We start from the raw sequence: 72089 nt of genomic DNA, 5'->3' as shown, positions 1-72089 counted from the left end.
TCCTGAGCAACCAGCCTGCCAGTGGTGCTGGGCTTGTAAGGGGACCTGTCTGGGGAACCCCGCCAAGCTCTAATCACCCCCAGCCCGGTGCTCAGCCCACAGCCCAGGACTGGATGAGCTCAGCCGCAGCCGGGGACCTGGACGGAGCTCTAGGGCGAGTCATTCTGATGGGCTCCAACGCCTGCCGACAGGAGACATCAAGGATCCCAATTTCCTAGGCCTAGCTTGGCCGGGAGTGGGGAACAGGTCACGGTCTCTTCCCGTGTGCCCCAGGTGGTTTAACTAGAATATTGTCTAGTGCATTTCCGGGAAAGGGGAGTAACTATCAGCCCTTTTGAGACTCTTGCAAACCAGGAACTCTATCTCCAGACATAAACATCCATAATTTTCCATGTCAACGGCGGGCTTCTCCGAGTCCCAAAGCCGTGCTTAGAGCATGGAAAATCTAAGAAACCCGGACGCCCGACGATCCACAGAGGTCGGCTCCTGCGCCAGAATCTAAGCGACGCGCGCCTACCCGCCACACTGAGAAGCCCCAGGGTCTAGCTCTCGTCGCCACCTCCGAACGGGGACTCGGCTTTCCTAGGAGAGGCCACCGCCACCGCCGAGCTCTCGCCAGTCTGGTGGCCGGCTGGGTCTGAGCCTTCGAGGATCGCGCTTTGCGGTCCTCGGTCCCTGGCTGGGAGCGCTTGCTGAGCGCCCGAAACAGGTGACAGAGCTAACCTGGGGTGGGGGCAAGGTCGAGACCCGAGCTCAGGCTCGGCTTTGTCCCAGACTCGCCGTGCGCGGAGGGAAAAGTCCGCACCCTCTCGGAGCCGGCTTGCCCTATTCGCTGAGCCGCACAGCTCCTGGATGTCTGAGTCGGCTCCGGAGCTCCCGGCTCCGGGGACTCGCGGGAAGGGTTGGGAGAAGACTCCCAAGCAGGGATTGGGAACCAGAAACACGAGAGGCGCTTCCTCGCGGGGAGCCAGGAAGCTGGTGGAGTGCTAGCCAGCAGGGTGGCAGGAAGCAGAAGGCACCCCTCTGGGCCCTAGTTCCTGCAATCTGTCTTCGAGAGTGACCACAATTCTGCGTTCAGGGCGTTTAAGTGAACCACTGGCAAGAAGCGCTCAAAGCCGTGTGGCCCTGACCAAGCTCTGGGGGTTCCTGAGCCAGGCTACTCACGGAAAGAGGCCACACCCTAAGGGCCTCAAAATCTTAAAATCCTGGGCTAAGTTGCAGAAAACATTTTAAATCAACCGCTACTTCTTCGAGGCGTCTTATCTCCGCCCATGAGTGAGAACGACTTGACTTTCCCCCAGCAGCTTCTCCCGCCCCACGGTTCAAGTTTCGCCCCGAAAACAATTTAAAAGCGGAGAAAACAATCACGGGACAGCGATGTGTCCTACTCCATTCTTTCGACTCTCTCTCGAAGAGGGGCGACAGGTAGGGGATCCCCCACTTCACAGATGGGGAAACTGAGATCTTAAAGAGAAGCAGATGGCTCAAGGTCGCTGGGCCAGTAATGAGCTAGCTGTAGTCAGAGCTCTCACTCAGCAGCACTGCAACTCTCCTGGGCTGGGCTCACTATGACACGGGACCCCCTCTGTGGCAGTGTCTCGTCTGATGCTCTCTGAAGCCATACAGCCTGCTGATCATGACTGACTGTCCCAGAGTAAACCAAACAGAGCTCACTGTGTTCCCGTTGTCCCAAGATTCTTGGATCTGATTTGCAAGCATCAGGGTCTGGAGTTTCCACTGTCACTTGGTAAAGAGAGTGACCCCGGCCAGGCCAGTAAGCACAACTGAGGCTCTGAGAGCTCAGGGAAAGGTAGAGAGGCTGTGGGCCCAGAAGGTAAGGAGCCCAAGACCCGAATTTCCCTTTCAGCACAGAAACTCCTCTGCAAGACTTTAAGCAAGTCCCTTTGGCAATCTGGGCCTAGTTTCCTTCCAACTTGTATTTCCAAGATTTCGTTAGGGAGAAGAGTTAGTTACCTTTGCATCTGCATGAAGGGCATCTAGGTCAAGGGATATGGAGGAATTTCCCATAACTCCATGGATCCCCTCCTTTATATTTACGAACCCTCTAAGGGCACTTCAAAGCTGAGGGCACTTCAAAACTCAGGAAAGTAGTTGTTGGGAGAAGAGCTGCAATATTTTCTACAGATCACCAGCATTCCTCCCCTCTGCCTAAAAATTGAACATAAAATAGGTTTTTCCAAAGGTATGTGCTGGGGATATGCTCAGGGCTGGAAGCAGGTGCAAAGGAGATGGAAATCACCCAGCACCTGCCCACATCAACACCAACCCACGCCTGCTAAACTAGGAGAATAACCTCCCAGGGGCTGGAACCCACTCTATGGCTTTGAAATGGTTCTCAGTGGCATCTGCTACCCCCACAAATGTTAAGGAACACTGCACCAGAGAAGAGGGAGGACTTGACCAGAGAAAAGCAAAGAAATGCCCTGGCATGGAGAGGAATCTATTTGCATAGTTTTGATCCAAACGGTAAACTGTCCCAGTTCATTCATCAAATCATTTACTTCAAATTTTGCATCATGGATTTATAGAATCTTCAAAGTACAGAATTCTGAAATGTATTCTTAGAATAAAACATCTATGGAATAGAATCTTTAGGACACTTTGTTCATGAAAATCTTGACCTTAGGAATTAATAATCTCAGGATGCTAACGCTTGGTCTGATGCACAGGTGTAGCTCTGTAGCAGCAAAGTCTGAGAAAAAGGAATCAGAATTCTAGAAGAATGGGTTCACAGACGCAAAACACTGAGGATCAAGAAATCCTAAGACATGAGGCTTCTAACCATAATCATTGGAGCCTAAAAGTAAAGAATCATAAAGTCATGGGACAAATCATTAAAGTATACATTCACGACTATTGTAAGAATTATCAGAATTAGAGTCTTCGCGTTACAGAAGAGTGGCTCCAGTACCAACATTTTGGAATTAAGGAAGAGAGGAGTACATTTATGTGACCCAAATCTTCTAATCAGACATTCCTGGAAAGGAATTAAAATTAAGTAATATATACCTCAGAGCTGTGAAAATATCTAAAAACTAAGGAAGCTGCAGTTCCCAGTAGTGGCATCATATTTTCAGGCATAAAATCTTAGTCCCCAGCATCTCAAAATAAGGAATTCACGTCTACATTTTGACCAGAAGCTTAAAGTCATAGGAATATAATTACAGTAGAAGAATTTAGACTTCTGGTCATGGACTCTTAGAATTACAGAATCGCATTATTTGATTTATGAAAACTCGTTAGGATAGTGATCCAAAATTAAAAATTTGGAAATCTGAATCTTAGAATTTTGGAAATACAGAGAACCACAAAATCCAGCACTGAAAGATTGCCATGATGTAATCTGGCTAAATTAAAAGAAATTTAAACATTTTTTTTCCTTTTGCAAAAACATAACATGGTGAAATCTAGATTTTCGCATTTTCTTTACTTTGGAAGAAGGAAACTGAGAGTTTGCTGAACAAGTGAAGAAAGCCCCCTCTCCAGTCGTTCAAGCACCCATCCGCTGAGGAAGGTCTTCATGCAAACCGTGCAACTGCTTCCAAACCCGGGTCGGCGGAGCGAGGATGTGTTCTCTGCCTCTTTCTACCGAAGGCAGTTGCCCCAGTGCTCGGCGGGGCGGAACCTACAGCGAGCTCGCCGCCACGAAGGACGCGGCTAAAATCCCTGAAGGCCCTGCCGCCCGCTCTCTTGAGACTCGCTCCGCCTCGCCCTACACCCACAGCCCAGCGCAAAGCTGCACCCCGGCTGGAACCTCTGGAGTCGGCGCCAAGGCCCGGATTCCTAAAGGCAGAAAGGGCTCCGAGGTACGCATCTGCCCTCCCGCCCCCAAGTCACAGAGCAGAAAATTGAGGCCTTGCTTTAGAGAAAGGACCGGCCCAAGGTCTCCCTGCGCAAGACCACAAAGCGAACCCAGACTAGCAGGGCGGCCGCTGCAGGGCGTCTCGGGTGAGGCCCAGGGTCCCGCCTTGGAGCATGGCCGAAACGAATTTAGAAACCGGACACCCGCGAAGCAAACGGATCCCCTCTGCCCGCCCCTTCCCCGGGAGACGCGCCCTCCTGGAGCGCCCATACTTCGGTCCCAGCCTCTCGCGGCCCTTGCGCCCTCTGCGGGAAGGGGCTCTGCCCCTGGGGGTTCTGGGAGCCACTTGGAGCGAACTGGAGGAGGAGGTTACCACGAGAGGACAGAAGCCTAGCCTTCATCCTCTTTAAGCGGTGCGCTACTTTCCGCCATATAGAGGGGTCCCGGCTCACCCAAAGACAGGTGATAGGGAGGGAGCTTTCCCTAAATATTGGCAACGTAAGGTCTCTCGAGATGCAAACCCTCCGTGCAGTCGAGAAACCTGGGACCCAAAGAGAGAAAGTGGCTGCCTCCGGCACAGAGCGGGCGAAGCGCAGTCCTGACACAGACGCAGGTGTGAGGCTCCGTTAAGCTGCAGAGGTGAGGCTAGGGCAAGTCACCTCCCGTATCGGGCCTAGGAATCCTCGTCTGAAAGATGAGGGACTGGATGGGCAATGGGCAAGGCAGCTTTGACTGGGGTTTGAAAATCATCCTTGAAATACCTTAAGAGCCAGCCAACTGGAAGGTCTTCTCCCTTCCCCATCCCCTGCCCCCACAGGAATCAAGCGCCCCCTCGGCCATTTCTCACCCTCTCCCGACAAAAAAAAAAAAAAAAAGGTGAATCGAGCCCGTCCTTTTCACCTGCAGGTCCCAGCCCTCTGCAGAGGCTGGTAAAGTCCAGAAGCGCTGAGTTCCCGCGCCAAGGTCTCCCGAAACAGTCCCTGGCCTCTCCAGGCCTCAGTCTCCCCGTCGGCGCGCAGGGGAGGCCAGCCCCGGCGATCTCCGAGAGCCCTCCCCGCTCTGACGTTGTGGGGCTCCTGCCGCGCCTCCACAGCTGCTCCCACCTGCGGAGGTGCGCCCGGGCCCAGGGGGCGGGCAGTCGGGGGGGCGGGCGGGCACGGGGCGCCGCCCCAAGCTTCCTGGCGCCTTTAAGGAGGAGAAGCCGGCAGAGGGAGGAGCCGGTCCGGGTGTGTGCTAGGGAGCGCTTCGGCTGTAGTTTCGGCGGCCGCAGGCCAACGCTGAAGAGAGGAACAGTCGCCGGCCCACCCGCCTGGCCCGCACCACTCCTGCACCTCGCCTCCTTGCCCTCCGCAGTCTGGGCCGCAGAGGCGCAGCCTAGGCAGCCCCCACCGGAGTGCCCCACGCCTGTACTAACTGCCCTCGCTTCAGGCCTTCGGGCCCGGAGCCTCCTCTGGGCGCACGACCTCGACGGTTAGCCTCAGATCAGCGGGAAGCACAGACCAGCTGCGGGCGCCCCAGTCCCAGGACTGCTTCCGGACCCCTCGACCGTCTGGCACCAGCGCGCAAAGGGCCCTTCAGCCCGCGACCGGGGCCTAGTCCCGGTCCCAACAGCGCTGCCGGCGCTGGCCTCGAGCTCCAGAACACAAGCAGAGCCGTCGGTGGGCGGGACACTCCTGAGCCTCTGTCTGCACTGAGCCAGCCCGGAAACCGAGGGCAGCAAGCCTCCGGAGCACCCCTGCTGGGGAAGCTGTGCTCCGAGTGCCAGCCCGCGAAGACTCCCAGAGCTCTCCGCAGTGGGGCCCAGCGCCCGCTCCCTTTGCCCTGCAGCCTAGCCCCACAGCCTCCCAAGCCCGCCCCCGCCCCTCGACAGCAGCGGGCGGCGGGGACAACCCGGGACGCGGGACGGCTGCGCCATGACGGCTGAGAGCCGGCCGCCGCCGCCGCAGACGGAGGCGCTGGCGGCCGTGAAGGAGGAGCGCGGTGAGGCTGGGCCCGGGGTCCCGGCGGAGGCCGCGGGTCGCGGCGCGGGCGGGCGTCGGCGGAAGCGCCCCCTGCAGCGCGGAAAGCCACCCTACAGCTATATTGCGCTCATTGCCATGGCCATCGCGCACGCGCCGGAGCGCCGCCTCACGCTGGGCGGCATCTACAAGTTCATTACGGAGCGTTTCCCCTTCTACCGCGACAACCCCAAAAAGTGGCAGAACAGCATCCGCCACAATCTGACGCTAAACGACTGCTTCCTCAAGATCCCGCGCGAGGCCGGCCGCCCAGGCAAGGGCAACTACTGGGCGCTCGACCCCAACGCCGAGGACATGTTCGAGAGCGGCAGCTTCTTGCGCCGCCGCAAGCGCTTCAAGCGCTCAGACCTCTCCACTTACCCAGCCTACATGCACGACGCGGCCGCCGCCGCCGCCGCGGCCGCCGCTGCGGCCGCCGCCGCCATCTTCCCGGGCGCGGTGCCCGCTGCCCGCCCGCCTTACCCGGGCGCCGTCTACGCAGGCTATGCCCCGCCGTCGCTCGCCGCGCCGCCCCCGGTCTACTACCCAGCTGCGTCTCCAGGACCGTGCCGGGTCTTCGGCCTGGTGCCTGAGAGGCCGCTCAGCCCTGAACTGGGCCCCGCGCCGTCGGGGCCCGCGGGTTCCTGCGCCTTTGCCTCGGCCGGCGCTTCCGCCGCCTCCACCAGCTACCAGCCTGCCGGCTGCGCTGGAGCCCGACCTGCCAACCCCTCCGCCTATGCGGCCGCCTACGCGGGCCCGGATGGCGCGTACCCGCAAGGGGCGGGCAGTGCCCTCTTTGCGGCGGCTGGCCGGTTGGCGGGGCCCGCCTCGCCCTCCGCGGGTGGCAGCAGTGGGGGCGTCGAAGCCGCAGTGGACTTCTATGGGCGCACATCGCCCGGCCAGTTCGGAGCTCTGGGGCCCTGCTATAATCCTGGTGGGCAGCTCGGAGGGGGCAGTGGAGGCGCCTACCATGCTCGCCATGCGACTCCCTATCCTGGCGGTGTGGATCGATATGTGTCCGCCATGTGAGCCCAGCATACAGTCGAAAATTCCTATACCTCGGCTGTCCACACGAACTGAGTATCCCCGAGACCTGAGAACAGAACTGGAGAGAGGATTGAGAGCCATGTGGAAGGGACCGGTGCACCACATACACACCCGGTTCGCTTTGGAAATGGGAGGAGGTGGGGAGGGGCTGCGGTGGCCCACGGACTGGGACAAAGGATCCTCAATAAGGCGAAGCTCCAAAGGACATGCCTTTCTGACATTCCATGGGGCGGGTCCTTGGCGATAATGGGGGCGCAGCGCAGTGCCCACAGAGTTTAGGATCCATATTGTGGGGAATCACGCCTTCACTCTTCCCTGTATTGGAAGAAACTCGGGCCTTTTTACACGGTTCTGCCTCTTGTGCCTTTTATTAGGTCGCTACAACAAACGGCTCCAATAGCACCTTCCTTAAGGTGTGGAGAATGCGTTTGCAAAAGAAGTAGCCTCCCTCCTTTAACAAACACCCAAAACATAACGAGGGAAATCTTTCTGCTCCGTTTTACCTGGGGCTGGTTTTCCCTGCCTCTGAGAACTGCAGACCTGGCTCTTAGTCTGGACCGTGAGTGCCTCAGCTCCATAGTGTGACCTAGTCTCATCGCCCACACCACCAGTTTCCCCATGTGTTAGACAAGAGGGCTGCAGGATTCAACTCCCGTGTGATCTTTAAGGGCCCCATCGTCCTAGATGCCGCCCTGCAAATTTGGCAGGATTGGTGGGCCACCCAGGGCCTAACCCTATTCCCAAGAACAGAGCTCATGGCAAGCGCCTAACCTAAAGTCTCTGGATTGGTTCCAGGCAGCAATTATATTATAATTTCTTGAATCTTTTGAGCATGATGTGCTGATCATTTGGTAGCTGTTACTGCTAGGTCATAAATTTAGTTTTCCAATGAGGCAGGTAAAAATAAATTTGTCCACTGGTCACTGTTTCTTTTCATTAAGCAACCCTGGACCAAATTGGCAAACTAAAATTCAAAGAGACCACAGAACTCAGGGGAGCCCTTTGGTGACAGCTTTTAGTTGGTGGAGCTAGCTCTTCCACCCCTGGCACCCTCTGCCATGTGAAAAGAAAAGAGAAAAAATAATTGGGGCTGTCAGTGAAGCTTTAGAAAGAAACTGGATTTTTTCACTTTGTTTTGTATCCGTTTGTAAGCATAAAGCTGACCAAAATCAGAGAAAATCCAACCACTTTCCCACTGTTCTCTTGAGAGATCTTGTTAAGTTTTTATTCTGGAGTGAACATTTCCAGTGTTAAATACTCCAGAGGCGCAGTGTGCAGCTTTCAGATAAACCCGAGGTTCCGACGAACTGTTTTAATAAAAATCTTTGATCATGTGAGTTCTGGCAAGAGAAACTCAGCCCCTTTCTGTGTAGTTAACTTGCTAGGGAAGGGGTGGGGGTTGTGTGAGAAAGAAGACTGAAAACTATTCGTAATTTTTATTTTTAATTTTGGGAATTGCTCTATCTTGTTCACAAAGACATGTGAATGTGATTCCGTCCAGACGGGTATTTGTCTAAATCAGTACTGTCCAATAGAAACGTAATGCAAACTACATGTGTAATAAAATTTTCTAGTAGCCATATTAATAAAATAAAAAACAGTTGAGATTAACTAATATATTGTATTTAACCCGATATATCCAAACTATCATTTGAACATATAATCAGTATATAAATTGTGGAGATATTTTACTTTTTTTATACTAAATCTCCCAAATCTGGAGTGCATTTACCCTTGGAGCTCATCTAAATTTGGACTAGCCACATGCCAAGTGCTCAATAGCAGTTTGTGGCTGATGGCTACTGTATTGGACTCTACAGGTCTAGATGCTGGTCCTTCCTGACTTCAGTGATGGTAAATGACCATTTGGAGGCAGGAGGCAGCTGGAGCTCTGACCTTGCTGCCAGTTGATCCAGGTTCCAGCCTGAACCTTGCAAAAGTCTAGGTGTTGGACCTCTCTCATCTCCATATGGACCCTCGCCGGTATGAAATTCAAAGGTTCTCCATGTGCAGCTCGACAGTCTGGCTCTCCCAGCCCATAAGTCAAGATGCTTTGCCTAGTTGGCAGTAGCTGGAATATTGAGAGCCCTCCACCCAGGAGTTTTGTCCTTGGCTGGCAAGAGCCCAGCTGTGGTATTTGGGTTGGGGAAGGGTGGTCTACATGCCCAGTTAGTGCAGGAGTTGACCCTTTGTTTTTTAGTTACCAAGACCAGTGCTTTGGCCATTTAACCTTAAGTCCCTTTTTCTCCACTGTCCAATTTGTGAATGGGAATGTGTGACCCCCACCTGAGAGAGTCCTCCTTAAGTTAAAGAAGACAAGAGAGATGAAAAGCGCTTTGTGAATTATAAAGTGCTGGGCACAGGAAGGGGGAGAGGCTTTAATTTTTAAAGCGCCGCCGTATCCCGAAGCCTCCTGGAGCGTCGCGGTATAGCTCCGGGAGCGAGAAAGATGGGGTGGGAAAGTGAATCCCTCTTCTCCCCCCTTCCCTTCCGCCCTTTGTCAACTAGGACATCAGGTGAGATAATGCCCGAGAAGAGGGTCTGTGCCCGGAGAGGGAGGACACCGGGAGCAGGGAACTGGGTGTGTGCAGCGGGAGCCAGCCGGGAGAGACTGGGAGACGCGCGAGGGTTGGTTGGGATCAAGGGGTTGAAGACAGAGCATCAGCGCTTCTCGGCCTCTCGTGGGCCTTGGACACCCGAAGCTCGAGCGTCACCCGGCCTGCCTGGAACGGATGCTGCGCAGCCAGGGTCGCGGGCAGACGTGCAGTCCGCGGGACTCTAGATCTTGAGAACGTTTCACTGCAGCGTTTTGGAACATTCCAACTCTTAAGAATCCCCAAACCGTGGAACAGAACCTCCCTGTTCCCCCATCTGGGGGCTCAGAAACGGGAGGTGCGTTTCTCTTTATTTTTTTCTTCTTCCTATTATGAAATTAGAAAAATCGTTTGCCATTCTCTGGGCCCTGCACCCCCAGCGTCGTGTGCAGGCGCCCCGGGCTGTGGGTAATTAGATGCGTTCTTCCCTAATTGCCCAAGGCTCATTAGAATTCGACCCAGAGCTGTAACATTTATTTTCTTTCAAATTAACTTTGCAATTAAGCTTAGGAAACCAGCAACAAAAGCAGACTTGGCCTGAGGTCGTTTACTACGAAAACGGATTAGGGAACCTTTTCCCCCAATTTAAGGGGAAAGATTCCCGCGGCCAGTGTTTGGGGGAAGTGTCTGGACACAGAGGCGAAGGGGGAGCAGGAAGCTGCTAGCGGTGGTTGTGGATGGTAACTGGCTTTGGCCTTCTTCCCCATCTCCATGATTCGTATGCCCAGAGGAATAAGAGTACCGTCGTTGAAATAAATTCAGGATAGTTTAAGCTGAATTACACACCCATGACATGAAGCTGACGTATTGTTACAGTTTACCCAGCACAGTTCATAAACATAACCTCATTTACTAAGAACTTTGTGAGAATTTTCTTTTTATTAAATGTTTTTCTTTTTACAAAAATTGGTACATCTTCATTGTAAAAGAAAAAACCAAAAAACAAAACCAAGTTAGAAAGAAAGAAATCAAAGAAATCCATGGTTTGCCCAGAGAAAGCACAGAAAACACCTCAATGAGTATCTTCCAGTTTTCCTTTTTATTTTTCCTATGCAGGAGGCCTAAGTATCCACCTTTGCACTGAAAGGCTGTGAGATCTTGAACAAGTTCCTTCCTGCACTGAGTAGGCCTCATTTTTACAATCTACAAAACTAGGTGGCAGGTCCCTTTTACTCTCACATTCTTGATCTTCTCTGTTCTGGGTCACTTGGGTCACTTCTGGGTCACTTGAATCCCAGATGCAAGGGCCAGGATGCGCTCCCCATCTTTTTTTTTCTCCCCCATTTTTGTTGTCTTACAAAGGAGACTGAAGCCTTGCAACTGCAAGTGTGGCCATAGACCAGCTGCATGGACATCCCCTGGGAGCTCACTACAAATGCAGAATCTCAGGCCCTACCCCAGATCTTTGGACCAGGACCTGCATTTCAGCAAGACCCTCAGGTGATTCATATGCCCTAGGCAAAGAGGGAGACATTTAGAGAAATGAAAAAAAAATGTGTTATGTTGTCGAGATCAGAGATCCCAGAGTAACTTCCAGGAGTCAGGTTTCTGACCAAGAGCCCCAAGCAGTGATACAGTGCTACTTTGAGGCTCTGGCTGCCCAGAGGAGAGGGCTGGGCTGCAAGAGGGGAAGGCGGGGGTGGAGCACTTCATCTCACTTCATCTCCTCCCTGGGGTATCCTTTCCGAGTCTTGGAATCTAGCTCCAGAACCCTAGAGTGCGTCTCACCTCATGTCCCCAGGCTTATGGGTGAACTGTGACATGGCATTCAATGAGGGTATACCTGAAAGCATCTTGAAAGCTGGGGTGCCAGTTAGAGCCAGGGCAGGAACCCAGGCTCCTGACTCCTAGCTGAGGCACTTTGGAGTTCTCGGGTTCTGGTCTTTATACCCTCCTGAAGCAGTAGTCATTGCCCAAGTATAGAATAAACTTGGCCTCTGTTCCCTCAGCTCCAGCCCCAAATCTGGGAGTAGTTGGGAGTTTAGAAGAAAAAGAATGCTCTCTTCTTGGGACACAGCAGCCAGCAGGAAGGAGCCCCCATCTCTGAGTCTGTCCTGGCCAAGGGACCCTCTAGTAGAGCTTTTAAGTACCCCTTGGACAGCCTAAGATCCTAATGAATCCTGTCCTGCCTCAAATACACACCTTTCAGGAGAATTTGGTTTCCATGCTCATTTTGTTCCTGAGAAGAGCTGACTCCTGGTAACTAAGGAAAAAATGTCCCTGATGAAAAGCAGTTCAGACAGAGGGCATGTCCCATGAAGAATGGGGCTGGATGGAGCCCAGGATCATACAGCAACTCACTGGCAGAACCAGGACTCTCATCTCAATGCTCACAGGCGTTCTCAATAAGAGGAATACCGTGAGTGTGTGAGAGCTTCTAGAGAGCTAAAGAAAGAGTACGTGACTTATCCAAGCTCTCAGAGCTGTAAGTGTCCAAGCAGGAGTAGAACCTATGCCTACCCCAAGGGGGATAGCATTTGATTATCATCTTAATAAAAGGCAATGTGGAGATGGAAGTAATCAGATGGGGGTGTGATAAAGGTGGGAGCTGGGGGTTGGGGTGGACTGCACCTTGGAAGACTTACCTGTTAGGGCCTCCACTGGATGAACTGGTAAACTGGGCTGGGATGGGTTGAATACATAGCTTAGAACTACCTAGAGGGAAAGCAGTGTGGCTGGTGCTTCTCAGCCTAAACTGAGCAGTGAACTAAATCAAAAACTGAACTGAAGAAAAAATGGTGCGGACAGGTGGGGCAAGAGAGGATAGGAATTCCTTTATCAAGTTTGGTGTCTGGTCTGTCCCTGCCCTCTCTCTGGCATCTCCTCTCCCCAGGTGAGGCCAAAGCTGGCCTTTGCAGAGCTCCTGGAATGGCCTTTGCTACTCCACCTCAGGATAGGATGACTGCTCCCTACAGAGTTCCCCGAGACCCTCTGCCAGGCCCACAACCCCTTTTCTGAGCTGAGGCTCAGATTTCCAGCTCAGCCCAGAGTTAACCAGGTGCAGAAGCACGTAGGCTGGGAGGCCCAGGGATCAACTGTCAGCCCCTCCCAAGGTAAGGAAAAGATTGGGAAGCCAGAATCAGGGTGGATCTCAGCCCTGGTGTAGAGCACCAGCTTATCCTGCTATCTGAAAACTGGAGCAGGTTCTCGCAGGAGTGTGGGCAGAGCCAAGCCTCATGGTTTTTCAGGCACGGAGGCACTCAGCAGTCAAGAGATAAAGTGTGAGAACCACCACCTCATAGGGCCTAACTCTCCCTCTACCCTCCCCAGCAGCCAACCAGGGCCTCTGCATGGGTGTTCCTGCCTCCTCTCCATTCTGCCCCCACCACCAGCTTCACTTCCTGAAGCCAAACTTTAGTCCTTTGGGAAAAGTTTCTTGATGTCTACAGCAGAAAGCCCAAACGCCTCACCTGGCACTCAGGACCCTCCATGATACCTATGCCAACCCCTTTCCCAGCCTCTCCTCCCATAGCTACCCTTCCTGCACCTCTAGGCTCCAGCTAACCCACCTGTTGCTGTTCCCCAGACACCCCTCTGTGTTCCTATCATCATGAATTTGTTCTGACTACTACCTCTTAATCTCATGCTACCTTGGGACTTCTAAGGCCACCAACCCAGTAGGGGCCTCTGTCATCTCTCTCCTCAATTACAGTACCAGCCTCCCGACAGGGCTCCCTGCTCCCTCCACTGCTCCCCTCAGACACTCCCCTGTGTGCCCCAGATCAAACAGCCACAGATCAGCTCACTCTCTCTCAGAGGTCCAGACCTCAGGACCAGAGAGGGGCTGAGAGCAGAAGCATGGTGTGTCCATGAGCAGTCCTGTGAAGGGTTTCTTACACCAGGGGAACATTAGGTTTAATACGAGCAGTCAAGTGGAAGACATTGAAAACAACCACACAGCGGAAACTCTGGAGAGAAATACAATAGTACACCTTCTTTCTGCCATATTCAAGAAAGTGTACCAGACACAGCTAGTCATCTACCGAGCCAACTTCCCCCTTTTTTGCTCATAAGACTGATTTTGTCCAGGGTTCAGTTGGTCATGTGTTTTCGGGGAAGTCTTACTGCTTGGAGTACCCATGGGTTCAGTGTGGATTTGTCTACAGTAACCATGGTGATAATTCCATCACTCTTGCCAGGAATTACTTAGAAATGGCCACAGGATACTTTCCAAGCCAATGGGATACCCAGAAAAGTGTACTGAGGGCTTCTAAGGAACATTTCTTTGTTCTGAAAAAGAGGGAAGAGAAACAGTCCTTTTCTTTCTTGGACTATTGTATGAGTGTGACTCCTGGAAGTGCGGTCACCACTTTGGACCTGGAGGGTGCCAGCCCATGAGAACAAACCAACCTGCTGAGGACGGAGGAGCAGAAAGATGGGAAGAACCTCTGTGCCTGGTGACATTACTGAGCTGCTGAAAGAACCTATGCTGGAATGAGTCATTATAGCTTTGGGCACCTACTGAGATAACAAATGTCCTCCAAGTTTAAGCTGCTTTTCCTTGGGCTTTCTGTTACTTGCAGCCAGATGCATCCTAACTGATACAGAGGGTGACCCTTATGAGTCAGGGGGAAAAACTGATTCTTAGTTTATTCCCTTTGAGATTTCCTTTGCTATTCTTATAAACTCACAGCTGAAAAGTTGTCTAGTTCCATCCTCATCTTATAGAAGGAGAAACCAAGGACTAAGGAAGGTCACTTTCTGTGGTTGCCCAGTAAGCTAACATCTTAGACCCTGTCCGAGGCTCTCTCATGCCATCGCCGTTCCCCAGCTCCAAGTGGGTGGGCAATGGCGGAACTGACTGTTTCTCACCCTGACATTATGGAAGAGTGGCTGTGTTCAGGGTGTACCAAGCACTTCCACACATGTTATCCCTTTGGATCCTCCCAACTGCCCCACGAAGCAGCAGGTTTCAGCTGCCTTTTTTCAGGTGAAGCAACCGAGGTCCAAGAAGAGAACAAGCTCAAGGTCACGTGACCCTCTATATGGGAGAGACTCAAGCCACGTCTACAGCAAAATGAATCAGATGTCTGAGGATTTTTTCCTCCTGGGATATGGGAATCGGGAGACTTGCCTGTTGGTTTTGACTGGAGCTCCAGGGAAGTCCTCTCTCTCTGGGCCTCTGAGTGGGGTAGAGCCTCCACACGCCCCTGACTTACCTCTACAGGGTGTGTGTGGCTTAAAGACAATGTCTGTGAAGTGTGTGTATCTGGTTGCTTCAGAGTCTACAAGGTAGGACAGTTAGTGCTATAGCCGAAGGGGACCGGCTCTTGCTTAGAATGTGCCCTACCATGGCAGACAGACACGGTACCCTCCCAGCTCCAGCCACCAGTGGTCCCACCAAGGCGCAGGCTGCAGGATCAGGCCCATAGTTTACAGAACACCTGGGAGAGGCTGTGGGCATCTGGGTAATTTCCAAATTAACTGTAGGAGAAACCTAACAAAACAATCTACAGGCTAAGCGTCCTGGGAGTGCTGCCGTGAGACTGACAGCCTGGAATCCAGCAAGTACAATGCTGCCCGACCACAGACAGGAGGGCCCTTCCTCCTTGGGAGGAGGAGGGCTGACTTCCTTCCAACAGGGACCCGTCTGGGCCTGCAGCCGGGCCGATAGGAGAGCAAAACCCCAGAACTGAAACAGTCTTTCCACCCAAATCCCAAACTACAATGAACATAAACAGCTTTCCTAAAACATTATTGCAAGGTGGACTGGCCCCGTAAGTTTGATGCCCTGGCAGTAACCTCGCTTCTTAGCAAGGGGTTTTTAGGTCTCATTTTGAAATTTTCTCCTGAATTCATCCTCAGGAAACCCGGGCTGCCTCCAACGCCCCCTGTACATTATACACACATGCATGAAACGAACCTGTAGTCTATGGTGTATTATTAATAACAGTCAAATCTTACCAACGTTTGGTACTTTCCTGCTTTCTGAGAGGCTGCCTCCTTTTGTCAGAAAAGTTCCGGCTCAAGTCCTGGCTCCAGCACCTAGGTAAGTCTCAGCCTCATCTTCCCTAGCAATAAAAAGGACACAACACTGCCTTCCTTCTCTAATATCAATGACAATGGCTCATATTCGGTGAGCTCCGTGGCAGGCACTGTTTGGTGCTTTCTAGTCTTCATAGCACCCCTGGTAGATACTGACCACGAACTAGAAAATAGGGGGAGCAGGGTTTGAAGCCAGGCAGTCAGGCACCAGAGCTTCTAAGAGATAACACTTTGCATCATAAGGCTCCTGGTTCTGAGAGAAGCACTACACTAGAAGTCAAAAGCCTCATGGCCTCACCCATCCATAGCCACCAACTTTGTGTGTGATCTTGGGCGAGTCTCTTGTCTTCGATAGTCTCATCTATACACTGGGTAGATGTGTGTGGCTGGGAGCAATCAGGTGGCCTCCTGTGTCTCTTTAGCATAACATTTGGTTGAGTCTGAGTCCCTCTCCCCTGAATGCAAAATGAGGATGGAAGTGCATAATGTGAAAGTTTTTGATAACTGTAGTGTGATAGTTTATTTCCAAGGCCTTCCATGTCATTATTTCATAAAGCCCTCAAAGCGACCCCAAAGTGAACATGAAGAACTGAAGCCCAAAGAGAAGGCATGGGCAAGTAGGGTGGATCCCACTAGACTTGTGACCTGGTGCTCTTGCTGTTATACGATGAATTTTTGCAAATGAATGGATACCCCAGAGCATTACTTGCCCAGGTATAATGCTGTGCCTGGCATTGTGCCTTGCCTGCAGTGGTTGCTCACAGTATGCAAACCTAAGAATGTGGCTTGGTAGCAAGAAGGAGGAAAGTCAACCCCCACCTTGGTACTCAGCCTGGGTCTAGAGGGGCTTAGGGCTAGTACCTACCCAGATCTGGGCCCAATGATAGCCTGAATACCCAAGCCCTTGCCCTCTGTCCACAACTTATTATATTCACCTTCCAGATGGAGTACCAATGGCTGTCTCAGGCATGATGTGTCTCATACTCCATCCGTCCCTCCTACCTGCTCCATATAGTCACACAGTGTGATGGCAGCTTCTGACAAGGCTCCTAAAGATCCCCTAACCTGGTATTCACAGCCTGTGTAGTTTCCACCCACCCCCATAAGTGTGGGTTGGACCTAGTGGCTTGCTTCTAATGAACAGGATATGGCAAAAATCATAGGAGGTCCCCTTCATTAGGTCACAAAAGGTGACTTCTGCCTTGCTAGCACTCCCTCTCTTATTTGCTCTAATGAAGAAAAATGCCATGTTTTAAATGCTGGATGGAGACACCCGGATGGTAAGGAACTAAGGAACTTATGAGGAACTTAGACTTTAGTCCAACAGTAAAGAACTAATCCCGCCAGCAAACAAGTGAGTGAGCTAGGAAGTGAATCCTTCTTAGTCAAATCTTGAGACAACTGCAGGCTTGTACATGATCCTGAAGAAGAGGGCCAGAGAAACTGTGAGATGACAAATATAACTGTTTTTTTTTTTTGAAGATTTTATTTATTTATTCGAGAGAGAGAGAGAGCACAAGCAGGGGGAGGGTCAGGGGGAGAGAGACAAGCAGACTCCCTGCTGAGTGGGGAACCTGACATGAGGCTCAATCCCAGGACCCTGCGATCATGATCTGAGCCTAAGGCAGATGCTTAACCAACTAAGCCATCCAGGTGCCCTGATAAATGTAATTGTTTTAAGCCACTAAGTTTTGAGGTAATTTGTTATGCAGCACTAGATAACTGATACATGTGAAGTGATGTGGCCATGAACCAAGGAATACTAGTAGGCTCTAGAAGTTAGACAAATAATGGATTCTCCCCCAGAGCCTCCAGAAGGCATCAGCCTTGCCAACACTTTGATTTTAACCCAGTGAAACTGACTTGGGAATTCTGACCTCCAGAACTGGAATACATACATGGTCACCAAGGTTGTGGTAATTTGGTTTAGCAGCTATAGGAAATTAATATAGCTGTCTATAAGAAAATCACTTCTTTTTTTAAAATTTTATTTTATTTAAATTCAATTAATTAACATATAGGGTATTATTAGTTTCAGAGGTGGAGTTCAGTGATTCATTAGTTTTTTTATTATATTATGTTAATCACCATTCATTACATCATTAGTTTTTGATGTAGTGTTCCATGATTCATAGTTTGCGTATAACACCCAGTGCTCCATTCCATACATGCCCTCTTTAATACCCATCACCAGGTTAACCCACCTCCCATTCCCCTCCCCTCTAGAACCCTCAGTTTGTTTCTCAGAGTCCATAGCCTCTTATGGTTCATCTCCCCTTCCGATTCCCCCCCTTCATTTTTCCCTTCCTACTATCTTTTTTTTTAACATATAACATATTATTTGTTTCAGAGGTACAGGTCTGTGATTCATCAATCTTACACAATTCACAGTGCTCACCATAGCATATACCCTCCCCAATGTCTATCACCCAGTCACCCCATCCCTCCCACCCCCCACCGCTCCAGCAACCCTCACTTTGTTTCCTGAGATTAAGAATTCCTCATATCAATGAGATCATATGATACATGTTTTTCCTCTGATTGACTTATTTCGCTTAGCATAATACCCCCTAGTTCTATCCACGTCATTGCAAATGGCAAGATTTTGGGGGTTTTTTGATGGCTGCATAATATTCCATTGTGTATATATATATATATATATATATATATATATATATATATATATATATATATATATACCACATCTTCTTTATACATTCATCTGTTGATGAACATCTGGGCTCTTTCCATAGTTTGGCTATGGTGGACATTGCTGATATAAACATTGGGGTGCACATACACCTTCGGATCACTACATTTGTATCTTTGGCGTAAATACCCAGTAGAGCAATTGCTGGGTTGTACAGTAGCTCTATTTTCAACTTTTTGAGGAATCTCCATACTGTTTTCCAGAGTGGCTGCACCAGCTTGCATTCCCACCAACAGTGTAAGAGGGTTCCCCTTTCTCCGCATCCCCGTCAGCATCTGTCGTTTCCTGACTTGTTAATTTTAGCCACTCTGACTGGTGTGAGGTGGTATCTCATTGAGGTTTTGATTTGGATTTCCCTGATGCCGAGCGATGTTGAGCACTTTTTCATGTGTCCGTTGGCCATTTGGACGTCTTCATTGGAAAAATGTCTGTTCATGTCTTCTGCCCATTTCTTGATTGGATTATTTGTTCTCTGGGTGTTGAGTTTGATAAGTTCCTTATAGATTTTGGATAATAGCCCTTTATTTCTTATGTCATTTGCAAATATCTTCTCCCATTCTGTCGGTTGTCTTTTGGTTTTGTTGACTGTTTCCTTTGCTGTGCAGAAGCTTATCTTGATGAAGTCCCAATAGTTCATTTTTGCCCTTGCTTCCTTGCCTTTGGCAATGTTTCTAGGAAGAAGTTGCTGTGGCTGAGGTCGAAGAGGTTGCTTCCTGTGTTCTCAAGGATTTTGATGGACTCTTATCTCACATTTAGGTGTTTCATCCATTTTGAGTCTACTTTTGTGTGTGGTGTAAGGAAATGGTCCAGTTTCATTCTTCTGCATGTGGCTGTCCAATTTTCCCAACACCATTTGTTGAAGAGACTGTCTTTTTTCCATTGGACATTCTTTCCTGCTTTGTTGAAGATTAGTTGACCATAGAGTTGAGGGTCCATTTCTGGGCTCTCTATTCTGTTCCATTGATCTATGTGTCTATTTTTGTGCCAGTACCATACTGTCTTGGTGATTATAGCCTTGTAATAGAGCTTGAAGTCCGGAATTGTGATGCCACCACCTTTGCTTTGCTTTTTCAACATTCCTCTGGCTATTCAGGGTCTTTTCTGGTTCCATACAAATTTTAGATTATTTGTTCCATTTCTTTGAAAAAAGTGGATGGTATTTTGATAGGGATTGCATTAAATGTGTAGATTGCTCTAGGTAGCATTGACATCTTCACAATATTTGTTCTTCCAATCCATGAACATGGAATATTTTTCCATTTTTTGTGTGTCTTCCTCAATTTCTTTCATGATTATTTTATAGTTTTCTGAGTACAGATTCTTTGCCTCTTTGGTTAGATTTATTCCTAGGTATCTTACGGTTTTGGGTGCAATTGTAAATGGGATCAACTCCTTAATTTCTCTTTCTTCTGTCTTGTTGTTGGTGTATATAAATGCAACTGATTTCTGTGCATTGATTTTATATCCTGCCACTTTACTGAATTCCTATATGAGTTCTAGAAGTTTTGGGGTGGAGTCTTTTGGGTTTTCCACATAAAGTATCATATCATCTGCAAAGAGTGAGAATTTGACTTTTTTTTTTTGCTGATTCAGATGCCTTTTATTTCTTTTTGTTGTCTGATTGCTGTGGCTAGGACTTCTAGTACTATGTTGAATAGCAGTGGTGATAATGGACATGACATCCCTGCCGTGGTCCTGACCTTAGGGGGAAAGCTCTCAGTTTTTCCCCGACTGAGAATGATATTCGCTGTGGGTTTTTCATAGATGGCTTTTATGATATTGAGGTATGTACCCTCTATCCTTACACTCTGAAGAGTTTTAATCAAGAAAGGATGCTGTACTTTGTCAAATGCTTTTTCTGCATCTATTGAGAGGATCATATGGTTCTTGTTCTTTCTTTTATTAATGTATTGTATCACATTGATTTGTGGATGTTGAACCAACGTTGCAGCCCAGGAAAAAATCCCACTTGGTCGTGGTGAATAATCCTTTTAATGTACAGTTGGATCCTATTGGCTAGTATTTTGGTGAGATTTTTGCATCCATGTTCATCAGGGATATTGGCCTGTAATTTTCCTTTTTGATGGGGCCTTTTTCTGGTTTTGGGATCAAGGTAATGCTGGTCTCATAAAATGAGTTTGGAAGTTTTCCTTCCATTTCTATTTTTTGGAACAGTTTCAGAAGAATAGGTATTAATTCTTCATTAAATGTTTGGTAGAATTCCCCTGGGAAGCCATCTGGCCCTGGGCTCTTGTTTTTTGGGAGATTTTTTATTACTGCTTCAATTTCCTTAGTGGTTATCGGTCTGTTCAGATTTTTTATTTCTTCCTGGTTCAGTTTTGGTAGTTTATACTTCTATAGAAATGCATCCATTTCTTCCAGATTATCTAATTTGCTGGTATATAGTTGTTCATAATACATTATTATAATTGTTTGTATTTCTTTGGTATTGGTTGTGATCTCTCCTCTTTCATTCATGATTTTATTTATTTGGGTCCTTTCTCTTTTCTTTTTGATAAGTCTGGCCAGGGGTTTATCAATCTTATTAATTCTTTCAAAGAACCAGCTCCTACTTTCGTTGATCTGTTCTACTGTTCTTTTGGTTTCTATTTCATTGATTTCTGCTCTGATCTTTATTATTTCTCTTCTCCTGCTGGGTTTAGGCTTTATTTGCTGTTCTTTCTTCAGGGCCTTTAGGTGTAGGGTTAGGTTGTGTATTTGAGACCAAGATTTCTTATTTCTTGAGAAAGGCTTGTATTGCTATACACTTTCCTCTTACGACTGCCTTTGCTGCATCCCAAAGATTCTAAACAGTTGTGTTTTCATTTTCATTTGTTCCCATGAATTTTTAAAATTCTTCTTTAATTTCCTGGTTGACCCATTCATTCTTTAGTAGGATGCTCTTTAGCCTCCATGTATTTGAGTTCTTTCCAGCTTTCCTCTTGTGACTGAGTTCTAGTTTCAAAGCACTGTGGTCTGAAAATATGCAGGGAATGATCCCAATCTTTTGGTACAGGTTGAGACCTGATTTGTGACCCAGGACGTGATCTATTCTGGAGAATGTTCCATGGGCACTAGAGAAGAATGTGTATTCTGTTGCTTTGGGGTGGAATGTTCTGAATATATCTATGAAGTCCACTTGGTCCAGTGTGTCATTTAAAGTCTTTATTTCCTTGTTGATCTTTTGCTTAGATGATCTGTCCATTTCAGTGAGGGGGGGGTGTTAAAGTCCCCTACTATTACTGTATTGTTGTCAATGTGTTTCTTTGACTTTGTTATGTATTGGCTTATATAATTGGCTGTTCCCATGTTAGGGGCATAGATATTTACAATTGTTAGATCTTCTTGTTGGATAGACCCTTTAAGTAGGATATAGTGTCCTTCCTCGTCTCTTATTATAGTCTTTGGTTTAAAATCTAATTTGTCTGATATAAGGATTGCCACCCCAGCTTTCTTTTGATGTCCATTAGCATGGTAAATGGTTTTCCACCTGCTCACTTTCAATCTGGAGGTGTCTTTGGGTCTAAAGTGAGCCTCTTGCACACAGCATATTGATGGGTCTTGTTTTTTTTTTTAATCCAATCTGATACCCTGTGCCTTTTGATTGGGGCATTTAGCCCATTTACATTCAGGGTAACTATTGAAAGATATTAATTTAGTGCCATTGTATTGCCTGTAAGGTGACTGTTACTGTACATTGTCTCTGTTCCTTTTTGGTATATGTTACTTTTAGGCTCTCTCTTTGCTTAGAGGACCCCTTTCAATATTTCTTGTACTGCTGGTTTCGTGTTTGCAAATTCTTTTAGTTTTTGTTTGTCCTGGAAGCTTTTTATCTCTCCTTCTATTTTCAATGACAGCCTAGCTGGATATAGTATTCTTGGCTGCATATTTTTCTCATTTAGTGCTCTGAATATATCATGCCAGTCCTTTCTGGCCTGCCAGGTCTCTGTGGATAGGTCTGTTGCCAGTCTAATGTTTCTACCATTGTAGGTTACAGACCTCTTGTCCCAAGCTGCTTTCAGGATTTTCTCTTTGAGACTTGTAGGTTTTACTATTAGATGTCGGGGTGTTAACCTATTTTAATTGATTTTGAGGGGGGTTCTCTGTGCCTCCTGGATTTTGATGCCTGTTTCCTTCCCCAAATTAGGGAAGTTCTCTGCTATAATTTGCCCCAATATACCTTCTGCCCTTCTTTCTTCTTCTGGGATCCCAATTATTCTCATATTGTTTCATCTTATGGTATCACTTATCTCTCAAATTCTGCCCTCATGATCCAGTAGTTGTTTATCTTTTTCTCAGCTTCTTTATTCTCCATTATTGGGCTTCTATATCACTAATTCTCTCTTCTGCCTCATTTATCCTAGCAGTTAGAGCCTTCATTTTTGATTTCACCTCATTAATAGCCTTTTTTATTTCAACTTGGTTAGATTTTAGTTCTTTTATTTCTCCAGAAAGGGCTTCTCTAGTATCTTCCATGCTTTTTTCAAGCCCAGCTAGTATCTTTATAATCATCATTCTGAACTCTAGTTCCAACATCTTAGTAATGTCTGTATTGATTGGGTCCCTGGCAGTTGGTACTGTCTCTTGTTCTTTTTTTTTGAGGTGAGTTTTTCTGTCTTGTCATTTTGTCCAGAGGAGAATAGATGAATGAGAGAACAAAATGCTAACAGGGTAACAACGACCCCAGAAAAAATACACTAAACAAATCAGAAGAGACCTTTTACTTGTGCTCCAGACGTCTGCACCACAGGGACTGCTGCCAGTGACAGGGTGGGGGGCAAGGGGAGATGACCAGGTCAGGTTCCCACAGGCTCCGGCAGCCTCTGGGCCTCAGTGCCCCCCAGCACCACGCCTCCAGCCACCCGCTCACCAGGCTGCGCTCCCAGCTCCAGCCAGTGATTCATTAGTCTTATATAATAGGCAGTGCTCATTACATCACATGCCCTCCTTAATTCCCATCACCCAATTACCCCACCTCCCCAACCCCCACCCCTCCAGCAACCCTGTTTGTTTCCTATGGTTAAGAGTCTCTTATGGTTCGTTTCCCTCTCTGATTTCATCTTGTTTTATTTTTCCCTCCTTTCCTCTATGCTCCTCTGAAGAAATTCCTTCTAATACAGCAATATAGGCAAGTTGAAAGTAAGGATCAAAAATATGTATCATGCAAACATTAATCAAAAAATTCAAACCAAGGGTGCCTGGGTGGCTCAGTCAGTTAAGCATCTGCCTTGGGCTCAGGTCATGATCCTCCTGGATGAAGCCCCAAGTGGGGCTTCCTGCTCAGTGGGAAGCCTGCTTCTCCCTCTCCCTCTGCCCCTCCCCCCACTCATGTTCTATCTCACTTGCTCTACTCTCTCTCTCAAATAAATAAATAAATAATCTTAAAAGAACAAACCAAAACAGAAGGGCTGTATTAATATCATATAAAGTAAACTTCAGAGCAAAGAAAATTACTAGGGACAGAGAGGAACATTACATAATACCAAAACAAACAAACAAAATAACAAAATAAAAATATTCAACAAGAACACTTAGAAATCCTAAATGGGGGCATCTGGGTGGCTCAGTCAGTTAAGCCTCTGACTCTTGATTTTTGGCTCAGGTCATGATCTTAGGGTTGTGAGATCAAACACAGCATTGGTCTCCACACTCAGCGGGGGGGGGGGGGGTCTGCTTGACATTCTCTCCCTCTGCCCCTCCCCACCTCCCTGCTCTCATTCTCTCTCTCTAAAATAAATAAATAAATATAAAAAAAATCCTAAATGGATATGCACCAAACAACAGAGTTACAAAATATGTGAAGTGAATTGATAGAACTGAAAGACAAATTCACAAATAGAATTGAAGCCTTCAATATCCCTCTCTCAATAATTGGTAGAACACCTACACAGAAAATCAGAAGGATATAGAACAACTCAACAATACCAGAATAGGATCTAATTAACACTTGTAGAACACTCCACCCAGCATCAGTAGAATACACATGCTTTTCAAATGCCTATGGAACATGTACCAGAATAGCCCATATCCTGGGTCATAAAAAAACCCCTCAACAAATATAAGAGAATTGAAATCATATACAGTAAGCTCTCCAAAGTTCTCTGAGAAAGATATCAGGTAGATCTCTAAACACTTGGAAACATCACACTTCTAAAAACTCAAGGGTAAAAGAGGGGTATCTGGCTGGCTCAGTCGGTAGAGCATGCAACTCTTGATTTTGGGGTCATGAGTTCAAGCCCCATGCTGGGTATAGAGATTACAAAAAACAAAAAAAAATCTCAAAGGGTAAAAGAAAAAGTCTCGGCAAATTTTTTTTTTAAACATGAAAGTGGAGGCACCTGTGTGCCTCAGTCAATTAAGCGTCTGCCTCCAGTTCAGGTCATGATCTCAGGGTCCCAGGATAGAGCCCCACATTGAGCTCCCCGCTCAGCCAGGAGTCTGCTTCTCCCTCTGCCCCTCCACCTGCTCATCCTCTCTCTCTCTCTCTCAAATAAATAAATAAAATATTTTAAAAAGAAAAAAATGAAATATAACATATAAAAAGTTATGAGACACAGCAAAAGCAGTGCTGAGAGCGAAATTTATACCCTAAATGCATACATTGGAAAAGAGAAGAAATCTCAAATCAATAACCTAAGGTCCTACTTCAAGAAGATAGAAAGAGAAGAACAAAATAAACCCCAGTGAATAAAAAGAAGGAAATAATAAAGATAAGAGCAGAAATTGGAAACAAAAACAATAGAGAAAAATCAAGGAAACAGAGCTGGTTCTTTGAAAAGATGACTAAAATTGACAAACCTCTAGCAAAATTGATCAAGGAAAAAAGAGAGACTAGACAAATCACCAACATCAGGAATGAAACAAAGGATATCACTACAGACACCACAGACATAAAAAAGATAATAAGGGAATTCTATAAACAACACAAAACACATAAATTTGACAACTTAGATAAAATGGACCAATTCCTCAAAAGACAAAAACTACTACAATTCACCCAATATGAAGTAGATCATTTTGAATAGCCTTATAAAGATAAAGAAGACTGAATTTGTGATTTTTTTAAACTTCCAAAAAAGAGATTTCTGGGCCCAGATAATTTCACTGGAAAATTCCACCAAATTTTTAAAGAATTAATACAATTATATAATCTCTTCCCTGAAGAGAAGAAAAAGAAATATGTCCAAATTCATTTTATGAAGTTAGTATTACCCTGATACCAAAATCAGAAAAAGGTTGTATCAAATATACATGTATATTTATACATACATATAAACTATATACATACCTATATAAACTATAGACCACCAGTCCTCATAAATATAGACAGAAAAGTCTTTAATAAAATATTAGCAAATAGAATTCAGCAATATGAAAAGAATTACAAGTATGACCAATCAGATTTTATTTCAGAGATGCAAAGCTAGTTCAACAGTCAAAAATTAATCATTGTAGTCCATAATATTGACAGGCTAAAGAAGAAAAAATCATAATCATATCAATCAATGCAGAAAAAGCATTTGATAAAATTAACACCCACTTATGATAAAAACTCTCAGAAAAATTGGAAGAAAGAGAAACTTCCTCAACTTAAAGAATGTCTACCAAAAACCTATAGCTAACATTATACTTAATGGTGAAAGACTATTTTTCTTGGAATCAAGATCACGGCAAAGATGCCCAGTCTCCTTGCTCTTGTTCAACTGGAAGTTCTAGCCAATGCAAAAAGGCAAGAAAATGAAATAAGAGGCATGCAGATTGGAAAAGAAAAAATAAAACTGTTCCTATTTTCAGATGACATGATTATCTACTTTGAAAAACCCAAAGACTCTACAAAAAGAAAAGAAAAAGAAAAGGGAAGGAAAGGAAAGGAAAGGAAAGGAAATGAAAGGTGGGTGCCTGGGTAGCTCAGTGGGTTAAGCGTCTGCCTTTGGCTCGGGTCGTGATCCCAGGCCCGCGTTGGGCTCTCTGCTTGGTGAGAGGAGTCTGCTTCTCTCTCTCCCTCTGCCTGCCGCTCTGACTACTTGTGCTCTCTCTCTCTGTCAAATAAATAAATAAAATCTAAAAAAAAAAAAAAAGGAAAAGAAGGAAGGGAGGGAGGGAAGGAGGAAGGAAGGAAGAGAAAGAAAGGAAGGAAGAAAGAAAAGCTCTTAGAACTAATAAGTGAGCCAAGGAGGTCACAGGATACAATGTAAATATACCCCCCCATAGATTTCTATGTACTAACAATGAAAATGTGGACATTAAAATTAAAAATACAATCACTCAAAAATTTATATGTAAATCTAACAAATCATGTACAGAATTTGTATGCTGAAAACTCCAAAATCCTGATGAAAGAAATCAAAGGAAATCTAAAGAAATGGAGAGACATGCCATATTCATGGTTGGAAAACTCAACATATGAAGCTATCAATTCTCCCCAAATTGATTTACAGATTTAATGTAATTCCCATCAAAATCCCAACCAGAGCTTTTATTGATATAGACAAGATTCTTCTAAAATGTATGTAAAGGCAATGGAATTAGAATAGTGAAAATGATTTTGAAAAAAAGAATAAAGTATATCTTGTTCAGTTTGGGCTACTATAACAAAATACTGTAGACTGGGTGGCTTATGAACAATAAGAATTTATTTCTGACAGTTCTGGAAGCTGGAAGTCTGAGATCAGGGCACCAGCATGGTTGGGTTCTGGTGAGAGCCCTCTTCCAGACTGCATTTTGCCAACTTCTCATTGTATCCCCATCTGGTGTATAGATGATGAGAGGGCTCTTTGGGGTCTTTTTATAAGAGCACTAATCTCTCATGAGGGCTTCACCCTCATGGCTTAATTACCTTCCAAAGCTCCCACCTCCTAATACCCTCACATTGGGGGATAGGACTTCAACAAAAGAATTTTGAGAGGACGTAAACATTTAGTCCATTGCAAAGTGAGAGGAATCATTTACCCAATTTCAAGACTTCTTATATACTATAGTAATCAAGAATGTGTGGTATTAATAGAGGGAAAGACATATATCAATGAAAAAAATAGAGAAACCCAAAACATACCCACACAAATATCACCAAGTTATTTTTGACAAAGGTGCAAAAGCAATTCAACAGAGGAAAGATGGCCTTTTCAACAAATGGTGCTGTAGCAAATGGACACCCACAAAACAAAACAAAACAACAAAAACACCTCAATCTAACTCTCATACTTAATACAAAAATTAACTTAAAATGGATAATAAACAGAAAATGTGAAACTCTAAAACTTTTAGAAAAAAGATGGGAGAAAATCTTTGGGATGTAGGACTAGGCAGACAAAAAGTTTCTTAAACTTGGCAGCAAAAGTACAATCCATAAAAGAAAAAATTGCTAAATAGGACTTTATTAAAATGAAAAACATTTGTCTGTGAAAGACTCTGTTAAAAGGAAGAAAAGATAAACTACAAACTGGAAGAAAATATTTTCAAACCACAATTTGACTAAAGACTTAGATCTAGAATATACAGACAACTCTCAAAACTCAACAGTAAGAAAAAAATCCAACTAGAAAATGAGTAAAAGAAATATTGCACCAAAGATGACATACAGATGGCAAATAAGCACATGAAAAGATGTTCAACATCATTAGCCATTAGGGAAATGCAAATTAAAACCACAATGACATATCACTGCATACTTATCACAATGACTAAAATAAAACAAATAGTGAGAACACAAATCCTGGCCAGGAGTCAGAGAAATTGGATCACTAATGGTGATGCTAGTCTGGAAAACAATTTGGCAGTTCATTATAAAGCTAAACATGAAACAGCCATACACTCAGCAATTGCACTCCTAGGCATTTATCCCACAGAAATAAAGACTTATGTTTACACTAAAACCTGTACAGGAATGTATATAGCAGTTTATTCATAATAGAAAAAAAAAACTATAAAAAAACCCAGATGTCTTTCAATGGGTAAATAGTTAAACTCTAGTACATCCATACCATGTAATATTACTTAGAAATAAAAAGGAATGAATTATCAATACACACAATAACTTGGATGAGCCTCTATAGAATTATCCTGAGTGAAAGAAAAGCCAATCCCAATAGGTTACATGCTGTATAATTCCATTTATAGTATCATTTTTAAATGAAAAAATTACAGTAGTAGAGAACAGCTTAGTGATGCCAAGCTGTTCAAGGATCTCTCTCTATTATTTTTTACAAGTGCATATGAGTCCATAATTATCTAAAGGTATTAAGGTTTAATATAAAAATACGTCAGGTTAATAAAATAAACCTGACAATATCAGTGATAATATCAGACAAAATATATTTCATGGCAAAAAAGAAAAAAACCCTCACAAGAAATAAGGTGGGCCACCGTGTAATAATAACACTTTCAAATCACCAGGAAGATAGTAATTCTAAACTTTTATGCATCTAACAACATAACTTTAAAATACAGAGCAAAAGCTGGCAGAACTAAAAGAGATTTTAACAAATACACCATCACAGAGAACACATCTCTCTCAGTAATAACAGATAAAGCAAACAAAAACTACCAATAAGGATAAGGAATACTTGAACAACTCAGTTAGTAAGCCTGTCATTCATGGAATATGGCACCCAGCAAAAGAAGAAAACACATTCCTGGGACGCCTGGGTGTCTCTGTTGGTTAAGCATCTGCCTTTGGCTCAGGTCATGATCCCAGGGTCCTGGGATCGAGTCCTGTATGGGGCTCCTTGCTCAGCAGGAAGCATGCTTCTCCCTCTGCCTGCTCTGCCTGCCACTTCCCCTGCTTGTGTTCTCTCTCTCTCTCTCTGACAAATGAATTTTTAAAAAAAACCTTTAAGAAAAAAAGAAGAAAACACATTCCTTGTTTGCACATTTGGAACATTTACAAATACTGACCAGGTGATAACCTACAGAAGAAGCTGCAAAGGATTGGTGTCAGACCATCAACTCTGACCACAATGTATTTAAGAATCAATAACAAAAAAATAATTACAGAACACTACATGTTTGAAAAATTTAAGACAATTTTAAACAACTCAAAGAAAAAATCTTACAGAAATTGAAAAATGTTTAAGATCAAACCATAACTAAAATATCACATATCAAAACCTGAGGGATGGAGCTGAAGTGGCACTTTGAGGGAAAATTAGAGCCTTAATATTTACCTTAAAAAAGAAAGTATTCGAAGGCACCTGGGTGGTTCAGTAGGTTAAGCGTCTGCCTTCAGCTCAGGTCATGATCCTGAGGTCCTGGGATTGAGCCCACGTTGGGCTCCCTGGTCAGCAGGAGAGTCTGCTTCTCCCTTTCCCTTTACCCCTACCCCTGCTTGTGCTCTCTTGCTCTCTCTCAAATAAATAAATAAAATCTTATTAAAAAAAGAAAGTATTCAAAATTAATTAGCTAAGCATTCTAATATTAGAAATTAAAAATTGTAACAATAATAAATCCCAAAAAGTAGAAGATAAATAGATAAGAGAAAGAATAAAATATAAAAATACAATAGATCAACAAAAGTAAAATCCATATTTTTGAAAAGCTTAATGAACTAGACAAACTTCTGATGAGATTAATAAAAAGAGAAAGAGATTGAGAGAAAGGAGAGAAGGCTCAAATAAATACAATTAATTAAGGAAAAGACATAAACACAGATGCAGCACATCTTGCAAATGTACATCAGAAGATGTGCACAAGAATATTCATAGCAATACATTCATGGTACTAAATAACTGGAAAAAAAAACCCCACAAATGTCCATCAAATCAGAGCGCATAAATAATGGTGTATTCATACAATGCAATACTGCTTGGAAGTGAAAATGAATGAACTACACCTAGAAACATCAAAATGGATGAATCTTTTTTTCTAAGACTTTTTAAAAAAAAATTATTTACTTATTTGACAGACAGAGAGACACTGAGACAGGAAACACAAGCAAGGGGAGTGTGAGAGGGAGAAGCAGGCTTCCCGAGGAGCAGGGAGCCCGAAGCGGGGCTCGATCCCAGGACACCAGGATCGTGACCTGAGCCAAAGGCAGACGCTTAATGCCTGAGCCACCCAGGCGCCCCCAAAATGGATGAATCTTAAAAAACAAAATGTTGAGCATGATAAAGAAAAGGCACAGATGAATACATGCTTTACGATTCCATTCACAAAAATGCGAAATTGATAAAACAAAACAATACAGTTCTTGTTTACAGATTCACACATATAGGAGTGATATTAGAAATTTGCTGACTGTTCAGCACAGGCACCAACCAGAGTGGACACCCAGCCAACCCAAACAGACACCAGCTGTAAACAATGGGAAATACTGTATCTGAGCAACGGGCTGAATGTCAGTCCTCTGTACCATCATGGTACAATTACAAAGAAATACATGAGAGTGATTAGCACAAAATTCTTGTTAGTAGTTATCTTGGTCTGAGAGGAACTAGGAAGCAATAGGGGACAGGAATCACAGCGGGTCTACAATAATTGTTCTGATCTCTTATGTCAGGTGATTGGTTCAAGGATGCTCCTTTGATGATGATGATGATGATGATGAAGGAGGAGAAGAATATTGTACCAACTTTCTCTTTTATATGTTTGATATATTTCACCAAAACTTATATTTTTTTAAGAACACTGGATTTAGGTTCAAAAATTTTGGGTTCCACGTTGTATATAAATTTCTTACTAACTAAAGCTCAAAAAGTGTGACTTAACCACCTATGGTAATGGACTCAAAACTGGCCTCCTGAGTCTAGAGCTCACTCTTCTGTACCTGTTTCCACTGCAGAGCTTCCTTTCAGTTCCATTCTCATGAATGTGAATGGTTTGTCAAATGTAAAAGTTGTTGAACCCAGGGCTGCCAGGGTGTGTGACTCCAGGGTCACCATGCACACAACTGTCTATGGAATTGGTCTTCCAGCCAATGGAAGTGGCGCTCCTTGGGTTTGTGTAACCTGGCGCTACTAGTTCACTGGAGGAGAACTTCTTGAAAGAGAAATTTACCACTGGGTTCAGGACAAAAAATATTGTCTATGGCAACAAAATCATTACACAGAAGTTTAAAAGGTTAAAACTTCTAAATCCAAACCAACCTCCAACATCTAGTCCATTTCTTTATAACTGTTGTCATGGCCCAAATTTTACCCTTTACAAAGCATCTTCGCACCCATTATCCCAGGCCCACCCAATCAATGCTTCCCCTGACCTAATTCACAACTGGAATTGGGGCTCATCTCTTTCAGCTTTGGCAAGTTGCTCAGTGACATTCCCTGGGGTGCCTCTCTCTCCTGTATGTCCAATCTGTAGCCCACTCACATCCAACATCCCCCAAGGCCCTTACAGAATCTCCCCAGTAGAAATGGATCTTTGTTACCCCATAAAAGCACTACATTGGGTGTTTGTCTCCATACATTTGAAGCATCTAGCAGATTCATCTCTTTACCCCTCTGTTCTTTAGGATTCCACTAACCAGTTTTTCAACCTCAGCACTATTGAGATTTGAGTCCAGATAATATTTTGTTTTAGGGGACTGTCTTATGCACTGTAGGACATTTGGCAGTATCTCTGGCCTCTACCCACTAGATGCCAATACCTCCTCCCTTCTTCCCTACCCCCATCCCACTGTGACAGCCAAAAGTACCTCCAGACATTACCAAATGTCCACAAAGGGTTAAAATCATCCCTTATTGAGAACCACTGCTCTAGGCTATGAGCACCTTGAGGACAGAGCAGTGACTTATTCACTCTGTATCCCGACTAACATTGTCCTGGCACAGAGGAGTTTACCAGTATAGAAAAATCACCTACTATGTGCCAGATATAGTCTGATATAGGTCAGTGTTGACCTCCACTCAAGGCCACCTTCCTGGTTTTTTGCCATATCTTCATGCAAACAATACTAATATTTCCTTGATATTTTCCTTTACATTGACTCATTTTATCCCAAATCAGTCACTCAACATGGTACCTACATACAGTAAGTAGGCACAGCACCTGATACAGAGAGGGTGCTTAGTAGATATTTGTGGACTCTAAGTGAATTTCCTTTTCCAGCTCTCAGTATCAACTTCATGGAAAAAAACTGATTCCTTGATTACCTACCTAGTCAGGGACCTCTCACTTCTGTAAAGAATAAACCCCAAGAATTTTGAAATTTTGACACAATGGGATTTTATTTTCCACTTGTGAACAGTCCATCTAGGGTGTTCCCAATCTCCAGGTGACTCTCCATGTGGCAACTGAGCACCCTCTTCTTCATAGCAAGGCCCTAAAGTGACACTCATCACTTACACTCACCTTCCACTAGGGAGAACCACTCCCAAGGCCCCAGCTCAGTGCAAAGGGGCCTGGAAAACAGAGTCATTAACTGGCTAGCTTCATCCCAGTGATGCCTCAATACTGTGGAACTAGGTGCGCCATCTTGGTGGACAGCTAGCTGGCCTTGCCTCAGCTCATGTAAGGTATCGTCAACTCACATCTCAGACACTTCTTTCTCCCCCAGAATGTCCCCTCCAAAGCATCCTATCATCCAGGCCAGCTAACTATGCTAACTAATGTAACCAAGAAGGAACAGAGAAGAGAAATGTTTATCTACAATGGGTTCCTGAATCAACATGCCCATCCCATCCTTTCCACCTTTTGCCATTAGATAAACGGTAAAACCAAGAGAGGAGAAAAAAATCTACTCAGGATTACCCACCAGGTCAGGAGTAGTACAGGACTCTGAGCTGTCTGTCTACACTAGGATGGCAGCAATGAGGCCCATCCACCCACCTTCCATGGAAGCAGCCCGGGAATTAGTGCGGATGCCTTACGCCCTGCTCTGGAGTTCCTGACACCTCTTCTTGCATCTAGGCCCTTTCAAAAGGAGCATTTCAAATAGGAGCCATCAACACGTACAGAGGGTGGGTCTTAATCCACAGGGGATCATTAGCTTCACCCAAGTGATGGGACATCCATCAGCACCTCCCATTCTTCCACCAATTATCTATCTGCTAATTATCTGGGATTAAGAATTGACACGGAGCGACATGGTCATTAACCACATATTTGCACGGCTTATTCATGTTAGTGGGGCTGCTCGGTCTAACCGAGTCTAATTGGACACGCCCACAATGCCGCACAACATATTTACATCTACTTGGCTGTCAGCAGCGAATAAAGGATGGTGGGATGTGTTTACTTGCAAAGGGACTTGGTTCTTGGCAAAAGCTTTTTTGCAGGCATGCTGGGCGTCTTGGCTTTCTGGCAGTACGGACTGTGGCTTAACTCAGAGCACACAATTATTTGTCAAACGTTTGTTAGCTCAAGCACCGTAGCAGACACAGCACTGGCCCTAGGAGGTTTCACAAAGATGAATGAGACACTGTTCCTACCACCTTCAAGGTTTATCTCCAGTCAAGGAAACACATGCAAGCAGAGGGAACTAAGAGCCATGAGAGAAGGAAAGCAGAATGCCATGGGAATGCAACACCGGGAAAGATCTGGTTGGTCTGAGAAATCAGGGGAGGCCTCAGAGAGGAGGTGGCATTTTCAGCAAAACGCCAGATACAGAAAGGAATTCTAGGTGGAAGGAACTGCAAAAGCATGGGCACAGAGATGTATGAGCAGATCAAGGAGTGACCTAGTGTGGATGACACACATGTCACAGGTGGGAAGGAGGTGCCTAGTAGACTGGGTCATACCACTGAGAACACTGAATGTTCTGCTAGGGTTTGGAAATGTTACCTCTGGGTACCAGGAACATGGAAGCAATTTTGTTTTGGTGTGTATGTGTGTGTGGGTGTGTTTTAGTAAACTTTTTTTGAAATATAGCATACATACAGAAAATCATAAACATTTTCACAAACTGACCACACCTATGTAAATATCATCCAGCTGAAGAAACAAATCATTACTAAAACTCCCAAAATCCCTGTTGGCCCCCTTTTAGGAACTACCCAATCACAAGACAAACCACTATCCTCACTTTAACATCATACATTAGTTTTCCCTATTTTCTTGCATTTGGCTTCCTCCACGCAACATAATGTTTTCAAGACTCATCACGTGGTTCTACATAAGTGTGTTCTTTGTCATTGCTAATATGCCATTGTATGAATGTATCATAATTATTAACAAGCATAACTAACCTGGGTAGTTCCCAGGTAGGGGCTGTAAATCTTGTTGCACATGTCTTTTGGTGCTTGTATGGATGTACATTTGTTGGGTACCTACCTAGCCGTAGAGCTACAGGGTCATAGGGTATGCACAGATCTATGTGAATAGACACGGTTAGTTTCGCAAAGCTATTCTGTCCATTTACACTCCCACAGGCAATGCATGGGAGTTCTGGGAGTTCTAGATCCTTGCCAACACTTGATATTGTCAGTCTTTTTTATGTTTTACCCTTGTTTGTTTGGAGGGGAGTGCCACGATCCCACCCAGGCTGAAGGCTAGTCACTCTGGCGGCAGCACAGAGTGGGGTGGTTAGAAAAGAAGGAGCTGGCATGAAAGGACCCGTCATGACATCAGACAGTAAGGCCCAGGAGAGGGGTAATGAAATCAGTGGCGATAGAACTAGAATAAAACAGGCTGATAGAGGCACTGAAGGGGTGAATACACAGAACATGAATGCAAGGTAGAAGTGGACTTAAGAGGGAAATGGAGGAAGGTTTCTTTGTGGGGTGGCTGGCTGGGTGAAGGGTGCCAGGTTTAAAGGCAGGAGAAAACAGCCTACTTTGGGACATGTTGTGTTTGCAGTGTAGGATGACAAGATGGAGATGTTCAATAAACTGTTGCTTAGATGGGTCTGTTGCTACGGGATGAGGTCAAGGCTGGAGACACAGCGTTAGGATTTGTCATCACAGAGGTAGGGGTTGAAGCCAGGGGTGTGGTTGAGATTTCCCAGGGGGTTTGTGCGGGATGAAGAGAGGAAGGCTGAAGACCGGTTGCCTACCTTCGGGGAACGAGCAGAGGAAGACGAACAAGAGACAACATCGCTTCCCTGTGAAATGCTGGCAGGGGCTGTGAAGCGTGAGTCAGGCCCTTTGAGCTCCAAGCAGCAGCCTGGGGTCGGTCTCACCAGCCACAATTTTCTCCTGAATGAACTTGCATCACTAACCTCAAAACTGCATTGTGAAATCCGCATCAGATTGCGTACCACTGGCAGCATCCTGGGGACAATGGGACTCGTAGCATCTTGGGCCTGGGAGTCCTGTCCACCTCCACCACATCTCTGCCAATCAGTTAGTTATCCAGCACCCCAGGCAGGGAACTCATAACTTCCCACGGCAGCCATTCCACCGTTGAGCAAGTGAGAATATCAGAAAACCTTTTCTTACAAATGCAGTCTCACCAGGTTCAAGTTAAAGGAAAACAATAAAGCTATACCCCAGTGGTAATGACCCTGGGTAGAGTAAGATTCAAAAGGACTCTGTATTCTGGGCAATCTGTTTCTATTAATGTATCCACCGGCATCTTCCTGCTGGGGTTAGGGTCATGGCGTTTGACTCCCCCCAGGAAGCTACAGTGATTTCACTACCATTTGCACACTGGATGGGAATGTGCTCATCCGCTTCAGGCATTCTTCTGGCTTCATCAAGCAGTGAGTACTGCCCTGGAATTTGGCCAGTCTCTCAGGACTCAAGCAGTGCATGCCACAGCACAGATCCACCGGGCTGGACACGCGGGAAGAATGAGCGGCTGCTAGCTGAGAGCGAGCCCACTGCAACAAGGTGGGCACAATGCCATTCTGTTCAACAGTTTTTTCTAAATATTTATCTGCACCCGGCCCTGTGTGGGTCTCTGGAGAAGACAAAGGAAGAGAGATATGGTTAAGAAATGGCTCTCGTCCTTGGGGAAATTGGTGGGAGAAACAGACATGCAAGAGGGAAAGGTGGATGAACTTTTTTTTTTTTTTTGCTTTTGCTTTATTTTTATAAGTTGCCAAACACCCACCTAAGCAGCCTCTGTATGATCTGAAATATGGAGATTTATATTCTGGAAAAGACATCAAGGAAAACTGCCTTTGAGCCTCAATGGAAAGGGTCTGTTAAAACACCTGACATAGCATAAAACTCCAATATATGCTTGCCAACTAAAAAAACACACATCACTCTCTCCTGACTACAAGACGTCCATTCCACTAGGAGACCTCAGACTGAGGATTCTTAGAAATTTTTCCGGAATGTACTGACTTTGGAAGTAGATAGCTTCTGTCCAAGATGACAGAATAAGATTAACTTTCTGATTCTACAAAATCCTTTTCCTTTCCCTTTGCCTATTATTATACATTGAAACCCTCTCTTTTCTCTGTATGATTTCCATTACCTTCATCCTGTTACTTTTGACCCCCCTCTGATCATAAGGACTGCCTGACCTACAGGCATGGAGTCCCACTGAGCATAGCATATGAACAGGGGATTAACTTCATAGTAAAGGAGGAATGGGAATGAGCCCAGGGCCATGGGATGCACTGCTTGATATCACATATTGCACCCGGAGGAGGAAGCCTCATAGAATGCTGAAACCCTTCTAAAGGCAAAAGGTACCATCTCTAAGGCAACACCCTGAAAGGAAGAGTGTCATCCTTCAGGACATAGTGTATTCATTAAATCAGAGACCGCTCTATGGTGGTATGCCCCCAGTAAGAAGGACAGATGCCCTGGGAACCAAGTGGTGGAAGCAGCAGTGGCTCCACTAACCATCAGTCCCAATGACCTACTGTAAGACTCTGTGCATCCCATCCCCACACCTTTGGGGCCTGCAGGGTCACACTTCCTCAATCTCATATGAATCTGGTCAGTTTATTATAAGCCTTCAGTTGGACTTTTTTTTTTTTCCCCAGTTGGACTTGACTGGAACTTATTATTGTTGTTTCGTGGGTTGTTTGTTTTTGTGTGTGTGTGTGTGAGTAAAGCATTAGAAGTTTATTTATTAAGCGAAGATACAGAAAAAGCTCTCAAGAGTGAGACAGGGTTGTGCCAGAGTTGCCAATGAGGGCCTTTAGGGTTGGTCTTTTATAGAAAGCTAACCAGGGAACTTAAATCCTTTTAACATCTCTATTGATAACACCTTCAATGGCTTACTTCCTTTTTAGGGGCTGGTTATTCTTTGTTGGTCACAGGTGATTATCATAAAGACACCCATCCCACACAACCCACCCCGGGCACCTAAAAATTTCCTGTTTTATTAGAAAATTAGTTGAGGGGCACCCGGTGATCTCAGTCAGAACAGTGTGTGGCTCTTGATCTCAGGCTTGTGAGTTTGAGCCCCACACTGGGTGTAGAGGTTACTTAAAAACAAAATCTTAGGGACACCTGGGTGGCTCATTCAGTTAAGCGTCTGCCTTTGGCTCAGGTCAGGATCCCAGGGTCCTAGGATCGAGTCCCACATCGGGCTCCCTGCTCAGTAGCGAGCCTGCTTCTCCCCCTGCTTGGGTTCTCTCTCTCTCTCTCTCTCTCAATCTAATAAAATCTTTTTTAAAAATGAAATAAAATCTTAAAAAAAGTAAAATAGGGGCGCCTGGGTGGTTCAGTCAGTTAAGCGTCTGATTTTGGCTCAGGTCATGATCTCAGGGTCCTGGGATCGAGCCCTACCTCAGGCTCCTTGCTCAGTGGAGAGTCTGCTTGTCCCTCTGCTCCTCTCTCTGCTCAGGCTCCCTCTCAAATAAATAAAATCTTTAAAAATCATAAAATAAAATATCACTTCACAAAAGAAAATTAGCTGATTTTCCCATCTTCTTGATTGTGGTGATGGTTTCACTGGTATATGTATGTGTCATAACTCATCAAGTTGTACATTTTAAATAATTTACCTCAAAAGATCTGTAAAAAGAAAAAAGGAATAGTGATGTGAAATACATGACCTCAAAAATATTAAGGTTTCAATAGGGATTTTGGTAAAAATATAGAAAGTAGATAAGAAAAATCAAGAAAACTTCATAGCAGTAAGTATAGGCATGATTCAAAATTAACCAAATATATTTTCATAACCCCAACTACTCTCTTTAAAAGTTGGAATATCTTAAAGGCCTCTCCCAGTCCTCAAGTTGGGATGGGCTTGGGTGTGCAGGCTGGGGCAGGGCCTTGGGAGAGGGGATTGCTCTGTCCAATCAGGGAGAAGGATGACCATGCTGGGCCAAGGGAGGGCACCTGGGAGAGAGGGGGAAAGGGACAGCAGGGTGGGATGCTGTGTGGGTGGAGGAGGGAGAGTTGAGAGCCCTTTTAGGGGCACAGCAACACAAAAGGGACTTTGGGAGGAAAATAATTAATCAGAGAGGATTCTGAAGTTGTTTGCCATGGTGTGTGCCATGGGCCTCTTTCGCTCGGGTCACTCCTGCACTGTCTTTAGCAAAGGCTGCATTACTCACTAGGTCTTGTATATGAAAGTGGATTCTTCTGGGAATACTGAAGGGGGTGGGATGAGGTGTATGCCTGTGTTGATGCAAGACAAAAACAGATCATGCAGAGAAGCTGGAGTTGAAGACTCCAGTATGAATCCCTGGAAATGAGCAAAAATCTCCAGGACAATCCTAGGCCTTCAAAAGCTGTGGAACTGGTGGGGTCCAAGCTGAGCTCTCCAAAGGACTGTTAATATCTAGATTCTGGGTGGGAAGAATAGGGAACAGCATGAGGAGGTATACATCTGACATGATGATAAAGATGGGGCTGGAAAAGAGGACAGCACAGGGGGAGATGGGATTAGAAAGGGCTGGAGGGTTAAGGGGTCCGCTGGGCTGAGAGGCTAGGAGTTCACCTTAAACTCTTTGTCCCCCGCCAAACCACTATCCTAGAGAAACTGACAACCAGCCCCCAGCACGGATTGAGTCTTTTTTTTTTTTCCTTTCCCTCCTCCCACTTTTCTAAATCAATTATGTTTGCCCAGAGAGAGAAGTGAGATGGAAACTCTCAGGAAAGAAGAGAGAATCACCCTCATGTGCAGGGCAGGGCTAGCATAGAGATGAGAGCTTCTATCCCATACCCACAGACCACCTGTCTGGGTGCTGTACAGGGGTTCTGGGGAAAACCCAGTCATGCAGTTTAGGGGCCATGGATTGAATTATTCCAAGAGTTCAGAAAACCTGGAGAACAGAGTTCTCAACATTTGTTCACCAGTCACCCTCCCATCTAGGTGTGTTGGCCTGGCCTTTCCTATGTGTTAGGGCTAATCTGAACAGCAATGCTGAACCTCTGAGAGTTTCTAATCGAAACTCTGCCAGAGTCCTAGCGCTGTCCTCATGGAGAATCCTACCTTCTGGAGCAAATGCCATCTGAGATTTTGTGCCCTTCCTCAGGAGAGGTCTGCTAATTGAAGAAAATCAACTGAGGACCCTATACAGAAAACCCTTCTCTGAGGTTTTCTAAAAAAAAAAAAAAAACAAAGAAAAAGAAAACAGAAAATACTTTTACCCACTTTACAAATGAGTAAAAGGGAAGGAATGTAGAGCTCCATTAATACATTATAGAAAAATTATCCATGAATAATGATCTATCCATGAATAATGCCTAGCAAGGAAAGAGTAAGAACTGAGTCCAAGCCCCTCATTCATTTCTTTTCTTTCAGCATCAATGCAGAGGGAAGAAGAGGAACAGAGAGAGAGCATTTGCCTGTTCAGTCCAGAGCTCTCAAGAGTTAAGCTTATCACAGGGGAAGAGAGGAAAAAATAAAACAAGATCAGAGAGGGAGACAAACCATAAGAGACTCTTAATCATAGGAAACAAACTGAGGTTTGCTGGGGGGCGGGGGGGGATGGGGTAACTGGGTGATGGACATTAAGGAGGACACGTGATGTAATGAGCACTGGGTATTATATAAGACTGATAAATCACTGACCTCTACCTCCGAAACCACTAATATATGTTAATTGAATTTAAATAAAAATAAATAATTAAAAAAGAGTTAAGCGTAGTCTCTCCTTTCCATGAGACCCAGGTCTACAGTCTCTGAGGATGTCAGCTGCTACAGCCCACTCCTCTCTAAAAACAAAGCTCTCAGCAAGGAGACTTATAGGAAGGAGTCAGAACCTAGGATGTTTTGGGGTTCCCTGCTAGGCCTGTCCACGGGAATGAAAAATGATGGAGCCGGCCAGTGGGTGTTACCCACTAGGTGGCGGTGTGAGGTGCAGTGGTAGGACTATCTGGAGACCCGCCTTTTGGGTCCTGATTTGGGACAAATTGTTTAATTTTCCTAAGGCTCATATTCCTTGTTGAGATTGGCCTGCATCCCTCACAACGTGGTTATGAGGATCTGATGGGATAAAGTAAAAAGCGCTATTCCATACTTGAGCCTGTCGGTTGTCGTCACTGACTGATCTTGTACACGAATGCTTGGGGATCTCAGAGTCTGTAGTGTCCCAAAGGACCATTTTACTCAGCCTCCTAGAAGATCCCTTTGCTGTTCCCTTCACCACATGTGACCGAGTCTCCTGGTGTCCCAGGTTGGAGAGCTTGCCAGAAAGGAGCTCATGTGACATGGGACCTGCCAGCTCTTTGGAAAAGCAGATATTGATGTCTCTTTTTGTTTCCTGTACCTCTATTCCTAGCACGGCCTATGTGATTCCAGGGCCCCACTGCAGCCGAACTTGACATGCGAGGGCAAACTTATAGGGAGGGAATGTGAAAGAAAGAAATTTCTGCATGAGAAATTAAAGAAGTGTCGTGAAGTCAGTGATGTAGGGGAATGTGACTCCTGCCAGGCCTGCTGGGTCCCCCATCCCCACTCTGCTCCTGGCTGTAGCTTGTACCTCTTGTCTTGTGCGGCCACCTGGGCTAACTTCTTAATGAGGGCAGCAAGATCCCTGCTGGGAGAGTTGTGACAGAGTGACTGTAGAAGCTGATCTCCTGATGTTTAGAGAGGCTGGGGAAGATGCCGGCCCCTCTGTCCCCTTTGTCTTCCACATCTCCTCTGCCTGAGCCCTCCCCTCTCTCAGAGGCCTGTCTCTGGGGGCTCTGCTAGCAGGTGCATTGAGGTGGTAGCCTCTCCCTCAGTCTGGGTATCTAAGAGCTCTTGAATACACAAGTCAGAAAAGGAGTGAATTTCCAGATTATGGAGGAGAAAGAATAGGAGGAGGAGGACTTCCCAAACAATTGAAGCACATCAGTGAAATCTTCTGGAACTACTTTAGTCTCTTGCTGACACATGGGACACTGAAGGCTCCCAACCCTTATGGAGTAACATAGATAAATGCACAGTCCTCAGTTCCCAAACCCCACACACTGGATGGGGCGCGGGAGGCTCTTTGCAGCAGAAATGGAACCAGCTCTCCTAGGGTCTCCCTTCTCTGTACAGAGCCCTTAGGGGCTACTATCCTGGTCTCTGGACAGCGTTGATCCCCACTAGTGTCTTCCTTTGTCTTACTCAGTGGATTCCCTAATGGGTCCAGTTCATATCCAGGCTGAAGAATCCCCACTGGCCTCAACCTTTACCCCAGGTGCCCCCTTCAATTTCTCTCCCACTATCTCAGCCCCAGTTAGGGCCCATGGAGTGTCCTTTCCTAGACCCCAGGATGAAGTACAGACTCTCACCCAAGGGAAATTCAATCCCTGGATTGGCACTTATTGTAGAAGCAGCTGGAACATTTGTGATGTTTGCCCTCTTTTGTTCCAAAGATCTCAGGAAATCTTTAATTCCCTGGCTCCCAACAGTCCACAGTATAACAGTACAGGAGACTCTCTGTCTCATGTATCAGGCTCCATCCTTGATGAAGAATTTCCTAGCAAGGAGATCTGGCGGCAGCTGGAGCACCACCTTCAAAGCTTCATCCAGCACTGAGCCCATCTGGCACAGATACAGCCTCACAGCAAACCAGCAGAGACTTCTTGGCCAAAGGGCAAACGTGGATCTTCACAATCCTCTGTCATAAGTGCCAAAGCAGCAGGGAAGATCTAGACCAGATGACACAGAGGCATCCAGGAAGTTTCCACGTGAGGGGCCTGGCAAAGTGCCAGCTAGGGAATGACCTACAAAGAGCATGGAGCATAGCCCAAGGAAGTGCCCTCCCACCCCCAACAATCTAGTATTTAGAAAGCTACCCCATGAGGAGCCTAGGGTCTGATTCTGAGGAAAGAGAAAGTGACTTGTATGCCACTCAGGGAATGACTCAGCAAAGGGTTCAAGGGAGAACCTAGACCAGATACAATTGGAAAACACCCTAAAGATTCACTTGGACAAAAGGCTGGGTACCTAACTCCAGCAGGAGCCCTCGTAGGTGTGTGTAGTTCATGGCTTGTTGTCAACTGCCCCTTCCTCGAAGTACTATAGTTAATAGAAAACTGGAAATTTGGCACCTTCATGAATCAGGAACACTTTCTGAATACCTCTTGGAAGATTGCCTTCCTTGATCCAGGCATTAGGTAAGTACTAGAAGTCCAGGTTATATGGTTTGGGGTACAGCCGAGGTAGAACTTACCTCTCAAGGTCCTTGAATCCATAAAATTGTTACGTTGATAGAGACCCAATCATGATTTCTTCCCAGTCCACTTTTCCCTCCCAGCCACCCATGTTTCAGGGATGGCTAAGCCAAGGTTGCTTATTAGCTCTTTGAAAGAAACCATTCATTGCACAGGTCTGGAGACAAGCTGATCACAAAAAATGCAGTTCTTACCCTGGATAGTCCTTTGCCTGGCTTTCCAGTGTGAGCAAGGAAACCAGAGGGCCCTGAGATGTTGGTTATGGTTCACACAGGACCCTCAGTCCAAGGAGAAGAGGAGACAAACTTTTGCCCATCGTCATGGACAAATCATGGCACAATGTGACTATATGGGGGACAAGAGAGGCAGTCCAGAGTCACTCCCAGGCAAATGATGGCAGGACATGACCCAAGGGATAAGAGTGGAATTGTGTACCCACAGACTCCAGCCATGGAGAAGAAGTGCCCCAGAGGCAGAGAACAGAAAGAATATCTAGAGGGGAGCCCCATAGAGGGGAGTATCTCCTTGGAGTTTCCACTTCAGGAAAAGGATATTGGGAGATTAATTTAGGGATTCCCTCAAGGGTCAAATAATCCAGGGAGACAGTGAAGTCCAAGAAGACTCCAGCTGCTAAATCATAACTGGAAGATGTTCTGAGAGTCAGTGAGCTGAGAGATGCTCAGAAATTGAATGTCTGAGGGTGCCTGGGTGGCTCAGTTGGTTAAGCAACTGCCTTTGGCTCAGGTCATGATCCTGGAGTCCCGGGGTTGAGTCCCGCATCGGGCTCCCTGCTCAGCGGGGAGTCTGCTTCTCCCTCTGACCCTCCCCTCTCTCATGCTCTCTCTCTCTCAAATAAATAAATAAAAATTCTTAAAAAAAAAAAGAAATTGAATGTCTGAGTGGCCAAGGGGCTCCGGTGGCCAAGTATTGCCTCCACCCCAAGTGTTGGTTGCCCAAGATCTGGAACAGCCAAGTCTTAAAGAGCAGCTTGCTGATGGATTGAGGTTCATATTGGAAGTAGAGATGCAGAGCCAGCATCAGGGTTTTCCCACTGAAGTGCCCCTTGCCTTAGATAGCCTGCCTACTTAATTCCCTTGAATCTATAAATCAATTTGAGGAGAGTTGGTATGTTAATGATACTATGTCCTCTGATTCACAAACATTGTAAATATCTCCATTTTTTCAATTTCCCTCAGCAATGTCCTGTAATTTTGTGTACAGACATCATACATATTTTGATAAATTTTATTCCTATGTATTTCATAACTTTATGTAAATGGTATTATTTAAACTTCCAGTTGTTTATTACTAATATATAGAGATAAATTTTATTGTTGTTTTTTGACCTTATATTCCATTTCTTTGTTAAACTCACTTATTAGTTCTAGTGGCTTTTGTCAATTTCAAATTTTCTTCATAGATCTGTTATCTGTAAATAGGAAAATTCTATTTCTTTCTTTTCAATCTATATGCCTTTTCTTTATTTTTCTTGCCTTACTGCATTAGCTAGTACCTCCAGTACAATACTGAACAGAAGTAGTGTGTGTAGACATCCTTGTCTTGTTCTTGATCTCAGGGTGGAAAGCATTCAGTCTTTCACCATTAAGTATGATTCTGGGTGTAGGTGTTTTGAGATTGCCCTTTATCAGACTGAGGATGTTCCCTTCCATTCCTAGTTTTGAGGGTTCTTTTAAACCAGGAATGGATATTAGATTTGGTCAAGCGCTTTTTCTGCATCTACTGAAATGTTTTTAAGATTTTATTTATTTATTTGTGAAAGAGACAGAGTGTGCACAAGTGGGGAGAGGGGCAGAGGGAGAGGAAGAAGGAGAAGCAGACTCCCCACTGAGTGGGGTACCTGAAGAGGGGCTGGATTCCAGGACTCTGGGATCATGACCTGAGCCAAGGGCAGACGATTAACTGACTGAGCCACACAGGGGCCCCAGTTTTTTTCTTTCTTAGTTTATAAATATGATGACTTACATTGATTTTTTTAAAATGTTAAACCAACCACATATTCCTGGGATAAATCTGACTCGGTCATGATGTATTATCCCTTAATATTTTGTTGTATTACATTTCTTAAAATTCTGTTTAAAACTTTTGCAACTATACACACACAAGAGATATTGGTCTGTAGTATTCTTTCCTGTAATAGTTTTGTTTGGTTTAGGTATCAAGGTAATTTTAGGATCACAAAATGAGTTGAAAAGTATTCCTTTTCATATTTTCAAAGAGTTTGTTCAGAATTTTTTTTTCTTCCTAGAAGAAACAGTTGATAGAATTCCCCAGTGCAGCCATCTGCATCTGAAGTTTTCTGTGTGAGAAGGTTTTTAAATACAATTTGAATTTGATACAAGGGCTATTCAGGTTATTTAACTAGATTTTGATAATTGGTATCTTTCATATTTTTTTATTCATTCATTTCATCTAAGTTTTAAAATGTATTGGCATAGTTGTTTATAATATTCCCTTGAACCATCTGTAGAATCTATAGAGGTGTCATCTCTCATTCCTGATACTTTAATTGGGGTCTTTTTCTAATCAGTCTGGCCAGAAGTTTATCAATTTTATTGATCGGAAAGAACCAGCTTTTGGTTTTAGTGATTTCCTCTCTTTTTTGTTTTCTATTTCATTGATTTCTGCTTTGATCTTTATTATTTTCCTCCTCCTGCTTACTTTGGGTTTGATTTGCTCCTTTTTGCTGTCATTTATCAGGATTTTAGCAGGTAGCAGAAACAAATGCATGGATTCATGCTATGTTTATCCAGAAATCAGAGATGTGATTTGAGAGAAAGAGGTGATGAACTCATTTTAGTCTGGTTTTCTGGCTTTTTCTTCTTTTTTTTTAATGGAACCGCCATTTGTAGATTCTCCTAGCTAGAAACTTTGAAGTTAGTATTTAAGAATGTTGGTTCTGAAGTTTGACAGACTCTGGATTTATATCCTAAGGGATTTATGTCCCTTCCTAGCTATAAAGTAACTGAATGTCCCTGAGCCTCAGTTTGCTCATATGTACAATGGAAATATCATCTTTCCTTATAATGAGTTAACCATGTAAAGCTCCATACCTGACCCATAGAGCTTGACAAACATTAGCTATTATTTATTCTTCCATTACTTTTTATCACAAAAATCTATCCTACCCTGGGCGCCTGGGTGGCTCAGATGGTTAAGCGTCTGCCTTCAGCTCAGGTCATGATCCCAGGGTCCTGGGATTGAGTCCCGCATCGGGCTCCCTACTCCTTGGGAGCCTGCTTCTCCCTCTGCTTCTCTCTCTCTCTGTCTCTCATGAATAAATAAATAAAATCTTAAAAAAAAAATCTATCCTACCCTAAAGACCACTTCATCATTTAAGGATTTTTTTTTTCACGTTAAACCCTCCCCATTAGTTAAACCAGATTTCTACTGCTCCCCTCAAGAGTGTGGTAGCTAAATACTAAAAGCTAGCTTTTGCTTTGTAACAAATCACTCTAAAATTAGTGCTTGAAATAACATTTTTCCCCCTTATGTTTCTATGTATTGGCTGGGCAGTTTTTCTGGTCTAGGAACACTCAGAGCTAGATGATGTAGGATACCTTCATTTGTATGCATGATGACTGGTTCAATGTCAGCTGAGACTCAGCCATTTATCTCTAATTATCCAGTAGGCTAACCCAGGCTTGTTCATGTGGTAGTAGAAGGATTCTCAAGAGAAGGAGAGGGCAAGCTCTGATGACAAAGCTTCTCCCACCTTATGAACCAGTGGACATTTTGTGCTTGGCTTCCCTAATTTTATGCCAATAGTTTTCCCCTTATAGTCATTTGCAAACACTCTATACTCATGCTGACTATATATGAAAGGTATCTTTGAATGTGACATTTTATCTTGGCCAAGATAGGATATTAGGCAAAGAATTAAGAAAGAAAAATCTCCAGTTCTGACATGAGGGGGTCCCTAGATAACCTGCCTAACCCCTCTGGGACTCGGTCTTCCTTGGCTCTGCCGGTTCTCTCAGACCTCAACTCCTCCCCCAACCTAGATAAGAACCTGAGCCTCCAAATCATTTGATAGCCCCACTCCACCCACTACATAGGCTCTGCTCTGCCACCTGCCAACATGCCAACCTACCCTTCCTCCAAGTCTGCCCCACCTCCATCTCAGCACAGCCCCCTTACCCCGTGGGCACAGCTGATCCCCAGCTCCAAGCTTCTCCTTTCTTGCTGACTGAGCTTCCATTCCTCTGGGGGGTAAGGGCCAGCTCTGGAGATGCAGGAACAGCAATCCCCACCAGTCACATAGTCTGTGAGCTTACTAAATAATGCAAGTAGACAGAGGATTCAGTGGGTGGAGCTGATGAGTGAACGGATCCTACAAGCAGAGACCCATCCCTTAGTCCAGATTGGATGAAATGCGCAGGCATGGTGAATACAGGGCTAAGGTGCTCTCCATGGCTCAGCCCTGTGCCAGCAACACCATCTGAGTAGGTGCCTGTTTTCGGCCTGGAGGGACTATGTCTTATCCAAAACCCTCTCTCTGGAAGAACAGAAAACACCAGTGCACCCTCGGGGACAAGCCGTCCAGGCTCAGCCAGTTTACCTTCCTCAAACTGGCTCAGCTCTATAGCTGATGTGTGACCTGGGTGGTTTCTGGTTTTGTGATCCACATGTGATGCTCCGGAAAAAAGTAAAAATGTCTCTAACTCTATTTATCAGATTTGGGGTGGCGGGGGGAGGAGAGGACATATAGTTATGTATTTAAATATATCAATCTAACTTAAGTTACGATCTTTTACTCTCCTTATGCTCCACATATAAAAATGTGTTCATGATTAGAAAAAATTCACAACATACTGAAGAGAATAAATTTCCCTTCCTCAGTGAGCCCCCCGAGACAAACCCCCAGAGGCAACCATTGTTAACCATATTATTTATCCTTCCAGAAATTTTCTACATGTGTGTGAACATCAATTTGTATAACCTCATTTTACACAAATGAATAGGATATTTTAAAACATATTTAGTATTTATGTCATTTTTAAGTTTTTCCACATGGCTCTATGACTAGATCCTTTCAAAAACACAGATAGTCCCTGATTTAGAAGCATGTGATAACCCAAAAATTTAATTTATAAAAAACCTTTCTGAAACTCAAAACACCTTTTCAGAGGAATAATATTTTAAATTAGGATCAACAAACGTTTTCTACAAAGGGCCAGATAATAAGTATTTTCAGCTCTCCAGGCCAGCCTCTGTCACAAGTTCTTCTCTTGGTTGTTTTTGTTTACAATCTTTTTAAAATGTAAAAACCAATCTTAGCTCTCAGGCTATACAAAAACAGGGTGTAGGCCAAAGTTGGCCTTCGGATTGTAGCTTGCTGACCCCTGTTCTAAATAGCAGTTAGGCGCCAAGCTTAGCTCTCAGAGCAATGGGTTGCTAAGACACCAAAAGAGATAACTTTATTTATTTTATTTATTTATTTATTTATTTATTTAGAAGATTTTATCCATAACACACCTTGACTCAAATCTGATTGGTTAGCGTGGTGGGAATTCACTGGGCAAGTGGCTCCCTCCATCAAAAAATAGAGTGGATCATCCACAATAGCCAAACTGTGGAAAGAGCCAAGATGTCCATCGACAGATGAATGGATAAAGAAGATGTGGTATATATACACAATGGAATATTATGCAGCCGTCAAAAGGAATGAGATCTTGCCATTTGCAATGACTTGGATGGAACTGGAGGGTGTTATGCTGAGTGAAGTCAATCAGAGAAAGACATGTATCATATGACCTCACTGATATGAGGAATTCTTAATCTCACGAAACAAACTGAGGGTTGCTGGAGTGGTGGGGGGGTGGGAGGGATGGCGTGGCTGGGTGATAGTGGGGAGGGTATGTGCTATGGTGAGCGCTGTGAATTGTGCAAGACTGTTCAATCACAGATCTGTACCTCTGAAACAAATAATGCAATATATGTTAAGAAGAAAACTTGCAGATAGAGAAAATTATCTATGATCTCAGTGAATGACAATTTCATTCTCCCCTTTGTTCAGGATAAAAACCTTGGAGTCATTCTCCATAACTCTTTTTCTTATATCCCACATCTAAACCGTTCTCAAATTCTCTTGACTCTACCACATAAATACCTTCTAAATCCAAATTCATCATATATAAGTAAATTTTGACCATCCCTGCCACTTACATTACTTCAACCTACATCTAAGTTATCATCACCTCTCACTTGGATTACTGGCATGCCCACTGACTCAAATCACTGCTCTGTGACTACTCCATCCACAAAAATACAGTTGACCCTCAAACAACATGGGTTGTACTGCACTGGTCCACTGATGTGCAATTTTTTCTTTTTATAAATATAGTACTGTAAATGCATTTTCTACTTCCTTATGATTTTCTAAATAACATTTTTCTTTCCTCTAGCTTCCTTTATTGTAAGAATAAAATATATAATATAGCATAAACAAAAAAAATAGAGTGAATCACTGAATTTTTACCTCCTGTGGACACTGAAAAGGCTTTTCTTATGCCTGTTCACAGTCACATGCACCGATCTAAATCTTGAATCCTCTGTGAGCTGCACCTGCTGCAACCTACAAAGGTGGAGAAGGGGCAGGGAGTAGACTAGAGAGAATGCTGGAGAGTCATTTGATGACTACCTATATTAGGAGCCTTATTTTAACAGTAACAGAAAATCCCTGTCATATTGAGCTTTAACCCTTATGACCTACCTGCCTGTTCTCTGTCATAGAAAATAATTTCATAGCATGACTACACTTTTATCTTCTTATAAAAAATAAATGCAGAGATTTTCCTGAAGCATCTGGGCTGAATCAGGAAAGAAGGTCAAAAAGTGTAAGAAAGGGGTTGACCTGCTGATTGTACACACAGGCAAGGACGGCAGTTTGTGATGTATGTGCAATCCTAGAAGGGAAGGCTGGGTGGAAGGAAGATGTTGCCCTGGGCATGTGGCTTCATGTCAACTGGGTCCTTAAGGTAGGAGCACTCTGTGATATCTCCCCTAGCAAAGCATCCTATAACTTGCTAAAAGGAGTCCTTTAAAAATAATTCTGTAATAAAAAAAGAAAACAGAGGCTATCCTTACCTTGTATTTGAAGGACCCCTTGGTTCCCCTGAGTCTGCTCGTCCAGGCAGGTGAGCCAGAGCACAGTGGCAAAGAAAGGGTATCAATGATGACGGGCACAATAAAAATGTTATCTACATTTGTAGACCACTGAAGAGTTAGAAAATACTTTCCCAAGTATTATCCTTGTAAGAACTCTGTGAGGGCAGGGATTTGGAGATGGGTGCAGCGACTTGCCCAAGGTCACATAGCTAGCACAGGGCAGAGCAGAAAACGGCATTTGAAGTTTCTGAGGCTAAATTCAGTATTCTCCACATCTCCCACACTGCTTCCCAGGAGGTTCCACAGATATCTGGTAGGAAAAGGCATTTCTACTTGTACTCCTCCCCCTGTTCTTTATTTAGTGCTTGGATTCCCATGAACGTCACTCTAAGTGTCCTGCGCTTATTAAGCACATGAAGCTGCTGACCCTCAAATAAACCAGCATGGTTTGCTGCACATCTGCATCTGCATGGGGGAGACAGCAGAGCCACGCTGGGAAGGGAGCCAACTCTGGGGCCAAACTGGGTGGGTTGAAATCCTCAATGCATGGCTGATCAGCTGTGTGAGCTTCAGTATGTTACCTAACCTCTGATCAGTGTATGAGAAGCATGTAGCCCGGTGCCAAGGATATGATAGAAGTTCAGTAACTGATACATATTTCACTCTTATTGAGTCTTCACCTACCTTCTTTGGGACTATTATCATAAAACGAAAACTACCGACAAGAGGTTGATTGGTATCTTCAATTCCACTCTCTTTTTTCCAAAAAAAAAAAGTCACAAATACATAAACAGAGTGAACACCTTGTATATACATGCTCATGGGTCTGGCTAATGAGTTTATCTGGGTGTGCACAGCCTCCACATGCTGAAATAATCCATCCTAGCCCTTAAGCCAAGCTACAATTTAAAAATTTAATAAATGGCACTCATCCTCTAATCTCTTCCTATATGTGATTGACAAGCATCAGTGGAAGCATCTTGTGGAGGTTACTGTTTTGGAAAGCTGGGGTAAGTGGGCTGAAAGCCAAACTACCTGAACAGCCTGAAGTCCTGGAATTTATTTCCAAGCTAGTGAAAATAATCAGTTATCAAGGGCTCCCCCTACTGGCACCAAAAAACAAAAGCTAAAATTTAAGGTAGATAACATTTATGCATAGTAGAGTATTGTGTCCCTTTCTTCTTCTTCTGGAAAAGCTCCCACAACGAAAAGGAATATAAGACTTACTTCAAACTATTTCTCTTTCTGGGGGATGGAAGTTCATGACTTAGAGATCCAAATTTCCTCACAATGGGACACTGAAAATACATGCGTAGAGACAAAAGCTCACACAGGGGATTCAAAGATTGGGGAAGAGGCTTAACATCATGTTAAATGGGAAAGAGCTGAAGGAAATGAGGGTGGCTCAGCAGAGACAGGACCGAGGGGTAGGGAGCTGGAATGGTATCTGACAGGCTAGCATGGGAGCATGATCAGCCTCATGCCATGTGGCCCCACTAGAAGGTGGAGTTATCAGAGAACAGATTTTATCTCATAGAAATGAAGAACATTTTAATAATGAGCACTATCATACATAAGGAACTACAAAGGGCAGGGGTAAAGGATCATCACGGACTGTGAGTGGGCAGAGAACTAAACTGGATTATATTTAGGATTTTAGTTCTAAAATCCTGAGAAAGTATGTTAAAACTCCAAACAACTGAATAGTCCTGTTGCTAGAAGGCTGGATGGTATCATCCTCAGACTATTTTTTTAATATTAAATATCAACATTTTGTGCTTCAAGCCCTGATTTAGTCTCAAAATAATTTTAAGAGAAAAGACATCAAAATCAAAATAAAGGGTAGATCATACCAATGTCAACTTCCTAGTTTTAACGTTATACTACAATTTATATAAGTTACCATATGAAGAAGCTATGTGAAGGGTATAGACGGCCTCTACACTATTTTTTGCACCTTCCTGTGAATCTATAATTATCTCAAAATAAAGATCTTTTAAAAATCAAATTAAAGATACTTCCCCCGAGAGGTTCTAAGTAACCTCAAAGACAATCCAGTTTGGTTCAAGAGTGCAGTGTCATCAGCCACAAATGACTCTGTGCAAGTATCTACAAGCAGCAGGGCTCATTTCAAAACCATGATCAATCAGCTATTAAGATTTACAATTGTGATTAGGAAAGCCTGTCATGTTGACAGGTGTCTAATTTGGTTATGCTGATCATAAATCTTCAGTTATCTCAGATCACATCATCAAAATCACCTATAGGCAATACATTCTTAAAACTGCTTCCTACATCATACTACACAGGAACCACGTACAGATTTAATTACTATATTTATCTAACTGTAACACAATAATGCGCTCATATCTTCCTCCTCCCCTATGACTTACAACAAGAACTGCATCTTGTTTTTATCTCATTTTATCACCAAAACCTAACCCATAGTAGGTTTTCAGTAAATACTCATAGAATAAATAAGAAATAAACCAATAATTAAGTTATTTTCTTGGACTTCTGGGACTTTCTTTGACTTTCTTTTCTGATACAAAGACATCCAAAGAAACATCAGAGTCCCTACTCTGAAAACAGAATTAAATATATGTATACTATATACATACATATGTGTGTATTACAAAGTCTATAAAACACAGGGATTTAATCTCTAAAGATCTTTATAACCACTTGTTTTTGATCTGTTAAATTCCTAAGACATTGTTAATTCAGTTTGATTTCTTTTTTTTAAGATTTTATTTATTTATTTGACAGAGAGAGCACAAGCAGGGGGAGTGGCAGGCAGACAGAATGGGAGAAGCAGGCTCCCTCCAGGGAGCCCGAAGTGGCACTCGATCCCAGGATCCTGGGATCATGACCTGAGCTGAAGGCATATGTTTAACCAACTGAGCCACCCAGGTGCCCCAACTCAGTTTGATTTATAATAAAATAGAGAGGTCAAGCTTTTCCAGACAGGAAAACCAATATGAACTGTTGAACAGATCCCCTGAGCTTGTAAGTTCCTGCTAGAATGATCTTTGCCCAGTTTTACCAAGTGCCAAAAACAATCCACTTCTTTCAAAAATCACTGAGATATCATCACCTTTAGATTTTTCATTAACCAAATGAAAAGCATACGGAAATTTCTCCAAATTTCTCTAAATGTTTATTAAAAATGTTTTTCAAATAAATATTTTGAACAACCACAATCAATCAAAGCAGTGAGATCACAAAGTGTTGCTTCTTTCCGCAAAGAAGGCACATCATTAGCTTGTATAGTTAATACAACAACCACATCCAAAGTCAATTAGGCTGTTTTAAACACATGACGGAGGCTACTTACAATCCCAGAGATACCAAGGACTCCTCAAAGTCAGTCATCTGAACAGGCTCCAAAGCCGGCTTGATTCTTAGAACCTCTGCAAAGCCATCGCCAAACCAGCAAGTGATGTGCGCTATGTCTACAGTAAAGTAGAAAAGGCGGTCCTGGCAGAGCTTCCGTCGATATACAGACCGAGGGTCAGCTGACAGGACAGCCTCAATGGCATGCCTTGCTTCCTCTGCTGATTGAAAATATTTAAATGAAAGCTGACTGCCATCTGCAATGAGAAGAATACAACTTAATGCTGAAAATCATGCAGGTCAAATTTCATTACAGTGAACTTCAGTGTGGAGTTTGGTTGGTTCCTTGATGATCACTTGAAATGAACTGGGTTTGGCAATCTACTCAGTTGTTACAGAGCATATCACTTTCAAGTGGTATTTACCATCATTAGATTAAACTTATGCGTGCCCCAAATTTTATTTGCTGAACAAAATCTTCTATGTTCAATGTCGACTTTAATTTGATTCCTTGTCATTTTCTTCTCAGAATGGAGCAGTAATTAAGTCTGTACAGGGTCAGGGGAATGAATGCATGACAGTCCCAGCACTCTCAGAAAGCCACAAGAAAGAAGACTAAACCCACCATATGCCCAAAGCACCAGCTGTAGGCAAGGCACGGTGTCTCAGAGAGCTGGTATCACAGCCCTACTTAAAAGTAACACCACATTCCCTAAGGCACAAGGAAATGGGAGAGTCCTTCTGAAAAAGTAAAATAGGTACTATGAGAAAGTTAAATACCATGACTAGGGAACAGGCCACCCAAACCACCAAGGTGCGTATTTCAGGTAAACAGATGTACACCCTGTTAAGTGGCAAAGCTTCCTACATCTATATCATCATGAATGTATTTTAATTTTTAAAAATACAGTATGTATAAAACTTAAATAAAAAATTAACTGTGACTTAATTTTTAGTAGCTACAATATCACATACATCCAAATGAAAGCCAGGTATGTGCTTTAAATAATGTTGTTCAAAATAGCATCTGCAGTAGTGGTGGATCTTTATTCTTCTGAAAGTAAATTCAATTTTTAGAAAACAGCCAAAAATCACTTGGGTTATATCCAATAAGTTTGTAAATAAAGCCATGAAGTTCAATCTTTAGTCAAAAACCAAGGACTAATTCAAGTGTTGATCACATGGAATCCTTAAAAAAAAAAAAAAAAATTCCCCACCAAGGACCAATTATGCAGTGCTAAGATTCTTTTATTGCATGGCTCATGAAATGACTCCAAGGCCACTCAAAAAAGAGGAATTCCAAAAACATCACACTCTTCAGTAACAGTGTAATTGGTAAAAGTTCCAGGCCTTTGCGTGGCTGTTCATTTGTAATAGGTGCCCTTCCCTCATTTCTCTGCCTACTTATTCTTCCAGACTCAGCTCAAATACTTTTTCCTCCAGGAAGCCTTCCCAGATTTCCTCCCTGCTCCCCAAGTCATAATCCTTCTCCCCTTCATGTGCCCACAAGCACTTCATTCCAGCACCAAGCCCCCCACCCCTACACCAACACACCACCACCATTTCAGTATCTTTTATCTTTTCTAGACTCTAAACCTCCTGAGGTCATTTCTTATTTCTATATAAACTCCAAATTCTGCTGGTCTCAATCAGTCCCTGTTTTATAGTTACATTTTATAATTTCTCTTTTTAACGATTTTTTCGAATCAGCACGGCACATTATAACCTCTCAGACACACAGCACTATAGTTTGAAAAAGATAAATCTTTCCAAAGTAGGAAGCATTCACTGGTAACTGCAGGCCAAAGTGTAAGTATAAATATAAAGTATCTTCTAGGCAGCACTGCTTTCTTTGTTCTATCACAAAAACCTTTTAAAACTGACCTTCCTCCTCCCATCAACTGTATACAAGGACGAAACAACTTTCATAAACAAAACTTTAAATAAAGAGGTCAATTTAAAAATCAAATGCTTTGTTTAAACATAAAGCCTTTGGAAAGAATGAGAAACACCGTGGAGTGGCAGATGAAATAAGACATATCCCTGGCAACTAACTGGCTACTTCTTACTAGACTCACTGCAGCCACCTTCCTTCATTCTAGATTGCTGCCTCGGATCAGCTATGGGTTGGGGAAACCAGGTTACAGTGTCTGTTAAAAACCATGTGTTAGGGCGCCTGGGTGGCTCAGTTGGTTAAGCGACTGCCTTCGGCTCAGGTCATGATCCTGGAGTCCCGGGATCAAGTCCCACATCGGGCTCCCTGCTCGGCAGGGAGTCTGCTTCTCCCTCTGACCCTCTTCCCTCTCGTGTTCTCTATCTCTCATTCTCTCTCTCTCGAATAAATAAAAATCTTTAAAATAAATAAAAATAAAAAATAAATAAAAATAAAAACCATGTGTTAAAGTATACAAGCTCTAAGTAAAAGTCTGGTGGCCTCTCTTCTATAGCGAAGGGCAGGTCTCTAGTGCTAAGACTTGTTATGGGGACAGTTACTGTGCTAAGAGACTCTTACCTTTTACCCCTAGGCTCTGTGCCATAGGGAGAGCTATTAGTCGCCTGATAGACTAAGATGGGATACTTCTCTAGTCAGATAGTGAAACAGATGAAAAAACTTAACCTAAGTATAGAACAAGCACAATTTAGCTTCTGAAGCTGTTTAAAAACTCCAGGAACTACTGTAACAGATTGACAAGAGGCCCTAAATCATGAGCCACCTCCTGTGGCAGCAACCATTCTCAGCAAACACTTTACTGAGTGTCTGGGACTCACTGTGCTGAACAAGGCACATCGTCAGATGGTGCTGCTGCCCAAATATAATTTTATACTCCTACGTTTCTTACCACCAGTCATACTGACAAACACTCCATATAATTGCCCTCAGAAATACCAAATTTGGCTAAAGCTCTCATTCTGAAACAAGAGACAGAAAGTACCTGGTCCACCTTCTGAACTGAGGCACTCAAGGTCCGTCTCTGCATGAGGGGTGAAGCGGACTTCCAAGGTGGCCACAGGGGCCTCTCTCACCCAGGCAGGGACCACGCTGCGGCGGGCTGCACCGGCCATGCTGGAAGGGCAGTGAGGAGTCACGGGCGGCATCTCTGCACTATTTCCTTGTGTGATCACTGCTTCTTTCCCTCTCTTTAGCCTCTTTTCTGTACCTTCTTCTGAAAAGCTCTTCTCAAGGCAATATGAGCCAATTTGTTCTTCTGCCACATTCAGACTCTGATCACTTCTTGATTCTAAACCCAAATCTGCTGTTATGTCCCTGTGCTGAGGGGAGTTTTGCTGGATTTTTGCTGAGTTATCATGTTTCATATAGTTTTCTCCTGAAGTTCTGTCTTCAGGACATTTAGGTTTCTCCTTAGTGTGACTATAGGCTTGTGGTTTATCATACCTTGAGAGCTGTCGCCGGTCACAGCTGTCAGTCTTGCCATTAGACCGGGATGTGTTTTGGGGTTTATATTGGTTATTCTGTAAATTAAAGTCCTGTAGGGGCTCAATCAAATTTTGTGGCGAGTCATACTCAGCTATGTAGGGTTTTATGTCTAGGACAGGTGTGCCATGAATCATGTCAATTCCAGAAAGATATATAGCTCCACCTATAATGTGAAAAACACATCCTCTTAGAAATCTTAACAATGAAGAACAGTGCGAACAATTAAGAACCAACACCATCTGCCTATGCCTCACCAAGCTTAACTCACAATTCTTACACACCAGGCTCTTGTATACCTGCTGCCAACACACCCTTTTCATTCTACCTGGAAACCCATCCTCTTCTTCACCAGTTGAATTCCTACGTGCTCTTTAAGGCTCTTCTATAATACCTCTTCTACAGAGCCTTTCTGGCTCTTCCACACATAAGCATTCTTTCCTCTGGGTTCCACAGAGAAACCTATGTACAAACCTCTACTACAGCCCTTTTCACATGGTCTGGCAATGACCCAGTTGGTCTTTCTCCCCAGACAGTGAGTAGGCCCTTGAGCACTGACTCATCTTTGCATCACTGGGACTTCTAACTCTGTTCCAGGCACATCAGAGTCCTCAATATATCTCTGTGGGATCAATGAGGATTTCCACTGTGGCAAAAAGACACTAAGGTGGCCCCCAGAATGCCCACTTGCTGGTGTTCACACCCTTCGATAATCTAGATCTTTTGAGTATGACATGGTATCACTCCAGTGACTATGTTACATTATCTGAGACTCCTGTAGCTGTAGGCAGATTCACTCGAGAGATTCTCCTTGTGGGCTTGATGAAGTAAGCAACCACACTGGGAAAGCCCATGTGGCAAGGCACTGCAGTAGCCTCTAGGAGCGGAGGGCAGCCACCAGCCAACACCCAGCAAGCAATTGTGGCTCTCAGTCCCACAACTACTGGAAGTGAATTCTGCCAACAACCCGAGGGAGCCTGGAAGCAAATTCTTCCACAGTTGAGCTTCCACATAAGAACTCATCCCAGATGACACCTAATTTGCAGCCTGGTAAGATCCTAAGCAGAGGACTGGCAAAGCTGTTCCCATACTTGTAAACTAATTATTATGAAACATAATATTTCAAAGAGATAATAAATGGGATTGTTTAAACTGATTAAGTAGGGGCACCTGGGTGGCTTAGTCAGTTAAGCGTCTGCCTTTGGCTCAGGTCATGATCCCAGGGTCCTGGGATCGAGCCCTGCATCATCAAGCTCCCTGCTCAGTGGGGAGTCTGCTTCTCCCTCTCCCTTGCCCCTCCCCTTCCACTCGTGCTCTTGTCTCTCACTTTCTCTCAAATAAAATCTTTAAAAATAAATAAATAAATAAATAAACTGATTAAGTGTGTGGTAATTTGTTACATAGCAATGGAAATCTAACACATCCATCAAGACTCAAACAATTAAGCAGAACATAAGTCACCATTGCCAAATATTAAGGACAGGTCTTTTGTCTCACTTACACAGCTGCACGTCCAGTTCCTGCTGCTGGTGCAGAGTCTACTAACTTGATTCTTGGGAAATTGGCCAAATGAGAATCAAAAAATTGCATGTGATCACATTCTCTGTCTCCATTTTAGAAAACAAGACTAACAAAGGACTCTGATTTCTAAAATATGCTCACTGTGAATGAGCCTGGAACTGTGGAATGACTTTGGACTTCCTAACTAATGGATATGCCTAACAACGTCTGCATAAGGAAGAAAGTATTGTAGCATATGTAAAAGTTCATGGGATTTAGAGTTATACAACCACCTGGCTGGATGCTATTAGGTAATATAATCAAACATCAAAGAGCCTCAGCTCCCTCATCCATAAAAGGAGGGCTGCTACCCTATCAAAACCAGAGAGCCACTGACAGATAACATACATAAATGCCTTTTATAAACTGTAAAGCACCACACAAACACTAGTAGTCACCATAACACTTATTTGTTAAGAATGTCTATAGTGTTATTGTGTTTGCCTCTTACATTTCTAATTTGTTTACCACTGTACCCTCAGCACCTAGAACAATGCCTGGCACATATACAGTGCTCAGAAAATATATGTGGGTTGCACAAATAATCATAAAATGTTCAGTACTATTACCCAAGCTGGTTGGCCATCACAAACTGATAAAGCTCAAGTTGGACTGGCTACAGAATTTTCCTGGAAAACCTATCCAAGGCTGGGTTGAATACAACCCAGGGGAGGTAGTTCAAGTTCTGGCAAAAAACAAGCAAAATAACTGGTCTTACCTATTTAGCACTAAGTAACCTGAAAAGTACTCTTAGAGCTTTTGTCTCATAAGATCCTTAAAAAAATCCTATGGTGTCCCAGAGAGGGCAGGGTCTACTCCTTTGTCCACTTTACAAACAAGCAAGCTAAAGCCTGGAATGGTCTCCTGACTCGCAGTCTTCTGTCTCTCCAACAAATGTGCGTATTAGGTCAGAGTGATTCAAGAACAGGATGCCTTACTAACAAACAAAACAAACCAAAACTCAAAGATACAGAGAACAGATCAGTGGTTGCCAGAGGGAACAGAGTAGGGAGATAGGAGAAATGGGTAGAGGGGATCAAGAGGTACAAACTCCCAATTATAAAATAAGAAAGTCATGGTGATGTAATGTACACCACAGTGACTACAGTCAGTAATACTATATTGTACATTTGAAAGTTGTTGAGAGTAGATCTTGAAAGTTCATACCATAAGAAAAAAAATTTTTAACTATATGGTGACAAAGGATATCTAAACTTATTATGGTGATCATTTCACAATGTATATAAATACTAAATCATACTGTACACTTAAAACTAATATGTCAATTATACTTAAAAAAAAAAAAAAAAAAAGAATGGGATGCTTCCAAAGAGTGGGGCGCCTGGGTGGCTCAGTCGGTTAAGTGTCTGCCTTCGGCTCAGGTCATGACCCCAGGGCCCTGCGAGGGTCCTTGCTCAGCGGGGAGCCTGCTTCTCCCTCTGCCTGCCGCTCCCTCTGCTTGTGCTCTGTCTCTCTCTCTCTGTCTCAAATAAAAAATAATAATAATAAATAAAAATCTTAAAAAAAAAAGAATCTATGGCTCAGTAAGTAGGCTATATCTGAATACACAGGTAAAACTAACCTGGTATTCTACACAGGTACTTCCACAATCTGACAGGTGTTTAAATGTTATTTTAGTGAGATTCACTGTAGACCCTCTGACACATCAGAGCTGACAGCTGTACTACAGCCACAGTACATGTCCATTTCCTCAAAAGTGCAAGGAAGAAAGAATACAACACCACCCTACCTGTTTACCGTATCTACACATACAACCAGTTACTGTGTGTTAATTCTGAAAGTGTCCAATTATTTTTGAATAATTTTGTATTTATTGTATTCCAAGTCAGAGAAAATTTGGTTACTAATTTAATGATTACGAAATTATACATTATTTTTAAATAATGTAATAGTTTCTAATATATGTGATAATATAATTAAGCATCTGAGCATCCTATGAGAGCTGATTTCAAAGGGTAACATTCTTTTAGTCATTTCAGGTTCTTCCATGCCTGGTAGTTCTCAGGGGTTAACACCATTGGTACTCGTCTGAATAACAGCCAGTGAATACTATGTTTGTTTTATAAGGCTTCTTTTAGATAAGGGGAAAAAAAGATAAAAGTAGAAATGAAATTTGTTACCTTCTATCTTTTCCAGCTTGGCCAGGGTCAGTCCTATTGCATTGGGACGATGTGGGCTCCTTGTGGAGAAAACTCCAGTCTTTGCACCATTCAGCCTAGGAGGCTGCACTTTTGCCTTACAGCTCAAATGACCATTTTTGTGAAAAACAAACAAAATCCTATTGAAAATAAACCAAACCACCAAGTAAGAAAAGAACACTAGTTAATTCATCATAATGATTTGATGGGGAAAAGAACTTTGAAAAGAACATTAGTTAATTTATCATAATGATCTGATGGGGAAAAAAACTTTAATCTTTAATCCCACAAATTAAAGCTGAAAGAATGCTTTGTATTACAATGTAATCAGTGGGGAAAAAAATAATGTCATTCTCATTCCTTGAAGGAAGGCAGAGTCTTATCTCTATATTCTTTGCCCCTAACACAATTAATGGCACGTGGTAGGAACTTTACAAATGTTTGTCAAGTGCCTGAATAAGCAATATTTATGAAGTAAGAGCCGGGGCTGCTATTTACCAGGCAGTCTACTAGACATTTTTATAATTATTTAACCCTCTTAACAAGGCTTAAGATTTGTAATTTATCCCCCATTTTAAGAACGAGGAAATCCAGGCTCAGAAATGTTAAATCACTTGACTGGGTCTTCCTAAATAAGACAGAGAGAAAGCCATGAAGAGAAACAGTAACAGATTTGAACTCATTAAATCATTAAATTTATGACTACAAAATGTCATCCCAGGAGAAAATGTTTGCTACATGTACAATGGACTGTTCCTACAAATCACAAAGTAAAGAGCAACTCATTATAAGAAATTAAGCAAAGAACATGAATTGACAAAAGAGTAAGAAATAGTAGCAACCAAATGAAAAGATGTTGAACCTCACTAATAAAGAAATTTAACTGAAAAATAAAATCTTGTTTTTCTTGGGGCACCTGGGTGGCTTAGTTGGTTGAGCATCTGACTCCTGATTTCAGCTCAGGTCATGATCTCAGGGTGGTGAGATCAATCCCTGCTTGGGATTCTCTCCCTCTGCCCATGTGTGTGCATGCTCACTCTCTCTCTCGAATAAGTAAATAAAAAAAATTTTTTTAAATATATTGTTTTTCCATCCGACAAAAATGCAGAAAAACTTGAACATATAATGTTAGCAAGAACGTAGGAACCTAAAAGGTCATTTTCATACCCTTATGATATATAAATTAAGCTTTTTAGAGTGCAATTTGGCAGCAGCTCTCCAAAATTATAAATATGCACACCCTTTAGCTCAATATAACCATTTCTGATACCAATTTGTAAAAATGTACAAGTGCCAAGAATCGTGTCTAAGAAGGTTTGCTACAGCATTACTGTAATAGCAAAATCCATTAACAAGAGAGTAGTCAAATCATGCTATTATCTGTATTTTGCAATAAGAGACAGCCATTAAAGCAAAAAGGATAAATCTGTATGTACTGTCATGATATACACTGTTAAATGAAGAAAACATATTCCATTGTTTAAAACAAACACCTACTCCCAATGTGTATGTTTATGCCTCTATGTCTATTAAAAAAGAAACAGAAAAGGCAAGGTAGGATATACACCAAGCCATTAACAATAAAAATCTCTGAAGAGTGTTAGGGGGTGAGAATGAGCAAGAAGAAAAATAGGAAGGATACAAAAATCTCTTTATATAGATCTGGACCCATTTTTTTTTTATATCAGCAACGTTTTTAATTTAATTAATTTAACCAAGATCATACAAACTAGGTCAGACACATGTTGTTTTGACTCTACCCACATCTCCAAATTAACAAAAACATAAGCTATTTCAGAATAAATACTTAATTTTAGGTCTTCACCAGTAAAATTAGACCAAGTCATCCTGGTGATACTGGAGTGAGGAAGAATGGACAGAGACAGAATTGCAAGTGACAATAACACTAATATAACACAGGTGCTAACATAGGTAACACTTTATTTAGAGTATCCAGATTTCTAAAGTCTCTTTTGTCTCTTAGGGAGAACAGACTTAATTGTTCATGGGTCTAGAACAGAGTCTGCAAACTTTTTCTGTAAAGGGTCATACAGTAAATATTTGAGGGTTTGCAGGCCAACCAGTCTCTGTTGTAACTACTCAATTCTGCCACTGTACCACAAAAGCAGCCATACACAATACACAGATGAACGGGAGTGGCTGTGTTCCCATAAACTTATTTACAAAGATGGGAGGTAGATGGATTTGGTCCACGGACTGTAGCTTCCTGACCCCTGGTCCAGAAGGTAGAATAATGACCCACAGGCAGAATTGAGATCTATAGATTTCAGCTCAACAGAAGGCATTCATCACAATAAGAACCAACTGTAAATGGGGCGCCTGGGTGGCTCAGTCATTAAGCGTCTGCCTTTGGCTCAGGTCATGATCCCGGGATCCTGGGATCAAGCCCTGCATGAGGCTCCCTGTTCAGCAGGAAGCCTGCTTCTCCCTCTCCCACTCCCCCTGCTTGTGTTCCCTCTCTCGCTGTGTCTCTAGCAAATAAATAAATAAAATATTTTAAAAAAAAAGAACCAACTGCAAATGGAACGTGCACCCTCAGTGGATCCCAAGCTTCCATAAGGGCGTCCAAGTTATGCATAGAGTCATGTTTGTGAATATGGTACAGGAACTCCAAGCAATAGGTAAGTGTGGGCTGGATGGCAGACTCCAAGGCTGCCTTCAACTGGAGTACTTTACTCAAGGGCAAGTTCTGACCCAAAGAACCACTTCTAACTATAAAACAACTTACCAAACATGAGAAAACTGCTCTAAGCCCATCAAGGAATGTTCAGGATTATTAAAGATGCTCTTTCTAATTCTCAAACAAGCCCTCGAATGGGTACAAATAGATGGCTGCCTTGGAGTACCATTCTTGGCTGAGAAACAGGATTCCAAGTAGCCAATCGGCTCAGTTAAAAGATTCCCTACAGAAGAAAAGTAGGTAAGAAATCATTAGTCAAAATGTCAAATAAAGATGTAGGAAAACATGTTTTCTTTAATGCACTGATTTCATAGTTTTAACATCTACCAAGTGTTATGCAACTATTAAAAATGATTCACATATCATGAATACATATAAATATCTTCAACACTACACACACATTATTATATCCCTTTAGATAGCCAGAAAGAGTGCAGGTCTAAGAAAAACAGGGGACATTCTCAGAAGTTCTACTATGACCATAATTCAAATTCTATGTTACCATTATCAAGGTATGTGACTTTGGTCAGGGCTAAAAGGGTATTTAAAATAGAGGGAATTGGGGCACCTGGGTGGCTAAGTTGGTTAAGTGTCTCAACTCTTGCTTTCTGCTGAGGTCATGATCTCAGGGTTGTGAGATAAAGCCCCAAATTGGTCTCTGTGCCAAGCATGGAGTCTGCCTGAGATTCTCTTCCTCTGCCCCTTCCCCTGCTCACGCTTGTGCACACGCGCTCTCTCTCTAAAGAATAAATGAATTCTTTAAAAAATATTTTAAAATAAAACAGAGGGAATAACATGCGCAAAATTAAATGAGAAGTGTCACAGCACATGCAGGGAACAAGCTATTTTGATTGGCTGAAGTGTGAAAGATAAGGCAAAGAACAGTGAAAGATAAGGAGACAGAGGTTGTATACAGACATCCTCATGCTTTTCAAAAGTTTGCATTAAGCCACTGTGTGTTTGCGAAAGACCTACATCAGTATCTGTTTTTGCTAATCAAAAGAAATCCAAAGAGAATGTTTGCTTTTACCAAAAAAAAAGGCAAAGTGAAAAGTGTTCAGCATTTGTTCTGCAGCAAGCTGTTATAGATGCAAGGTGCACCCCAAGCCATGAGATCAGCCCCACCCAGGTCCTTCCCCAGGAACTACACTCAGCATCTGAGCATCAAGCCACCAGAGCTTTGAACTGTGTCTGTGAGCATCTGTGCTTTACTTTTACTTATTTTGTGCATCTACTAACAATATGTGTCCTGAAGTAACAGAAAAGCCTAAGAGAGGTTATTTTTTGGGCCTGGGAACACTCAACAATTTTTCCACATAAATTAATGGTAATTGCTTCTCCACATTATGCCATTTAAGCTTATGAAAAATTTCATAGGAATGATCTACTTTCAGATAGTGGGGAAAACATGTCCAAATAAGGATGCATTCAATTAAAAACAGAACATATGAAACAAAGTAGTTTAAGCAATAAAGGGAGTGCACAGGATTGTAATCATACTACTAAAATATCTAGAGACAGAAGAGATTTCAGGTTAGGCTTGGTCTAGTAGCTCTCTGCCCCTAGAATGTAGGCTCCACGTGGGTAGTTTTTCTATCTTGTTTCCTGCTATGTTCGGTCTAGTACATTGCATGCAAGGGGGTAGGTACTCAAAAAATTCATGTTACATGGAAAAAAAGGATTGTTTAAACTGATTAAAATGGAAAGTGAAAAATTGAAAGAATATAATCCCATTTATGAAAGTTTGCTTATACATTTACCTATTTAAATATGTACCTGTATATGTTTAGAAAGCTATTTGGAAGGATATTCACCAAAATGTTAACATTTTGGTAAAACGGATGTGGTAATATGGTAAAAACAGACAGTGAGATTTTTGGATTATTTTTATATTTAACTTTGTAATTTGTATAATATTTGAAATTTTTACAATAATCAGAAATCCTTTTTTTTTCTTCCTAAGTAGTAACTCCTTTCAAAAGAAGAAAAGCCAAGCAGCACCAATATAGGTTTAAAGTCCAAGGTATCCACAACTAGCATTTTGAATTTACAAATAACTTTTTTTTTCACATCTCATGAAAACTTTACTTCTTTTAAGAGATGATATACAGACACTCTAGACCATCATTTTATTTCCAGCTTCCATTAATTAAGTCTCTCCTACCAGCACAAGTGGTAAGATTATAGGCCTGGTGTTGTCCCTCACAGCACCTTTAGTTACTCTTCACTTATTAAAACTGTATTATTGGCTACATATAAAATATTACATGTAATAAATGTATAATAGAGCATAATACTACGAAATCATGTGTACCCACCACCCATTCCAAGAACTAGAGCTTTACCAACAAAATGTATCTTTTTACGTTGCTTCTCTCCTATGGCAAACCCATCCTTTCCCGAGATAAACAGGTGCCTGAATGGGATCTTAATCACTCACTTCCTTTAATATAATTTTATCACATGCATATGCATGCCTATATAATACTTCATTTATTTTGTCTTTGAACTCCATCATAAAAACTGGTTATCAAACTGCATGTTATCTTCTCAGACTTGCTTTTTCTCTCAGTGTTACGATTCTAAGACCCTTCCATACTGTGTATATTTTTGATGACTTTAAATTTTTTCCAAATATGTTTACAGGCATTCTGTTTATCCTCATCCATGTTCCTGTGGAATAAAGATAGTAAATACCTTAAAGATGAGGAAACTGAGGCCAAACAATTCTGGTGTTCATTAAAATGCCAAAAAGAAAAATGGCCAAAAAAGAACCCCTAACCTAATAAGATGGGATCCCTGTGTCTTGTTTTCATTTGTTTAACAAACACTCCAATATCATACAATTGCCAGACATTGAGCTAAGTTTGAATAAAACAACAAGAACTCTTATCACAGTGGAATTAACAGTTGGTTGGGGAGAGTCTCACAATATGTTTCAATATCATGGGAAAAATACGTAAAGTACCTACTACCACACAAAGTGCTCAGCAAAAAGTGGTTTTCCAAGCTCTTACTTAGGCTTTTCCCTCATTTTAACAATATTACAATTGTACTAACTGTGTAATAAGAGAAAAGCCAACAAGTTATTAATGCTGAGTTTTTGTACAGAAAGTTTATCTGTATGTCTTAGTGCTGACAGAAAGTTCAGGTCCTTTTGACCCTCCTGCCCGGACTGTAAAATTACCCTTGTTATAATTCATGTCCCCAGCACAGGTCCCTCCCTTCGTTAAAATACACTACACCAATACTCCAGATTCTGCGCTCCTTAATCTTATGCTACCCACTAACTAAATTTTCCATGTTTCCCACACTGTTAACAGACATTATATTTCTTTTCTTTTTTAAGATTTTATTTATTTATTTGACACAGAGAGAGAGAGAGAGAGAGAGGCAGAGAGCAAGTACAAGCAGGGGTAACAGCAGGCAGGGGAGAAGCAGGCTCCCCACTGAGCAACGAGCCCTATGTGGGGCTCGATCCAAGGACCCTGGGGTCATGACCCCTGCGGAAGGCAGCCGCTTAACCAACTGAGCCACCTGGTATTCAAGGTTCTCTACAATCTGAATCCACTCAACCCCCTTGTACCATCCAGTATTTCAAATTTATAGCTCCCCAATCTGGTGCTATGTAACCTCTGAGCCCTGCTCCTTCCTGCCTGTCAAACTATTAGGCCTGTAATCTAGCACCGTGCAACAATTTTTAAATGAGCCCAACCTTTGACAAGTAACAGCAATTTCAGTAAATTTAATCTAAGTTAAACACAACACGCACAAACATTTTAGTCTTAAGAATTTTCTTCACAGCAGTGAAAACTGGCAGTAACTTAAATGCCTTGTCTTTGAACTCCATAAAATAGGGAGCTGGTTAGAACACATCTCTAAAGCAAAATAATGTGCAATCCCTTAAAACTATTAACGGCCATAGATTTATAAGAAACAAGTTTTAGAAAGAAGTTATGAAACAGTGGGGTCACATAATCCACTTTTCTAGCGTTTATGCACTGAAACAAGTATGGAAGGTAGGCACCAGGATATTAGCAGTGGTTTTCTCTGGGTGATGGCAGACTTTTTCTTCCATTTGGGTCTTCTAATTTCTAAAGTTAATATTCCGCTCTATATAATGTGGTGAAAATAAACTCATGCCCATCTTTCCAGGCCCACTTTAAAAAGATTTCCTGTCTCTTCCCTTCGCCCCAGAACTTTTCCACATCTCCCGCCTCACTTCCTACAGCACAGGATGCCTCCCTCTTGGGGGTATTTATTAACTCCTAACCGGCCTAACACCAGCGTTCACATCCTATCTCTCCTACATAAGCAAGAACTCTGCGAGAAAGGCTGTTACGCTGCACGTGGTTGTTCCAGCCACCGTGCCAGGCCCAATCCAACCGCTGCTACCAAGAACAGAACAGGAGATGACATCATTCCGCTCGCCTCGGCACAATCACGTGGTCGCAGGTGCACGTGATCCGTGCTTCGCAATAAATAGAATGACGCACGCCGGTTCAAGTTCTTGCATTTTACGTCCCTCTCTACAGTCAGGTCAGCGGCCTGAGCCTAGGCCTCTTCTGAGTGCGGAACCGCGGGTTTCTCAGAAGTTACCTGTTTCCAGAGCCGGCTTCACGCACCCGCACGGGGTCGCTGTGGGCTGAGGCCCCGGCTCCTCCAAGACGCGCATGGCTGCTACTCACTGAGGTGTCGACTCGACGCGACAGGCCTTCCGCTTCCGGTCTCCGAGCCTGGTGCCTGCGCAGTAGCGGCCCTGGCGGGGTAGTGTGGGGCCAGGGCCTGGCGCATGCGCCGGGAGTGGGACGCGCTCTTGGCGGGAGCTGCTGGTGGCTCCTCTAGGGTTTGGATTTCCATTTCCCGGCCTTGGTTCCTCTCCCGGACCTGGCTCTCTGTTCCCTGCCGCTGACCCGCTGCGATTCCCTGCCAGTCAGCAACTCCGAATTCCCGCGCTTGCGAAGGGGGACACTTCGATGAAGATTTACGCACTGTGATGTCTCTCTGAAACATTAATATAAACCTACGTGTCCAATGAATGACTCAGATTTTTAAAGAAAAAGGATGTGTATATGCAGTTACCACATAGCATAACGATCGGATGTTAGGAAATTAGAAATTCTTGAGTGGTGGGAATGCACATGATTATTTATACTTATGTGTACTCCCAATTTTTCCACAATAAAAACGATGTTTTGTCAGCAAGGAACCCTAAGTAAGCCTTATTTCACGTCTAATGGATGGGGAGCGTCACACTGGAATAGAGGTTAAGAAGTGGGGGCTTTTTTGTGTTCCATACCACCCGGGAACTGAAGCAAGAATGAAATTGAGAGTCAATATGCCATGTACATGGGAGAGATTGTGAGCTTTGTTTCTGGGCAGCTATGAAATGTTGAGAGCCAACAAGAATCCTGTTTTCATCCCATGCGATGACCAGTTAAATTTGCAGCGATACTATCCCTTCACCTACTTACTTGTAACCTCATCTCTCCCCTATATCAAGTTTCTCTGTACATATAATTCTGTTTCTGGGTTTTTTTTATCCTGTTTGGGGTGGGGGAACATATGGCTTGCAATATGAAATATTCAAAAGCGTGGAAGTCCACAGATTTTAAAAGCTCAGCCATGAAAATCTGTTGCTAAACCTTTTCATTTGTCATGGAGTTATAGATCACTAGTAGAAAACAACCAGCAACAGCCGAAGATATAAAGAGTGGGTTGTGGTTTAAAACACATACACTTTGGGGCGCCTGGGTGTCTCAGTCAGTTAAGCGTCCGCCTTCGGCTCAGGTCATGATCCCAGGGTGCTGGGATCTAGTCCCATGTAAGGGCTCTGCACTCAGCGGGAAGTCTGCTTCTCCTCCCCTCCCTGCTCCGGCTCTCTCTCGCTATCTCCGTCTCCCTCCAATAAATAAAATCTTTAAAAAATAATAAAACTAAAACACTTTAAAAGTGATCAAATTCATATATCTGTTCTCCGTCCTCTGTCCATGAACATTTGAAAAAGAATGCTATTAATCTGTTTCCAGGAGGAATGCCATTAATCTGTGCTCCTGCAAAAACAAGTTTGAGAACAATTGAGCTATATACACTTTATAAAACTGGGGCCGTAATAGCTGCGTTTGCCACTAGATGGTGGTGTTGAAAGTGATGTCTCGCTTAATTTGTGGACAGACTAATGCGGAAAATGAGAGGTATTTGCCCTCCTGACCCTAGATACCATTATCTAATGATAATCATGTAAAATAACGCATTACTGAGTGTGACAAGGACTGCGATGCAAAGCCGATTTGGAGACTCTGATGAAGCAGCTTGCTACATCTAAATTTCAAAGGTAAATTTTCTTTTTATGGAAAACAGGAACTTAAATATGTAGCACTTTTATTATGTGATCCGAGGCTTTTTATTATCCTTTCTGAAGTTATATCTGATTATTTGTAGTTTATAAGGCAACTGTTTCTTTGGAGGTGAGACCTAGGAATCTGCCTTTAAAAAAACCTAAATAATTCTAATATAGGTGGTCATCAGCCTACACTTAGATAAACACTTCTCCTTATAATAGTTCTTAATCTTCCATTTGGATGAAGGATCCCTTTGAAAAGCAATTAAAGCTTTGGGACTTCTCATGCATAATATTAGATTTAAAAGCATAGGATTCATGGATTTTTTTTTTTTTAAGATTTTATTTATTTGACAGAGAGAGACAACACAAGGCGGGGAGAGTGGGAGAGGGAGAAGCAGGCTTCCCACTGAGCCGGGAGCCCGATGCGGGGCTCGATGCGGGGCTCGATGCGGGGCTCGATGCGGGGCTCGATGCGGGGCTCGATGCGGGGCTCGATGCGGGGCTCGATCCCAGACCCTGGGATCATGACCTGAGCTGAAGGCAGATGCTTAACGACTGAGCCACCCAGGCGCCCCGGATTCATGGATTTTTAGGAACCAGTGTTGTACCTGCCATGAGAGGAAAGTAGCACAAAGTAGGGGTAAATGGTAGCAAAACTTTTGATTCTGTGACTTCAAGGTTCAAAGCCAAAGAAGAAAACTGGAAAATGTTTAGATGCACATTGGTGTTTGAATGAGAATAGTGAGAAAGCAGAGGTTGTGTGTATACAGGGAGTGGGGTAAGAGGACAAGCAGAAAGGGTCCTAAGAGGTAAAAAGAGAAGATCCCTCTCCTAATGTACTATATGCCTCATTCCATCTACTTGCTCATCTCTTTCACCTTCATGCCCCTGTGCATTGTACATACGCAAGTATCTTATGGTTCATCTTAATGCAACCCTCTTAGAACATGAAACTTCCATTTACTCTTTTTCTTCTAATGTTGACCCACTCTGGCAGGTGAATTGAGACAAGATTTCTTAAGATTAGACCCAGCATAGAAAAGCATTGAAGAAGTTAGATGTGACTTTAGGTGAGTACCCAGCCTCTCTGAGACTATTCCCTCATCTATAAAACTGGAATGATAATCATTGACCCGCCCATTTCACAGACTCCTGTGCAAATCAAATAAGTGTATATGAAAATATAAATTCTGAAGTGCCATCCAGATGTAAATGACTATTACATGGTAATGCTGCCCTCAATATGTCACTGGACTAATATAACGGGGTGTGAGTAATCCCTGTATGATAAATATATCCCAGGAGGGAAAAAAATGTAATGCTGGTGGGGGGAGTGTGTGCAAACAGGAGGGAAAAGCATTGTAACCTCCTACTATACCAGTGGCGCTCAACTGTAGCTGCACATTAGAATCACCTGGGGACCTTTTCAAATACCCTAAATACAATGTTGTATCCTAGATTGGATCCTGAAGCAGAAAAATGGCATTAGTAGAAAACTAATGAAATCCAAATAATGGTAATGTCACTGTCTTAATTTCATAAGTTTTTATGAATGGACCATGGTTACAGAACATGTTAACATTAGGATAAAGAGGGTGAGAGGTATACAGAAACTTCTGTACTATCGTTAAAAGTTTTCTATAATTTCTAAAATTATTTCTCAAAAATATTATTTAAAACAAAAAAGCAATTTAAAAAATTGCTTGGATGCCATCCTAGAGAGGTAAATCAGAATCTCTGGGGAGGTGTCTGGACAGCTGTAATTTTGAAATCTTCCCCAGTGGTTCTAATGGATCCTGAGGGTTGAGAACCTCTTTCTACACTGTGAACACTTGTGAGAACTGGGATTCTGTCTTGTTCTTCACTGTCTAGCCTAGTACCTGGCACAGTGCCTCTGTACCTATATGGAGAGCTTGTACAATTGTGTCCTTGCTGAACTAAACCTTTACTTGTAAAAATAGCCTTCACTTTGAGTCTTCTGTACTAATAGATGGAAAACTGCAGTTTTCAGATATCTTCCCACCCAGAATAACTCCTATCCCTGCCCCCAGTATCTTTCATTTTCAGCTAACCCTGACCATTATCACCAGATAGATATTCTGAAAATACTAAAACTGCATTGTTCAAAAGTCTTACTTAGTTCCACATTACCTAACACATACTTCTTAGGGATGCAAAATTCTGTCCACTCTAATAATATGAGATTTTTAGCCTATTAGCCTGCTATTCCACATGGACCATGCATCACCTGTAGTTTGCATATAGTTCTCTTGAATATGTCCTGAATTCATCCTTCTCTGTGTCACATACAATACAATAAAGCCACAATCCTCACCTACAGTACAAATCTTTTCCATATTTCAAGGCTCCTTGAAGATGTAATTTTTTTAGGTCACTCCAGCAAAAAAAAAAAAAAAAAAAAAAAAGTGAGTGTTTCCTCTATTGTATCTACTCTTCAAATGACACTAGCATTTACTATTATTTATATTCTGTTTTATTCCCCCCCACAAGACTAGATTAAACCCCTGGTAATGGTGAAACATGTAATAAAGATTTAATGTACATTCTGCACAAATACAATATTTAAAAAGGAAAAAGAGAAAATCAAAATTCAAACACTCCAGTAAGCTGTATTCATCACTCATCACCTCAAAATATCTTTGAAGGAGTCCCAGAGTAATTGTCAAAATTAACTTTAAAAGCCTACCAAGTCTGAATAAAATGTTGAAGCTGTTGTTACATTGATAAGTGAACAAAGTTTACAAGAAAACTATTACTCCCCCGGATTTTAAGTGTTCAGACAATACTTTCTCTACTTTTAAGAATTAACCAAGGAATTAAAAAAAAAAAAAAGAATTAACCAAGGAAAAAATAAATTAAAATAAAGGAATTAACC

General features: G+C 43.2%; 2 protein-coding genes across 5 annotated transcripts; one reads left to right on the top strand and one right to left on the bottom strand.

Annotated features, from left to right (window-relative positions):
• Positions 1-5736: 5736 nt before the first annotated feature.
• On the top strand, positions 5737-6849 carry FOXE1 (forkhead box E1). Its single transcript, XM_027616990.1, has one exon. It carries the CDS (start codon positions 5737-5739, stop codon positions 6847-6849), a length of 1113 nt encoding a protein of 370 aa, XP_027472791.1.
• A 45960-nt stretch (positions 6850-52809) lies between these two features.
• Positions 52810-67954, bottom strand: TRMO (tRNA methyltransferase O). 4 transcript variants are annotated; one of them, XM_027616877.2, is made up of 5 exons: positions 67450-67952; positions 62899-63073; positions 60132-60289; positions 55931-56596; positions 52810-53254 (listed from the first exon to the last, which is right to left on the bottom strand). In XM_027616877.2, exons 1-5 carry the CDS (start codon positions 67523-67525, stop codon positions 52995-52997), a joined length of 1335 nt encoding a protein of 444 aa, XP_027472678.1. In that variant the 5' UTR covers positions 67526-67952; the 3' UTR covers positions 52810-52994. The 4 variants fall into 4 exon arrangements, with proteins under 4 accessions (XP_027472678.1, XP_027472679.1, XP_027472681.1 ...); XM_027616878.2 differs by lacking the exon at positions 67450-67952 and adding an exon at positions 66878-67141; XM_027616880.2 differs by lacking the exon at positions 62899-63073 and having other exon boundaries at positions 67450-67951.
• Between the last annotated feature and the right edge of the window lie 4135 nt (positions 67955-72089).

Source organism: Zalophus californianus, chromosome 13 (assembly GCF_009762305.2).
Source record: "Zalophus californianus isolate mZalCal1 chromosome 13, mZalCal1.pri.v2, whole genome shotgun sequence".
NCBI classification, from domain to species: domain Eukaryota; kingdom Metazoa; phylum Chordata; class Mammalia; order Carnivora; family Otariidae; genus Zalophus; species Zalophus californianus.
Note: the sequence above shows the minus strand (reverse complement) of the source record. Positions and strands in the feature narration are given on the sequence as shown.

What these genes read in the sequence shown, in the direction of transcription:
- FOXE1 (XM_027616990.1), top strand. Translation starts at nt 5,737, where the DNA reads ATGACGGCTGAGAGCCGGCCGCCGCCGCCGCAGACGGAGGCGCTGGCG.
- TRMO (XM_027616877.2), bottom strand. Translation starts at nt 67,525, where the DNA reads ATGCGCGTCTTGGAGGAGCCGGGGCCTCAGCCCACAGCGACCCCGTGC. An exon ending in GAAGCCGGCTCTGGAAACAG is followed by an intron (nt 63,074 to 67,449) that starts GTAACTTCTGAG and finishes TTTCTTCTGTAG; the next exon opens with GGAATCTTTTAACTGAGCCG. An exon ending in GAGCAGTTTTCTCATGTTTG is followed by an intron (nt 60,290 to 62,898) that starts GTAAGTTGTTTT and finishes TATTTTCAATAG; the next exon opens with GATTTTGTTTGTTTTTCACA.